This window comes from Amblyomma mixtum, chromosome 5 (assembly GCF_055824585.1).
Source record: "Amblyomma mixtum isolate Tamu chromosome 5, ASM5582458v1, whole genome shotgun sequence".
NCBI classification, from domain to species: domain Eukaryota; kingdom Metazoa; phylum Arthropoda; class Arachnida; order Ixodida; family Ixodidae; genus Amblyomma; species Amblyomma mixtum.
Window position 1 is genome coordinate 120,160,031 of NC_143016.1, and position 72,089 is coordinate 120,232,119.

The 72,089-nt window shown below is 45.9% G+C and overlaps 1 protein-coding gene across 2 annotated transcripts; it reads right to left on the reverse strand.

The window, feature by feature from the left end:
* Window positions 1–14,870: 14,870 nt before the first annotated feature.
* Window positions 14,871–37,292, reverse strand: LOC149343515 (proline-rich protein 5-like). Of its 2 annotated transcripts, none has more exons than XM_089545949.1 (10): window positions 37,143–37,292; window positions 29,904–30,301; window positions 26,390–26,476; window positions 25,780–25,828; window positions 25,640–25,694; window positions 25,051–25,142; window positions 19,951–20,029; window positions 17,741–17,808; window positions 15,219–15,384; window positions 14,871–15,077 (listed from the first exon to the last, which is right to left on the reverse strand). In XM_089545949.1, exons 2-10 carry the CDS (start codon window positions 30,209–30,211, stop codon window positions 14,965–14,967), a joined length of 1,017 nt encoding a protein of 338 aa, XP_089402075.1. In that variant the 5' UTR covers window positions 30,212–30,301; window positions 37,143–37,292; the 3' UTR covers window positions 14,871–14,964. The 2 variants fall into 2 exon arrangements, with proteins under 2 accessions (XP_089402075.1, XP_089402074.1); XM_089545948.1 differs by having other exon boundaries at window positions 36,935–37,286.
* Between the last annotated feature and the right edge of the window lie 34,797 nt (window positions 37,293–72,089).

The window sequence follows — 72,089 nt, forward strand, 5'->3', positions numbered from 1 at the left end:
TATTTGAAACTTCATGGCTTTTTAAAGACAGAGGCACGTGTGATCTTACGATCAGGTAAAAAAAAGAATGAATGAAAAGCAACAGATAACAAGACCTAACTGACAACAATGCACATGGAAGTTATGCAATGCTCATCATGCGAGTCACAATCTACAGAAATCAGAAGAGTTAAAAACCGTCGACCGCATGTGGAAGCATGAAAACCACAAGACAAAAGAAAAAAAGAACGTTAAAAGGAAGCAACCCAACCTGTTACCTGTCAAGGAAACCCAGTTCTTTTTAGAGGATGGAAGCCGAAGGCGAACTAACGCATTGATCCGGTTGCGAGCGCAAGATGGCAATGGCCTCTACAATCTCTCTCTCAAGCTGCCCCTTCCTTCTTCCAACAATCTGGGTCTGGCTGAACTGAGGGCAACAACCCCGACACCTGCGGCAATGAACAGGCAGATTCGATCCCCCTCCTCCCCCAAAGAACGCGCGTGTTCTCTGAAGCGATCATTTAAGCACCTACCAGTTTGTCCAATATAAAAACGCCCACAACTGAGGGGGATCTTGTAGATTACCCCTGTTGCACATGCGACACGCTTATTTTCTTCCAAGTGTTTCTTGCCGCAAGTTCCTCGAATCGAGTCCCCTTTACCCACTAGATTGCATAATCTAGAGAGCTTACAGAGTGCCGAAAATACAATGTCGACGCCATATTTGCCTGAAATCTTTTTGAGATTATGTGAAACCCTGTGCAGGTAGGGAATGACTTCCACTTTTTTCTGGCCGGCTGGTTCTTGGGAAGCAACTTCTTTTTCTTTTTACGGAGCTTATTGGCCACTGTTTCAGCAACCGCGGTTAACAAAAACCTTGGGTACCCTGCCTTTTCCAGCCGCTCTACTTGAAGGGAAAACTGGACTTCAACATATGAGTGCATGATTTTAAAACTGCGGATCTAAAACCGGAGGAGGCAGTACCCCGCTTTACCACCTTGGAGTGGGAGGAATCAAAAGGCAGCAATGCTTCCTTTGACCTAGGTTGCAAGGCCCAGCACATCTACCCTCCTAAGTCACGTGACATATGCGTCACAAAGTGCAGCGAATTGATCGCCGTCGCCTTGCTCTCCCCGCAGGACCGCTGTCTTCGAATGGAGCTAGAAATGACCTAAATTTGTTTACCCACAACGGGGAGAGTAATGTCCTTTTTCCAGGTCAAAAAAATGATATGACAATTGCTTACTGCGAGCTATAAATCTCTTACCGCAATCGCGTGCCTATCGGTAATAACTAATATGTCAGTTATTAGATTTGATTGTCCGCCGGTTTTCTGATGTCCGCGAGCAGTGGTATTACTACGCCGCAAAGAGCTTCTCATTACATGAAAAAAACACATCTTTAAAAATTAATGGCAGGGTTCACTGAAACACCTGGTATTAGTTTGGGCTGAAAGCAAATAACCAATGGACAGGACTAAAATACCAGCACCTTTTTTTTCAGAAATTATTTTCCTGGAAGCAAACTTTACTAAATCACACTTTTATAAATCAGTAAGTAACCACTGTAAAATTAAGAAATTAGGTTGCAATTTACATCTTGCATGAATGCAGTGCGGATACGTATAGGGTGGGCCTTTAAGGTTCACTCCCCGAACAAAAGCCTACCCCATCAATATCCGATTTCCGCCTCAGCTGGAGCCCCATTATTCCTTTACACTACGTTGTGCTAGCTGAAATGAACTGAATGAGGTATCTTCGTTTTTTATCTCACGCTTGGATATGCAGTGCCCTTGAGTGGAAGAGGAATTTTTTATTGTAGAAGTTACCTGATGGAAGTTGTTCTATGTGTCATTAAGTGTCGTATCTAACATGTTACCTAACAAAAAAAAGTGATTTTATTGTGACAGGGGTTGTGACGAGATCGCAGAGTGCTGCCTTGGCGAGGAAATACATACAGAAGTGTGGCAAAAGCATGGCCTTGCGCTTTCCTTGGAAAAAGGACGTTTCAAAGGTAAGAGAACAAAGAAGGTTGATATGCATCAGTGTTATTTATTTTTATTGCACTTGTCCACGCAAAAGGCACAGATAAAGAAGCCGTTATTACGTGGGCTGAGATAATCAGAGCACACGTTTACGAATAGAAGACAGCAGAGCTGCTACATTTTGGCCCTCTAGACAGCACCAAAGTAACCGGAAAAATTGTGAAAATACTAAAAGCTGGAAATACCAACCGCATTTGTAAACTGATGCCATCAATTACATCGTTGACGTATTTTTGTTTAGACTAACCAAAGTCTACATTGTGATTTGTGGTAGAAATGAAGATGAACCTCGCAGAAAATAAGTATTGCAACGCAGAAGAAATAACGCAGCAGCAGCACGAACAAAATAGCTCTGCGTTTGTTCGAGAGACTTAGCACAGCCCGATGTGCGGCCGCTATCGCAATCCGCTTCCACGTGGCGCCTGGCCCAGGAGGAGCTGGCCGGCATCTCACGCCATCTGGTGTCGTGAAGTTGATCTGCACTGGCGCAGTAGTCGCAGTAGCGGCGGCTATCGCGTGATCGCAACATAGCTGCATCGCGGTAGCAGTCGCTGGAGATGCTTTACTAAATCTCTATTGTCAGTGCCTGTCATGCGGCGAATAAACGCCGATGGGCTGCTTGCTTGGCCTTTATCCAGTCGGCGCCGCGAGTTTTGCCGTGTATGCCCTTTTCACGGCGTACAAAGCCGAAGGTAAAGGCAACGACAAAATCGTGCAAGAAAGGCAAAGGACGGCAATAGGTGAAATCATTCGTGTCATGCTCGTTGGAGAAGACGCAAAGTGGCGTTGATAGACGAAAAGGACGCCCCTCGCATCTTAGCTCTAAAATGGAAGAACTCATACCGGCAAGTAAGGACGGGGCCCGTTTGGCACCGCTGCGTACTTTTTGAAGACGCTTAGACAGATTAACCCCTTGATACTTGTTATTATGTGAAACAAATGCGCTCTCTCCTGCACTAGCGTACTATGTGGCGAATTGCTTTCCACTGGCGACCAACGCTTCAGTGTTAGAAAGTATGCACCATCTTAAAATTGCTCCATTATGACTGCATTGCAAGAACTACAAGACCTATGGAGACAGGCCCAGAGCAAAGTCATACCATTTCTTCATTTATGGCCTCTTCAAAAGCACTTCTGTGCGATCTCAAAATACACCCCTTAGTACGCACTGAATCGCGCAAAATATAAAAAACGGCGTATAATTAAAATTACGATTAACCTGTTTCAATTCGCGAACGTTTCAATAGCGAAATGAACAAAAAACCTTTATTTTACAAAAAACTTTAGGGCCGCAAGTAGTTTCGTCAGGTCCCTTATAGCTGTTCTTCTAGAGCTAAAAAGCAGCATTTCGGGTGTATTTAAACGCTAGAGAACATCAACTACGTGAAAATAGACCTAGCATTCTGTCATTCAATGTTACTCAACCTTAACCTTCCTACACAGCAGCCGACCTTGTGGACAGAGGACCCTCTGGATTTTACGCTGCTTTCCGGTACTGTGCCGAGACGCACGTTTTCAATTCTTGTTCTTGATGTCTGCGGTGTTTCTCGACAGTGAGCAACTATTTATCTTCGTAAATGCGTATACTTCCCTACATTCGCTCTGGGGGCCTTAAACGTTCTAATGCAGTTTTCATTGAAGTCAAATTTATTTCGTTCACTGTTTTCACTTTTCATTACTCAAGAGTTTCCTCCGCGCAGTCGTGCTGCCTGAAGATGTGTCTGTCATGTTGGGAATGCTGCGATTTGTTCTGAAAACTGTCGCCTTCGGAATGCCCACAACGTAGAGCCTGTGCCAACAACCTTGAGGTCGTAAGCCTCGAAGAATACCTTCATTTACGCGTACCCTGAAAAATAAAAGCTCATAAATCAGCCGCGGCTCTTCTTGCAAACTGAACGCCACACCTGATGTTAAGTGTTTAAACTGTCAGCCACGCTTGAAATGTGCCGCGTGGCCACATACTAAACATCTGTTTTGTACATATTATATCCGACGTTCACGACCAGTTTCCGTCCTATATAATCTCAGGTATAATTTTCGTCGCTTTTCAGCATTTTTTGCTATTTATTTATTGGATGGGCAATACATGATACTGCCCGTGGGGCAGGACAAAATGAAGTAATTAGTGTCCTGACGAGGCCCTGGCCCGACTGGGCGCAACAGCAGCGGTTACAGAATAGATCTAGACAGTACACATACAAATGAATATAACAAATTCACAACACAAAAATGCACACGAAGCAAGTTCAAAAAGAAAGAAACACATGTTACTAGCTGTTAACACTTTGTACACAAATATAGAAACCAGAACACAATAACTTTGCAAATAGAAATCATTATTGAAACAGAAGTTGCATTCTGCGTTTTAAAGTTCTCAGACTTCTACACGACTTTCCTATCTCGTGAATTTCTGAATAATTATTGCATAGTTTCATAATTTGATGATCAATTGACTCTTTAGCATAATTTGTCCCTGGTTTTTCCAAGACAATGAAAGTCCTGCCCAAATTGTGACCAGTATCTCTATTTAGATAGTGACTAACAAAACGACTGTAATTGCTCGATACTACGGAGAATATGTACGCACATAATTTCTGTGTGTATATTTCGTGAAAAGGTCGGATATTTTGTGTTCTCATTAAGGTTACAGGGTGTACATTTTCTTTATATAGTGTGCTAATCGCCCTTCACTGCAGCGCAGATAGTCTATCGCTACCGGTCTTAGTTCCGGTTCCCCATATTAAGGCACAGTAATTAAAGTGTGAGTGTACAAGTGACAAATAAAGCTGCTTTTTGAGCCTGGCAGGAACAAATTTCGAAGGCGGCATAACATTCCAATACATCACGCTACTTTCATTCTTATATTTTCTACATGATAGGACTATGTTAGGTTCGGCTGAAAAGTAACTCGTGAAAAGGAATGACAATCTACACGCTCAAGCAATGCATCAATAAAGTTCACGTTTATATTGGAGACATTGGGCTTATGTTTTGGAAGAAAATATCATGTATATTTTTTATTTATTCTAAGCTTGTTTGTTGATACCCATAAACTGAGCTCATGCAGCCATGTATTTGACGTGTGCCTCAAGTTCGTGAAGGCTCTTTCCGAAAAAAAATACACTTGTGTCATCAGCATACATTAACACTTCTCCCGCTGACGAAATGCCAGCGGTGTCATTTTATATAGAGAACGAATAACAGCGGCCCGAATACAGAGCCCTGAGGGACCCCGTATTTAATGTTACCTTTCCCCGATGCAATGCGGTGTATGGTTGATTAGGTATCCCCTCTTTTGTCCTTCTTCGGAATGCAGTGCAACTGACACGCACTTTTCCTGCCATTGACATGAGTAATATTGTTACATAAACAACTGCTCTCGAAGTCTATGTTTTCGTTCTCATTTTACATTACCACTTTTCTCAGCAATTCAGCTGCTAGCTTACGGTCGAGGCTCTGCGGTCTCCACCGCGTACTCTACATCGTTTCCGTACTACATGCCGTCTTGCCAGCCCGGCTTGAACCTGAACAAGGTTTGTAGTATTGAATAGATAAAAATTATTAAATAAAATTTCACCTCCATCGAAAACGTTAGTCTTCCGGTCTCAATGCACAGTAGTGCGCCACAAGATGCATGCAGCGTTCCATCGGACAGCAACGTAGATGTCTACGTCTCTCTAGACCTGAGGCTTGTGCCGTACCATTAGGGCAAGTCTATGGTTTGCGAGTATTTTTTTTATTTTGGCTTGCCGGTCTTGATAATTTCTGCTAACATCTACGGCTTCCTGGGAATCAGTACTTGCAAAAATATTTCGCATAGACTCCAATGCCCATACCTGAAAAAACGCTCGCTTCTAGAGGACGCCCAGCAAACTTATAGCGTACTTACAAAGTAGGGTTATCATACGAGACGAATTCTTGAGTTATAAGTATTTTAACCATAGGTGTCCACTTGGAGCAAGCAGGTTGTCTCCTAGCGCAGTTCTTCATAGAAGCCGAGTATCATTTGTGATGTGTCGGTGGACTTAAAACGTCAAAAACAAATAGTTTTCTCGCCTGTTTTTAATTCTGAGTGTCTTTAAACTTCAAGATACCAACGCATTTTATAGCAACCGCTACCTATCACTATCGACCCAGGATTTCATAGCACATAGCGTTGTCTGCTATCTGCAGAGCAACCATTCCTTTTTTCTGGGATCACTGCGGCTTTAAGCCTTCAGGGCACTTTTCACTCATTTGTATAACTTACGAATTCTGTTCTTTTTCTTGAAGTGTGCAGCAGATAATTCTGACTTCTTTTTTTGAGAAAAATTTACAGCTTCTTTATTATGAATAAAGTGATATTGTGTTAGAAGAAGCAAATGCATTAAATAATATTTGCTCTACAGTGAGTATGGTAGTACTTTGCCATTTTTATGCAGACAGTTTTCTGTCGCCTGTAATACTGCTGTTTTTCATAACTTTTGGCGTCATCTGCATCTTCACAATAAAATACATGCAACGTCAGGCTCATCGAGGAATAAGACATACCCTGGTTTTTCACGGCGGCGATGTTGAAGCAATGTGGCACTTAGATCTAATTTTGTTCGTGTCTGTAAAACAATTACCGCTATTGTTTTCAGCTGCACACCACACGTAATGCCCTTTGTGAGGCATGGATCAAGAACTTAGAAGCAAAAACAAAAGTTGGTACGAGAAATGTGAGCTACACCTGACAGGTTTAAGACAGAATTTTCCTGCGAAACGCGGTACTTAAATTTACTGCTGACCTGTTTAAGAACAACGACGAAAACAGGCAGAAACTGCAAATTATATTGTTTTCCTGAAGTATTGATCCCTCTTTATATTTCGGCCTCGTAAAAAGCGGTTATCACCTAATTCGGAGCACTTTAGAGAGGATCATTTGGATAGCGTCTTGTCAACTGTTAGTGGCGTCACATTTTCGCATCTTTCAGCAAAGTATTCTCGCTCCTTTGAACCTCTCAATATTAACAGATATGACAGCTCAATTTATATCTTCTGAATGATCAACAATGAGAGAGTAATTAAACTTAATATATTTTCAACCACAGCTTATAGCAACATTTAGTAGGGCCGCTAACATGTAGCTGCTGTTCATCTTGGCACGTGACTCTTAAAACTGTCAAAGGCAACAAAACGACATTTAGACGCAAAAATCCAAATTCGAAAGTTAATACTCAAAATAGAGTTACGCTACTAAACCGAATTTCGCTACAAAGAATTGTTCATGCAGTTTCAAAATGGCATGGAATAGAGAAATGTTCCGTGGCCATGAGGCTATCAAAAAAGGCTCCTAGCCTAAACTCAAGCAAACTACACCATAATCTTTAACAAAACGTGGTCATCGCGAAATGGTGTCTGGGATGTGTGGTTGGCATGGTAAAGCTGGTAAAGCACGAAGCAGAGGAGCGCTTAAGCTTCGCCATTGACAGTAGAATGTCAAAGCGTAATGGAACCCGTTCGCATCGGGTACTCAACTTAGTTCTTTCTTCCATGGGAACTTGTGGCCTATCCGCATTATTGGGTTAATGCTCGTCTCATTGGTCCTTTTCTGCTTTGCACTCATGGATCCCTAGGAGTCCCCATACCGCTGCTGGAGCTGTGGTGCAGTGGTTACGCAATGGGCCACTATTTTGCAATTACAGGTGCTGCCACTGACGGGACTTATGAGATCCAGGGTTTTATTCCGGACCAACCTGTTGCAACCAGTCTCTAATTTATTTGCCTCCTACCAGCCTCCCACATCGTGGTAGTTTGATCAAAGCGCAGTGGGCAGGTTCAGCGGACGTCACCATGTCACATGACCTAGGCAGCCCTTCTAACACCTAGGTTGCTTCTTTGGGGAGTTTTCGTGGATTTTTCGCTCACGGATAAAAGACAACGCCGTTTGTTTGTGTGTGTGTGTGTGGCGTAGAACCTTTAACTCTGTCACCTTAAAACATAATATTCAATATCAGTACACTATTGTTAATGTCAAAACAATGCACATGCAAACCTCTCACAAGAGAGGTATGTAAGGCTAAAAATAAACTTAAATAAATGTTTTTTTTTTAAACATTTCAAGAGGACCCTACTCCACATGACGAAAAATTAGATACATGCAACCGAAGTGGAATATTGCTTCTTCCGAGCACTCGTGTCGATACAGAAGCTCCATGGCCACACATATGCCTAAGTGCCTATTCTGTCTCACAGATATCCCTAATTTCAAAAGTGTTTCGGCAGCAGGCGGACGAGGAACCGTAAGTCACTTTACCTGAGATATAAGGTTACGTTATGGAATTGACGCACCTCTCTTGAAATATCTCTTTCCTACACGGTATTTACAAATGAAATTGCTCTGCCAAGCGTCTTGAAAGCTTTTTTCCTGTTCGCCCTCAATTCATGTAGTTGAATCAGAATCCGTCAAAATATAATATGTAATCCTTCAATTAAGCAAATGTTTACCAGGGCTTTCATAAAGGATAGGGTACTCGACTACTGACCATATTCACACTGTCAGTCCGGTGATGAAAAATGCGCAAAATATAGCCAACCGTTATGTAAAGTTGTCACAGAATTCTGGAAAGAATTTGAATCACTGTAAACCTCAGCATTCATGCAAGCGTTGCGGAACCAGGCCATAAAACAGTCATATTTAAAAAAAATACTGCAAGACATGTTCATCCCCGCGCAAACTTTATCTCCTAGAAGAGCTAAAAACCATGGTTCAACAGGCAGTTACACGCTCTAACGAAAAAAATAAAACGAGTTTATCTTGAAAAAAAGGCGTTGCCCTGGGAATCTATCCGAACTAAAAAGGTTGAAATTTGAGTGTAAATCGCTAGTGGGAACAGCGAAACTTTTTTACTTTTCTTCACTTGGAAATAGTTTGACACAGCATTCGAAGCAATTCTGGAAACATGTTTGCAGCCGCGGCAAAGATGACTGCTCGGTACCAAGAATAAAAAGTGGTGATACGCTCATTGAAGATGACGCATTGAAGGCTGAGACTTTTAGTAAATAATTCTTTTAAGTATTTATTTCAACCCACTCGCGAGTTCTGCAGATTCGAACGAGTGCCGATCTGATGCCAGAAGCTATCATTAGTATAGGAGGAATTCGCAAGTTATTGCGCAATGTGAACCCGTCGGCTCACATTGCGCAAAGGTTTGTCCTGCTCTACACAGTTTGAGTTTACGTATGATATCGCAGTTGCGATTGATACACAGAAAGTTATTGATTGCATTTTTTTGCACTTCCAGAAGGCATTTGATGTTGTTGGGCATGATCTCCTTGTTTCTAACTTATGCAGCTACAATTTGAATGAAAGTGTCACATGTATGGATTTCTGAATACCTATCCCTACGGCAGCAGTGTGTAGTTGTTGGTGGTCGCTCCTCAAACTATGGTCCTGTCACTTCGGGCGTCCCCCAGAGCCCTGTTTTGGGGCCACTTCTTTTTTTTTGTTGTATATAAATGATATTAATGCTGATGTTACTTCTTGGTTTAGAATGTTCGCAGACGACTGCATGATTTATAGAATTATAGACAGTTCACTTGATGTGCAAAGCCTGCAAGATGACTTAGATAAGATAGCAGTGCGGTGTAATAATTGGGACATGACTTTGAATACTAAAAAGTGTGTACACGTCACCTTTTCGAGGAAGCGCTCCTACCCATCTTATATATACACTATAAGCCTGCGGCCTTGAAAAAAGAACAGAAATTAAAATACTTAGGCGTTTATCTTACTGCTGACCTGAGGTGGTCAAAGCATGTTAATTACGTCGTAAAAAAAGCTGCTGGTATATTAGATGTGTTAAGAAGAAATTTCAGCCACCTTACACATCATCTGAAAGAACAGCTGTATTTTACTCGCGTCCGCACGGTACTCGAATATGCCTCAATGTGCTGGGACGCGCACACACAAGAACTTATTGATAAAGTGGAAAAAAATTCAAAATAGTGCAGTATGCTTTGTACCTGCAAATTATTCCAGGACCCTCAGTATCTCAGAAAGCAAAAAGAATCTTCAGTGGCCAGAACTTAGAACTCGAAGAAGAGATCTGAGATTAAAAGTTTTGCATAACATTTTCTATTCCAAGACTGGTATAGACGGAACAAAATATCTGAAGCCGCCTTTCTATGTCTCCAAGCGAAGGGAGCAAAATGTCACCTTTAAAAAAATGCTTAAGCTTTAAAAAAGCTTAAGCTTTAAGAATTTACTTTTAAAGGTGACGTACTCCCTAATTCATTTTTTCTGCGAACAGTTCGTGAATGGAACGCTTTTCCGCCCCATATTGTAAATGTTCTACCTAATGAAGCCTTTTTTCACGCGTTAAGTGCATGATTTCTTGTTTGTTGAATGTGAAAGTGCTCCCCTGCTGTAATGCCGATAGGCGATGGAGATACCACATAAATAAAAAATAAATAAATAAATACTTGAAAGTATCTATAGAAGTGGTGCACAGCCATAGTCCTGCATAAAGTAAGGAATAAAATCCCCATAAGAAAGCGTGTCAGGCAGGAAGACATGATCTCTCCAGTGCCATTCACCGCTTGCTTACAAGAGGTATTGAAAGATCTGTATTCCGAACAGTTGGAGAGTTAATGTGGAATACCTCAGTATTCAGCGATTCGCTGATAAGAACTGGTTATATCATTCAGGGGACTAATTACAAAATGTGATCAATGATCCAGACAAGCAGGATGGCGACACTAAATATAGGTACGCAAAAAACTAAAGTATTGTTCAACAGCCTCGAAAAGGAACAGAAATTTGACAGGTAGCGAGTCGCTGGCAGTTGTAAAGCTCAGCTAATCACAGCAGATCCAGACCACATGTCTGAAGTAATCAGAAGAATAAGGATGAGGTACAGCGCATTCAGCAGGTGCTCTGAGATCAAGAATGACAGTTTACCAATACCCTAGAAGAGAAAGTATATAATAGCTGTATCTTACCGGTACTGACCGTTGGAGCAGAAAAGTGGAGGCTAACGAAAAGGGTTCAACAATTGAATACACCGTAGCGAGCTACAGAAAGTAACTTGATAGGTGTAAGAGACAGGAGCAGAGCGGAATGCATCAGGAAACAAATACGAGTTATTGACATCCTAGTCGAAATCAAGATAACGAAGAGGGTATTAGCAGGGCATGTAATGCAAATGTAATATAATTGACAACCTCTAGGCGCAGCCGACTGAATTCCAACAGGAGGCAAGTGCAGCGAATCCCGACAGAAACTAATGTGTCTTGATGGGATTATGAAGTTTGCGGGGATACGGTAGCCGGCGATGTACAAGGCTAGGTTATTGAGAGATGTGGGAGATGCCTCTGCCCTGCAGCGGGTGTGGTCAGGCTACGGCTGATGATAATAGTGATGGTGTTTCATCTGTCCTCTAATCCTCATTAAGCTTATGGCATCCCACTTAATACCTGCTAGTTTCTTGAACAGTGCTGCCACCCTGGCCTGAGTGGGTAATGTTCTGTAAGCAAGAAAATGAAACGCGAACAAGATAGTTCAGTACCGACCAGCAAAATAAGAAGATCTTAGGCAGGGAAAGCTCAGTACTAGCCCAGGTTATTTCAAGTTCGGAGGCCCGAAGGTTCGTGCTTAGAAGTATTAATCACCGTCACTTCTACTTCCACTCCAGGGGCTAAAAGGTTAGTGCTTTGTGTTGCGACCTCAGTTTTGTTTTGTTCGCGTTTCATTTGCTGCTGATAGTACTTGCATTGAGCCTTACCTGTGCTAAAGATTTTCCAATATTGCCCCCAAATTTTTCACAAAGAAGGGTATTCCATCATCATGACCAAACGACTTTTGCAGGTGTGTGCCGAGAGGCTTTTTCCCTTATTCGCTCACTTAAAACGACGCGTGAAAGACACGCGTTGTTATCGGTTTTTGCCTTTCTTGACTGATGTTCTTGACGCGGTGTTCACTTTTTATCATGATGGAGCAGAAGCTACATACCAGAAACATGCCTTGTTTTCTTGCGCAGCCGAGTATAGGCCGCACTTGCAATTATCATTTTGGTCTCAACACATAGCATATCGTCGACACTGGCAATTTAACTAACACAATTGCCTGTTTAATACTTAGGAAAAGGAAAGTTTATCTGATTAGAACAATTAGCTTGGCGCGTATATCTACAAAACGCTTCCATCGACAGCGCAAACTGCATCCGCGACATACCGGGACAGAGTGGTGTTATGGTGGAGAGAACAGCGCGCCGGGCAGCCAGGCGCAGCATTGTGCGGCCGACTATTTGACGGAATGACGCAGTTACGGCCCCGGCCCGCCCTCCTTGTATCCTTCCTTTCGCTGTAAGTAGAAGCAGTCCCCCAGCATACTTTGACAAGGCCTGGACAGACTAGCCGTTTTGGAGTGAATTACGGCTTCTTTTGTCAGCTTTCTAGGGTGCTCCTTGATCGGATGAAAGTTGATCACAATGGCTTCTTTTATTGCGAAAGCAATACAGTTTGCACTTTCACGCCTTTGGCGTACCGCGGCGGTGACCACCAAAGCAATACTACTTGCACTTTCACGCCTTTGCCGTGCCGCGGCGGTGACCACCATTGACCTTCATTTGACCTTGATTGCATTAGATTGGATTTGATTGAATTAGATTCGATTGGACTCGATTGGACTGGACTGGATTGGATTACATTAGATTACATTAGATTAGAGTAGATTACATTGGATTGGATTGGATTGGATTGGATAGGAGTGGATTGGAATGGAGTGGATTGGAGTGGATTGAATTGGATTGCATTGGAATGGATTGGATTGGATTGGTTTGGATTGTATAACCGATGCATCACCACAAGTCTAACCACAAGCACCACCACCAGCTACAGTACCAGCTGTACCATGGCGTAGGTACGGATATTGCTTTCGCAATTACTGGGCTTAACCAAGCTAAGCCACAACGAATTTTTTCCTTGCGTTCATAGACTGTACAGACGAGAACAGCGAAAAGTAGCGAAAACTTGTGAAAAGGAGACCGTTTGTCCGGCTGCATCCTAAATGTTGTCTTTTAATGTTTAATCTTGCCTCTGTTTTTTTTTTCTAGACACCGTAGGGCTTCTTTTGCGGGCGTGTTGCTAGGCGTTTTATAGCTGGGGCGTCATTGTGGGTTCTATCCCGCTAAATTTTTTTGCATTGCTTTTTTAAGAAATCTGCGCCAACTGGGCTATGCTTGGACATTCCTACGGCTCAAGCATAAACTGGGTGCAGATAATTTATTAATTTGCCGGTCAAAAGCACAATAGCGCTGCTAATGCACAGAGGCGTAAGGCGAACCCCTTGAGGCACATGCAACTTAGTACGAGGACTCTTATTTCTGACAAAAAAGTGGCAGGGGTTTGGCATATTTAAACCGAATAGACATGGAAAAGCAGAAGTTCATTCTTCTATTGGAGGGGACACTTCAGCTCTAACTTATTGATTGTGCGACCAATGTTGCTCTTCCAGAGCGACCTCTCGCGACCAAAGATTAATTTAACTTTTAAATGCCGCCCATTGGTTACAGCTGTCGCGACGCTCCTCCGAAATTACCAGAGCTTCGTCCCATCGGGTGCAGCTGGCGGGGCGCTCTCTCGACTCGAGAGCTAACTCGAGAAAGCTCGGGTTGGTTCAAAGCATAAGGCAAGACAAGATGACAAGATTCTTGCCTGTGGTTGTTACGTGCGAAGTAGTGCTTTCACATTAACGCTGGCTGTGTACGACGAGACTGTAAACATGTATTTTTTCTTTTATTGGTGACTTCTTGATTCTCATGTAAAATTTTAATGGAGCAAATGCTTCCGTATTCAGAGCCCCATGCTGCGAGGCATTTTCCTTACCTCCAGGTAGGGTCAAAGACATTTCTCTAGCATTTTCCTCCAAAGAAACCGAACAGCAGGCCTGAGGTAAGCTTGTATCCTATCGGCGACTTCTTTCATGAAAGGGGCACCTCCTTATTTATTATTTGAAACTTGGTTTGGTTTGGTTTATGGGGTTTAACGTCCCAAAGCGACTAAGGCTATGAGAGACGCCGTAGTGGAGGGCTCCGGAAATTTCGACCACCTGGGGTTCTTTAACGTGCACTGACATCGCACAGTACACGGGCCTCTAGAATTTCTCCTCCAAAGAAATTGGACCGCCGCAGCCGGGGTCAAACCCGCGTCTTTCGGGTCAGCAGCCGAGCACCATAACCACTGAGCCACCGCGGCGGCCTATTTGAAACTTCCTTTCAGACACAATTCTGTATTGAATAACAGGGCAAAAGGCAGATGCTGTCTGCTTGACGATGGGCCTGCCACCCATACACTGGTCAGCATGGAAAATTGATTGAATGCATTACATAAGTGCTCTTATACAGTAATAGTAACCTTCCCTGTCATGCTTGACACCTTCAGATATTCTCACCCTGATTTTCATTACCTGATTTCAGCTTAGGTGCGAGGCATTTTAATTCCTTCGATTTATTTAGCGGCTTCACTTGGGCGTTGACAAGCCCAACATTTTTGGACAAAAATTCTTAATATTATAAAAATATTGAAGGTAATGGTCCATCCTTCCGATGTGCATCAAAATCCTTTAAAGTTTTTCCGTCTCTCGCATGGAACAGTTAAGACTACCTTATAAAAAAATGGGAACCGCTTTTGACGGCCGCCAAAACGTTAGTAGCAAAAACATGTAGGCCTGTCGACTGGATAGCTGCGATTATATTGATTATTGTAGTTAACACTTAAAATATATGAAAAAATTGCGATCATAAACTTTTTTACTTTCTAAAACGCTTTTGACCAGAATTGTATGGCACGAGGCGCCGTCAGCGCTGCGCGCAAGTGGGACATTAGGTAGCAGCGTTCACTTAGTGAGCATGTACTTTTATTTTGGTTGCTAGTAATTATGATATGGTATGTACAGTGACAACACGCCAGATTTGTTGCGTCTAGAAATCTGGTTGTTTCCGCAGAGCTGTCAGGAAGAGTTCGTGTAGTGTTTCTATCTGGCGAGGCTGGGTGCTCATCGGTCGAGACAACTTCCTCGGCAGTGGTACTCCATCTGCAAATAAGGTCACGAAAAGAATAAATCACTTTTTCAAAGAAAATAATTGTTTTCCCCAAGAGTAAAACACCATATTGAAACAACGATTCAACTTCACGCATTCAAACTAACTTTCTTCAGACAGCGGCGGAGTCTCACCAGCGGACTTGCGGCGCGATGCAATTTCAGGCTCTGCTGATTTCACAGTAGGCTCGGGTTTGCCTTCGTACAGGCCCTGGAATCCCAGGAATGGGTTCAAGATCCGCGCCAGCATGCCCTCCAGCTTCAGCTTCGTCTTCGTAGGCGGGTAGCTGTCGCTCACGTTCTGTGCATCATTACACCGACATCACAGTGCATTAGCAGAATAAGGAGCACTTGCACGGGACGAAGCAGGGTAAGGAATACCACACGGCACTGTCCGTTATCTTATTTTATTTCCAGGAAACGGGTTAAGTACGTCACTGCCGCCCAAAAAATAAAGATACGCTGTTGGCCAGAAAAGGAAATAGACTATGGTAGTGGCTTCAGAGTTTTATTGTGCGGCAGCCTGAAACTGCCTTTCGAAGATGATGAGCGGGAGAAGCATGATCAACCACGCTGAGTGCTTACCAGTGAAGTAAATAGATTTTGTTCCGAAAGATTTTCAGAAATAAAAGCCTTATTGCGTTTCTGTTGTGCGCTTACAGGTGATGCTGATAGTATATAAAACACACGAAAACAGAGAGAACTTACAACTCGTCATTGCATATCGCTAGAGAAGTATGAATTTTTTTGTTGGGAAGGGCGGCGAAGCGGACCCTCTGGCGTGCTCCACTTTTCTGTATAATGCGAACAGCTTTGCTTTTATCTGTGATGGGTTACGAGAGAACGATGGCGCCATTGTCGAAGTGGGATGCACCTCCGCACGTGCGGTAAAACGTGATAAGCGATACCCTTCAGTTAGCTATAGTTCGCAGAACAGGTCATGCGTATATACATTGCGTTCACTGGTGTAGTTGTGCGCGCAGAACGACGGTCTCTTAACACAAATATCACGGGAGGAAGCGTCGAGTTCCCAGATATATCTAGTAATATGCATTCTCTGGATTCCTATGTCTTATGTTTTTATTTTGTTAAGGCACGTCCATCACCGAAACGTGGTTCTAAGTGCCGGACGGTGGCCATTGTTTTGCTCCCTGCTGTTAACGCGATAATTACATAATTTTTTTTTTCAGACCAGGTTCACATTTCACATTGTTAAGACATATTCGCAACTTTCTTACCCGTTTCGCGATATTCAAGTAGTTTGGATCAGAACGGTTTCTTTTTAAGCTCACAGTTGGATCTCAATACTCTGAAATCTATGGAACCGATGATTCGTTTATGGTTTAGCGTTTATAGGGGTTTAACGTCCTAAAAGAGCTCAGGCTATAAGGGACGCCGTAGTGGAGGGCTCCGGAAATTTCGACCACCTGGGGTTCTTTAACGTGCACTGACATCGCACAGCACACGGGCCTCTAAAATTTCGCCTTCATCGAAATTCGGCCGCCGCGGCGGGAATCGAACCCGCGTCTTTCCGGTCAGCAGCCGTGCGCCGTAACCAATGAGCCACCGCTGCGAGACGGAACCGATGGTTCTCTCGATTTAAAAGAAGTTCAAAAAAGTGCATCTTTACCGAAACAAAGCGCTTTTGTAAATTGTTTCTTGGGCAACGACACTGCAGACGCTTAAAGTGTTGCTAGGCCTTTCCAGGCGAATGGAGCCGCTCAGCAGAGAAGGAAGGTGATGGATCAGTAGATGTGTCCTAAGTGCGTCGGGATCACGTGGGCGAAGCTGAGCTAACGTTTCATCTCGGCCGCCGCAAGAAATGTGTCCCTCGCCACTACTTGCCTGCTCGGGAACTAACAGTGGAACCAGCGAGAGTGGGCGACGAGCACTCTGATGGACGTCTCGCCTATACCCGAAGAGCTGATACGGCCACGTGCGCAGTGTGCGCTGGGCACCGAAAACAGATGGCTATAACGACATGCTCTGACGGCTAATGGTCGCGAGCGATAATGCCGAGCAGCTTGAGTGCGCGGCCACTTGAGGACCGCGATAACAATGCACTGAGGGGAAACACGCTTCCGGGCGCAAGGTTTACATCACACTGGCACACGCTGCAGACCCGTGGGCAAACTCTTGCGTACGCCTGCTTTGCCGGCCGAAACAGGTCAGCTGGGTAGCCTATTCAAATTAATCGTTTTGCACGCGTACCAGCTTAAATTAGCGAGTGTCTTCTGTCACTAAATTACACGCCACATGAGAGCATATCGTCGGTCGAAATGGTGTGACACTTACTGAAGGAGCTTATGTTTTATCTGTAATATTCTTGCGCTCCTGCGATTTACGACTTAAAGAAGGGCGTTTGTTCAGTGTAAAACGCATTCAGCGATTATTTCTTTATGATTGTACTTAATTAAGATTTGTCTCCACTCATATTTACTAAATCAGGGAGCAACTGTACGCTGTCGGCTGTTTCCGACAACTGCCCCGTTGTTTTATTCTCGCATAAAAGGTGCTTAAGCCAGTGAATTGAAAATAATGGGGCAGATTGAGAAGCGATTGGTTTTCTCGACGTTCGCAAGCACTAAATACTTAGCCTTGTGCCTGCTACTTGTGAGAGTTAGTGGGTTATCTGTTTGAAACAGAAAGTGACTCACGTAAAGTATCAGAAGCATGTGCCTAATTCCATCGGGCACAAGATTTCCAGCGTCCGCGTTCAAAAGATCTGCGAAAGAGAATCATCATAATATAAGTCAGCTGAATTAAAAAACCATATACAGGTGTATCACTGCACCGAGGGCGGACCGCATGGTACTAATGCTAGGAGGAATGGGGGTTTAAGTTAACAGTGCAGGCCGGGGACAGCTGACCAATTTTATTCCTTAGTCAAATTTATGGCGCCGGAGTACTATTTCGGTTTTAAAATACGTCTCTGGTAACCAGTAGCCATATTTGCCAGAGTGATGAACAGCGTAATAATACGTATTTGTAACGCAGCACTGAGGTCACTCAAATCTTTTAATGTCAACATTGTCACACACACGAGCCAGCTGGAAGTCTCACAAAACCCTGTTACCAAGACATCAGGCAAAGTGTTTCTGAGCCAGCAAAATTACTTCTACGAGACAAAATACGTTATAGTGCAGTTGGTGCACGTAGCTGAAAGCTTGCTGAGTCTGTCTTGGGGCAAACGAAGTGAAAATATGCGTTCAACCAGCGCAAAATAAAAAAGATGAGCAGAGAGTCGTCATCTCCAATCAACGTTTAGATAAGAAGAAACAAGGACAGGAAGGTGGCCTTGCGGGCCCTCTATTTTTCAGTCAACAGCGAATGATAAGACATTTGATTTGGTTCAACGTGTTGACTGCGGCTCACGCGACATAAAGACCACTTGGGAAACACGCGTGGATGGGGTATCTAGCGAAATCGCGTGCTGCCAGAAACACAGTCAGTCAGTTCTATAAGCGCACGTCATGCAGCGGTAAGGGTGTTACATGCTGCTCTCGCAACCCCCGACCGGGACCGGTGAGCGGGCAGAAAGCACGTGGCAGCGGCGCCAATGTGCGACACGTGTTCGGAGGCGCGGCTACCGCTCTTTCTGGTTGCGCAGTTTCGACTTTGCCAATGTGCGTGCCCTAAAATTCTTAGCGCTGCAGAGGCTACGAGAATGACACTCTTCAAAACCTACAAACTGATACGGAAGTTTCTTACGATTGGCCTTTCAATAGGTAACGAGTCGGAAAATTGTATTAAAAGGTAAGAATTCGATATTAGTTAACCCGCCTGCTGTTAGTATGTCTTAGCTGCATTCTTATGCACTGCATCGCTGACAATAATATGACTAAAAGGGCTCATCTAACTCAAGCAATTTCCTCTGTTAGCTGAAACACCGTGTATACGCGTCAATTCTCCGCATGTGTTAATGTAAGGGGAGATACAGGTTTTTAGCGTGAATTTTAATGCTTATTTTTTAATGCCATAGCATTTTGGTTGTCGTCTTGCAAAGCCCATCCAGTTTCTTTGTAAAAAAATTTCCGGATTGATCGAGGGGGTTGTGATGTTATAGCAGTGCCAAATTTGAAATTGTGAGGACTAGAACGTGTGAGTGCCTTTCATTGGATTATAATATGGAAATGTACTAACCAGATCTACTCGGACACATTAATACACAAACTAATCTACATTAATTCTCACTCATCCAGACTAACCAGCCTTGATCCACCTTAATCCCGAATTAATCTCCACTAATCTTTCTGAATCCGTTTTGGGGAGATATTTCCAAAATTTCGGGTTTCCTTTGGAGTATTCGAGAGTGTCAATGTTCCAAATGCTCTTGCATTTACTTTTTTTTTAAAATGTCGTTAAGGATTCCCCAAGTATTTTGATCTCGGCTTTTGTTTTTGGCGCACTTTCTTCTTTCATGCTGCTTACGATAGTGACATCTGCATAAATATGGCGAAGTATACAGCTATTAGAGTAGAATAGTTAGAAGTAAGTCCAGGCAGTATCAAATGTTCGCTTTTTCCGATCCTTCTAAGCCCTTGCACAACAACCGCTCAAAAAACAGAATTGCAGTACTAAGACACCCAGGCCTCTTTGGAGGGCAGCCAAAACCTAAGCGCTCTCAAGCTAGGTCTGGAGAAGAGCAGTACGCTTGGAACGTCTTTCAGCAATATTAAAATAGGCAGCCACAATGTTGAAGCCAGAGTACACAAATATATCTCATTAGTACAAAGCATCCCTTCTGCACGATGCAAGTAAAATTTGTGCATATGAGGATGTGCAGGAGGTGGGCTGGATATATCCTGGGCTTGAAACAGAACGGCCATATGAATAACTGTGTAAATCCTTAAGAAAAGCCACATACCTTCAAGATCCAGTTTTGTTACAACAGTGTCTCGAAAAGCCACCAGGAAAGCCTGTCGGACGCTTGTAGAACCCTTGCCCTGCAGGAAAATGCGTTCCACAGAGCAGTACGAAACAGTTATGGGCCACAAGTACTCTGATTACTGCACAAGACACGCACACCATGGTGTCGGGTAAGTAGAACTGTGCCACTGGTGACACCTGTAGGTTTGTTCCTTACCGCGTTTCTTTGACAGCGTTCAATTTCACGGAAATGAACCAAACAGCGCGCTCATAAATACTGTTATTTAAATATTAGGTCGATTTATTTTATGAACCATGGCTTCTTATCGTAAACAGCAACGGCTCCTTTCTGAACCGGAAATTTGCATCTTCAAAACTACCTTAAAGATAAACGAACCATAATCCCCATAAAAATTGGTTTGGTTTGGTTTATTGGGGTTTAACGTCCCAAAGCGACTGAGGCTATGAGAGACGCCGTAGTGAAGGGCTCCGGGAATTTCGACCACCTGGGGTTCTTTAACGTGCACTGACATCGCACAGTACACGGGCCTCTAGAATTTCTCCTCCAAAGAAATTCAGCCGCCGCGGCCGGAATCGAACCCGCGTCTTTCGGGTCAGCAGCCGAGCGCCGTAACCACTGAGCCACCGCGGCGGGGCCCATAAAAATTACTGGCTGCAAGAATGTAACTTGATGACATCATTCGTTTTCTGCATATCTCAGCTGTAATTACTTTTTCTCATATTATTCGTGCTTAAAACTTACAGCGGGATGTCTTGACCGCAGAAAAGGGAAATATTCAGGGTAACTGAGATGAGAAGAATTCAGGAATTAAGGAGCCCTTAAAATAAACAGCACATTTTTTTTAATTTGCTAGATTTAAATTGTACTCCCAAATTCTTGGTACTTAAAAAATGCTTTTTTGAGAAATCTTAATCCACTTTGTAATAGGAGTTAATTTTGATATTCGATATCTGACACCGGCACCTCCGTCCTAAATTGGTCATTAAAAGGGACCCCAGGGACCACTGATTCGTATTATTGCTGAATTGTTTATATGGTTTTTTTGTCTGCCTACGTTCGCATTTGTCCGGCAGTAAAAGATGCACTTCTTCCCAGAAAATTGATTTTAAATATCTCCCCGAAAATTGCTTCAAACTCGTGATATTGTTGTGAAAAAATATTGGATGCCAACATTTTGAAAGGATGGCAGGGTAGCGCAACCCATCGGAAGAGGACAAAAAAAATCATGACAGTGCATGCATTTTCATTGCGAAATTTGCCGGTGATAATGACACCTTTTTCGTTTTTTCGTCTCTTCAAACGTGTAAAAGGCGGATTTTCAATGACAGTGGTACCTTTGTGATAATGACGCGGCATTCTATCCAGACACGCTAACTCCTTTGTCCTCAGCGCCCCTCCAACTTACTGATCAGCAAATCTTGTCGCAAACCAGAATCGATCAACGACCTTTTGTCTCCTCATAGTCTCCAAATGCTTCTACCCTAAGTCAGCCGCGAAATTTGGATGCTTGTCTCTTAAGCCATTTAGTTCCAACCATCTGTGCTTCTCTTCATTTAAAATTTTTTAGGCCAGCATTGTTCATATTGTGAGCCATGCGTAGTTGAAACGTGCCCTGCACTCTTTCAGTGCGAATGTGATGAAAACGTGCTTTATGTTTTCGGTTTTATACGATATGCCCTTAATTTTCATCTTGTAAGGCTCCAGGAATTTGCATCACCCCACAGTCAACTTCCCAGTAGCATGGTGATGCAATGATTCTAAGGGATATTGGCGAAAAATTCTTCATTGCTTCTTAGCGTATGCTGTATGCCGCTCAAGCTATTTTTATTTTGCGGCTATTGTTCATTTAATTGTGAGCGCGCACACACACTAGTACACGTTACATGTGCACCGCCCATTAGAGGTATAGGATACCATGAAAAAATAAACTCATGAGACTCATCTACATGCCTATACTGTTTTCTCTTAGCTGCCAGTGTCCTGCTGCTTCATGGTGAAAAATTTGTTTTCCTTACGTAAGTAGTACTCCTCAATAAATTCACGTAGGTTTATTAGAACCTTTTAAACCAATCTCGAAACTTTCCTTTGCAAGGTAGTAATATATGCGCTTTTAACTGGTGCTAAACTTCCCGATGTAAATCTAAAAGCGCGTGCTTTTTATCGCATACAGGTTTGCGGCTCATCACAGCTTGTGAGCCTTTATTTTTATCTGCACACTTCAGGCCAGTTAAGAAGGAATGCGAGCATAAGACTACTACTGACACAAACAAAAAAGCAAGATACATGGGAGAGGAATGGCCCTTTATCTTTGTGCTAGTATTCAGCCAAATGACCCATAAATGTGCATTACAAAATAAATGTACAGAAACAGTGCTAAAGCATAAATTTATCTAAAAGTGTAGATCATCAAAGAAAAAACGTAGCACTCGCACAATTAAAGAATAAATGAATCCAAATAAAACAAAAACAGAGGCTCCCCAATTATACCGCAAATTTCTTAGCCTTGAAACAGTGGAAACTGACAAGTTGCACTATGGCATTTAGCAATAAATGAAACTCTTGTTTAAAGTATTTCTCAGAGCAAGGACAAAGCGTTCCGGGTTGTATTAAGTGGACCAAGTACTGGAGGCTATCGCACATTTCGGGAGAGGCTTTTGTTTTGACAAATGTAGTCCAGTAAAAAGACAGCTAGTCAGTTTGTTCTACGAGCTTCTTCTCAAGCGAGGTAATGTGTTTTGATCCGCAATGACGGAAGATCCCGTGCTTTGAACATGTGCGAAAATTAAATGTCATTAACTTTGCAGGATCACTTTCTAGTTCTTGTACAGCCTTTTTATTGACTGGACCATCGAGGAGTACTGCCACGCGAAGTCCGAGTCGTCAATATGCATTGCATTTTAAGAATTCAGAGCTTATTATTGTATGTCAAGTATTCCCTGTTTCAAGCAAAAATTCAAAAGTATGATTACGTGCAGATTTGGCTGTTCAGGTTTGACACATCGTAAAATGGAAAGTGTACAAAGCACTTGGAAATGGTTTCGTTTGGTTTATTGGGGTTTAACGTCCCAAAGCAACTCAGGCTATGAGGGACACCGTAGTGAAGGGCTCCGGAAATTTCGACCTCCTGGATTTCTTTAACGTGCACTGACATCGTACAGTACACGGTCCTCTAGAATTTTGCCTCCATCGAAACTCAGCCGCCGCGGCCGAGGTTGAACCCGCGTCTTTCGGGTCAGCAGCCGAGACCCGTAAACAGTGAGCCACTGCGACGGGGACTTGGAAATGCGTTAAAAAAGCCTTCAGTGCGAAAGCACATGGGAACTGTACCTCCTGCGAAATGCAGTTGCTCTGGAAATTACACGTCAAATGAAGGTGCTTTGCTTATTTACAGTCTAGGTTTGGTTTGGCTTGGCTTATGGGGTTTAACATCCCACAGCGACTCAGGCTATGAGAGACGCCGCAGTGAAGGGCTCCGGATATTTCGACCACCTGGGGTTCTTTAACGTGCACTGACATCGCACAGTACACGGGCTTCTAGAATTTCGCCTCCATAGAAATTCGACCGCAGCGGCCGGAAACGAACCCGCGTCTTTCGGGCCAGTATCCGAGCACCATAACCACGGAGCCACCACGGCGGGCTTTTTATTTACAGTCTAGAAACTAAGAACAAACCTACGAGTGGTCTCAACAGTATTTCCAACGTTACGTAACAAATGGGCTCAGAACAAGAACCATGTGGAATTCAGCAGGCATTCCATGCTCGTTACAGTGTTTCACTGCTACATTACAGCACAAACATATCCCGCGTATGGATTTCTAATACTGCGAGCGGCAGTGCATTGAAGCCACTGAAACACATTTATCTTTGCAATTTACCTCAATGTTTATTCTTGATGTTGTACTTATATGCCATGCTTTCACGTTCAGAAAAACGATAAGCAAGCGAGAGATGGCACCACGGAGCTGCAGTGAGGAGTTATTGTTGTGTAAACCTATAGTGAGTTTTAATATGTAAGCATTGGGGGCCGCCTTCGCCAGAGACACCTTGGTGACAATTCTTTGTTAAGCCTCTACCACAGCGTCCAAGCGGAACGGAAGTCAACTAGCGCTCACTCCTGAGTTCCGTCGGAGGAATGCAAGAGCGAACCGGATTGCTTCTTTGGATAACGTTATCGGCGTCACGTGCCAGCGCAACATCTAGTTCCTTGTCTTGCGCTCCGTCGTGTTCGACCTTGCATTTTAGACAGATGTTTCCAGATCCTTCGGCTAGCGAAGGCGTTGCAACCGCCGTGCGTGCTCCGCGTGCCTTGTTGCGGCGGGTAAGGCGACCGCGGCAGCGATTGAAGCACGATGCCAGGAGTCAGCGGCGCGAGCGGAAAAGACTCAAATATCTAGTGGTGCGAGCATTAGAATTGAAAGCAATCCGTAGAAAACCTGAAGCGCGAGCGATGCGGTTCGCACCTTGCTGACGCAGGTTTTTTCGGTCACATTTTATGATCGAACGTCAGTTTTTTTCGCTTCATGAGAGGAGGCGCACATCTATGTTCCGCTACTCATCTAAACACATCGTTTACGTTGCGTACGGGGAACGTATTTTGTTTCATAAAGCGACTCTTTCAAATGGCTGTACCTAGTTACTTTACGCGTAATGGCTACGGCAGTTCACAGCATTAGTTTTTGACGGACAAAACTTTAAGACGGTTTCAGTTTAAGAGCACACGCTTTTGATTTACCGCTGCTACCTTGACCCGGTCAAGTTGCCATTTTGGATGGAATGGTTTCGAAATTTTTTTAAAGACTTCGTTAAGTATACCTTGACTTAGATCTAGCATTCCTTCCATATTCGCTGCATGCTCGTTCAGGGCTCTACCATTTCCGCATGAGCGCTGTAGAGAGTCCTCCTGTCTCATAAAACTGCAGTCTTGTAAGTCACGCGCACATAGCAAGGAAGTACAATGGGTTTTCGGGAGATCGGGTAGCCATTTTAAAGGCTACTCGCTCAGTTCACGAATTGTGCGAGCTGCACTTGAATTCGCATTCATTTTAGGCTGCAAGAAAATGTTGGAAGGTGCATGCCTTGACGACGTACAAGATCATATCAAGCGTGGGCAGGACATGTCGAAAGAGGTTCTCCCATTCGGAAGACAGCACTTGTAGCAGATTTTCTCCTGCGAAAAAATAGAAAAGGATAAACTGCAATCTTGCAGCATCAATAGCTTTCATTGTGAGGAAAGCCGTTCACATGGACTGTCTTGGAAGTAGTAAGTACAGCCTGGAATCGAGACGTGCCTCGCACATTTATTTTCAGTGAGGCTCATTTCAAAGGAAACAGTCTGGTGTAGTAGAGGTAGTAATGAAAATAAGAATTCATATCTAGGATTAACCTAAGGTAGAAGCTGTTCCCAAAGTGATCAGTTATATCCCTTTGATTTCTTCAGGTACTTTTAAACCATTTGTAGTGCAAAGAAATAACTTAAACGCAACTGGGGAAAGTTACCCTAGAATAAAATATTCGCATACATAAAGAGCAAACGCAAACTAAATAACGCAAGGTGATTGTCTAGGCGAAGTGAGAGCACACGCACAAAAAAAATCTAGCAACAGTGTGGTCATTCAGTATTGAAAAAAAAAAGCACAGGTAGTTGTACTTCGGTGGTGTGCTTACTTGGCACTTCTTGAAGTCTTTGCAGCATAGCTGCGAAGCACACTTCAACTTCACGCTGTGGAAAACAAAAAGAAACTGGAGTAAAAAGACAATTCGAATCTCTGATTTATATCACACCTTAAACGAGAAAAATACTCCACCTTGAACGAGTCGAAAAGGAACGGCCCGGCCTTGGAACTGCTCAGTGTTCTAGCATAGGTAATGAAAGAAAAAAACTTAATGGCGCTCAACGCCTGTGACATCAGAATACGCATTTCAAGAAAGAATCTAGCCTTGGAACTTAATTTCTGATTCCGGAAGCGAAAAGCATTTGAGCCCTCTTTATTCAAGCTCCACTTGTATAATGGTACATAAGGTCAAATGCCACTGCGGCATTGCCTGCAGCGTACGCACGCACATCCCTTTAGTCGACAGGTGACGCGTAGTGTGCGTAAAAAAAAAGGAGTGTTTTTCCTCTAATAAAGAAATACAGAGGCGCATTTCCACCCCTGTAGTACCTGTTTCAGGCCGAAAGCAGACTCTAGACTCATGTCATAGCATGAAAAAGCTAAAACTTATTCGTTTGTCAACTAGTCTGTTTCCTGGCATTCAATTCTCCACTTTAAAAAAAAGAAAGAAAAGTATATATGGACCCTCATTTTATCTGTATTTTTCTCTACTCTTGACTGTAAAATTCACCCAATTAAGGATTCGTCGCATTTGCTAGCAGTTATTTGAACTGCGTGATCTCATGTGAAAGGGTTTACGTACCTTATTTTCTCATGGAGTACCGCCATCTCACCGGGTTCCAAAGGAAGGTACATGGTCTTGAACAAGTTCCGTATTGTCTGCTGCAGCCTGAAGCCAGAGTTAAGACATCAGAAAGGAAAGTCCCGGCTAGCCACCACGCATTACACCAACATAATTAAATTGAAGAAAAATATTTCTCCCCAAAGTGGATGTAACTTCGTACTTTCACACACTTCTTGCCCAAGAAGAGCGGTATTCCCTGAAACCCTATCCTCAGTAGACCGCAAACGGTACCAATACGTGGAACTGTTCTTTAAAAAAAAAAAAAAAACCGAAGTGGAACTACGCAGACCGTATTCTTTCAAGAGACAAGTTGCTAAACAGATAGCGTTGTTTATATAAATGCGAACATATGGTTAGTTTGTTTATAGGCTTAGCCGACCCAAAGAGACTGACTATGCGGAACACTGTAGTGGACGGCTACCGATAATTCTGAGCACCCGCGGTTCTTCAGGTTGCACTGACATCTCGCAGTACACCGGCTTGCAGTACACAAAACACCGGAGATCACACTCGCGTCTTCCGGGTCACCTGCCGAGCACCATAACTACTCAGCCACCGCGGCAGCAAAATACGACCATATACCCTGATACACAAGAATATATGAAAAACACTACACTGGTTTGCTACAGGTACCCCAAAAATGAAAGCAAGACCACTGAGTAGACACCTTAAGCAGTTAAAGTAGGAGGTAGCGCTTGATACACCTCCGGAGCACGTACACTCCATCTTTTCATTGATAAATCTGAATTCAAGCAGTACTCATTGTGCACTACCGGCCTGCATTTGCCATTTTCCGCTAAAGCTAGGCCACCACAAATAGAAACATGAGGTGCTTACCATCATTTAAAACATTTTTTTTATATGCAAGCCTCAATGCGCCATTTATATTTAAAAAAAAAAGCGGGAAAGCATAACACATATCCCAAACAAAGAGTAATGAAGCACATACACAACGAGGAGGATAACATGAGACTATAACATTTTTACAATCAACACGAAACTTGTCCCGTAGAGCCTAGCGCCAAATACACAGCTGCAGGAGATCCGTCGCAATCGGAGACATGTCATGCCACACTAAAAGGGGGATCAAAGGTATCACCACCGCGGAATTCCTAAGGAATAAAAAATAACTAGATCCATTTCACAACGACATGTAACAGCCCTTGCATTATTGAAGGGTGAATAGTTTTTCGCCCCGCCGTACCTGAAACTGGTTAATTAGGGCAGCTGTGTCGATTTGTTCAAAGAGACTGATGGTGTAAGGTGTTCGGTGCCGTTCAAGTTCGTCGTTGGACACAGAAGCAGCTTCGTTACTAGCGCATGTGCGGTTGTCTAGCAGCCGTTATTTTTCTGCAGGCAGGAATATTAGAGGTCTACACGGCCTCTAGCCTACATAAAAGCCTGGGCCGGGTTTGAAGTTGCGGACCAGCTCGTGCCCATAGAGAGACGGGCTTGTGTCCAGCTTTTTATTTCTTATTGTGGGATGGCGTACACTCGGGCGTTCTTGGTGCAAACGGGGCTTAGAATGCAACAGTTGTGTTGCAACATAATGCAACATAATACATGACTCGGGTAAACTCGGGTAAGCTCCGGAAAACTGAAATATCGACGCTTGTCGAATTTTTTCTTCTCCGTTCTCCACCTCTCTTCGGGCAGTTTGGTGTGGAAGCATTCAGTGCGGAGACTTCACGTTAGTCATTTTCGGCTGCTGTAACATCACGGACTTGGCACGGCAGCGGCGTCCGCGGTTTGTTTTATGCAGAACGCAAAACAACAAAATTCCAGGGCAGCCTTGTATTGGTGCATGTCGCATGGCAACAAAACAAAAAAATTACTCCGATGCCCTGCGCTATGCCATGCCCATAACGTGCGGTATTGTTTTTTTGTCATGCAAAAATAATCTAGATAGCAAAATATTTCTAGATTTATTATTCCAATCTTATGTCGGTACACTCGGAAATCCAGCACAAAATGTGTGGGATTATCGAGTATGCAGGGTAGTGATCCTAATGAGCATACACTTACATGTATATTCTAGCTATACACCCTAATGCAGAAGTATAAAGCTGTATACTGAACGCTTTCCGTGGTACCATGATTGCATATTGTCTCCCACAATCGATGCAGATACTGTGGAAATCAGTACGCAGGCATAACAGTGTATATTCGAAATTATAGGAAAGGCATGCAACAACAAGCACTCTGGCGCTGGCATTTTCCTGGGAATAAAATACTCTCGACCCTATCGACCACAAGGGACTGCTAATCATGAGTATAACCTTAATCTGTGCGATCTAATTTGGTATGCTAGGGTAGCAGCTCCTTCAGGGTTATACAAAAATAACTGACTGCTTTTATTTCGACCCTACAACCTCAAATGTCCATTTTAAATTCTCTAACACCTACAAAAGCCCAACTGCCGGTGTCCTGTACTTATTTTATGCATAATACGTTTCCGTATTGCAGTGGAATAGGGACAAGTAAATAGGTTGCCAATAAAATTCCATTTTTCTCAAGTCAAGGATACGATGGAACTTAAAAGCCGCTGAATTCTCAACTTTCCAGAGCTATGCAGTTTTCAAGAATAGCAAGAGTCAGGATATAATGAAACTGCAGGCATTCGATTGCCTAAAGGCGACGTTGCTGAATAAACTGTGAAGCATGCGTATCCGCACGAAGCATGTTTTTTATATATTTTGTCTGCTTTTCGAGACATGAAGGCTTCTCGCCATGAAGTAAATCGTCAAACTGACTTTTTTATGGCTCAATAGACGACGTGCAACCGACATAGCCTGACGTCGTCGCGGCCACTTCAAGTGAAGTGTGAGTGGCGGCGAGCAGATACGACCTACTTATCAAAGCTTGGAGTGGGGTTACATGCGCGCCAAAAGATAACGCCTTGTCGCCGACGCTAGGAGCTACGCATTACAACCTACTTAAGCTCATAAACATCTTATTGTTTTACAACACCAAAACGTCTTGCTCAAGCCCACTTCGAAGAAAACCCGAGAGGCGAAGACGACAACAGCGGAAAAGTATTTTAGAGACGAAATAGTTTACTTGTTGCAGTGTTAAGAATCTTTTATTAATTTTAACTAATGCGCTTTCAAGGATTATCACTCTAAACACAAAATAGCCTTCCTATATTGCCAGGAAACTGACATGCTATTCTTAAACAAACGCCCTTTTACTGACATTAGTTACTATGAGAAGAAACATTTTATAGAGTCAATGCGCTGCTACGCTTGCGTCAGCACCAATCACGTTTGAGGCCCGGTGAAAATACCATACACATAGCTTTATTCTCTTTAGTGCAACTATAATGGGCTCTCGATAAAGTGCCATAGGCCGCTACGAAGGCAGATCGTAGAACAATTGCATATTTCCACGCCGCTACTGTTCTGAGGTAGCACACTTTCAATAACTATGTGAAAGCACAGGAAATGCTCGTTTAGCGTGCCTTGTAACTCACCGCAGCCAGTCGCGGTTCTTCGGGAGATTCACTCGGGGGGAAGTCTGGGTGCTGTATTTGGTCAGGCCAGTCTTCGACTCATCAACCGACCTGAGAGTCACAGACATCGGGGCGTTGAAGTCTAGCGAACCATGTCTGGTTCCACCGCTGCGCAGTTCCTCGTGCTCGGGAACCTCAGTGAGAGTCGCCTTCGCAGCTGGCATGGTGTTCCTCGGGTTCTTGTCCGTGGCTGTCAGCACAGATACCGGAGGCGTGCTGTGTGTCCTACGGTGGGTCTTGAAGCTTTTACGCAAAAGTTGCGACATCATTCCGGGCTCGAGGCGTGATGCCAACGGTATTATGAATCTAGGGGGCCTCCTTGAGTCTACTTTTTAATCACTTGAGGACGATGACGCAATCTGGAACAGAAGACAGAAGAATTAGACTCTCTCCACTTCAAAGAGACAGTCTACTGTCGGGAGCGAGTAAACATTTTTTGTCATATAATCGCAAATGTGGTTTCTGCAGGAATTAATATTTTCAGTTGCCGAAATCAGGCCACAACCGAGGTGGTGCCGAGCTGTTTTCGAGCTTTCTATGTCTGCTTGGCAATGCTAGTTTTCTACCGGGAACTGTCAATATTCATTCTATCGGGAGTCCATATACTACATTGTATAAGAGTGGCTGAGAGGAGTACAGAGCTTATTTTTACTGAAACAAACCTGAGGTGCCTCGGTTTTGTTTCTCTCAACTAATCACGGTTCTGTAGACAGCTTAGCCCTGATTTATAACCATACTATAAGGTACTTCTTTTTCAAAGGCAGACTGGCACTATACGGAGAGTGTGCTGCCAGTGGCAGCACTTCTACTAGCACAAAACGGTTCGGGATATATGCATATGAATATCACGTCTTATTTTATATATTGGTATAATTTAAAACCCTAAACCGTAGTGCTCTGAGGCATACATTTAAGGGAGCCTATGCTCCTCAGGTAAAGCTGCGATCAAATCGGTCTAGGCGTTGGGTCGTCATTGTCGCGTCTGCTACGACATGGATCAAGGCGTCATCTACCACGGAAAAGTGACATTTTCCCAAGCTTTGTAGCGATAGCTACACTACGCCAACGCTTTGCGAGGTCAGCGTGGCTGCGCGCTGAGCCGTGGCACCACCGCTCCGCCAACTGTGCGCATGCGCGGAAAGACCTCAGCCCGCGGCTGGTGTGCGCGCCGCGTGCCTCTCCGCTGCGCCGACGGCGGAGCAGACACCGCCGTCGTTGCGCGCATGCGTCAGTGCGCAGTTGTGCGCATGCGCGGAGTGACGTTAGAGCACGCAGCTGGTGGGCGCGCCGCGCGCCTACATTACGCTAGCATTTCGAGCCTTCAGCACTTCAGCTTCATGTGGTTACGTGCCTTCAGCGTCAGCTGGCCACGTGCTTGGTCAGTGGTGCGGAGCAGCTGCCCGGGGCGCGGCGCGCCCGTGAAACCGAGTAAGGGAGGAGTGGAGAGGGGGAGAGTGAGTGAATCAACGTACACGGACGAAGATGAAGCAACGCCGACCGAAACGGAGCGGCGAAAGGCTGACTTTGCAATTAGACTGAAAGAGTTCCACTCGGCCAGCTGTAGATATTGAGGCACTCCAGGTTTTACCAGTGCTAAACCACAGCCAATTTTTATGCGAAGCATACTAGCCGCACAACCGAGCTCTTCCTTGCTGCGCCGCGCGCGGCCGCGTAGCTACCACTTGACCTACATCGGCGCACCACGTGATATGACGTCACAACAGCTGTGAAAGCTGGGGCACAACTCGTGCGCTCGCTTGCGGACGCGCAGCCTCCGCCGGCGGTATGCTTCGCATCCTACGCTTAACCATAAGCTAAGCCAGGCCATTTTTTCTGTCGCATTCGTCAGCTGTACAGATGTACGTTTACTTTTGCACGGATCAATCCACTCCCGCTTGAAAACAAAATGGTCAGTAAAGGTCAGCACACTGTACCCTTGACATTACCACCATCTTCTTAAAGATTTAAAAACTGTATATTCAATACGAGCAGTTTAAACGAGTATTGCGTGGCCACTGGGAATCAATTAAAAAAATTCCTACGGCCATCGATTACTTTCGTGAATGAGCCATGACCGCGTCTTTTTTTTTTGTCAGCATATATCTCTCCAGGATTTCAAGCTTTAAAAGATGAACGTCAACAACCGGAGGGGGTAGACTGCGTTGTTCAGGCAGGTCATAGTCGTCAGAAGAGGGACCCTCGTAAGTATTCCTTTATTATTTTCTGTAATATTTTAAAGGGGTCCTGACACCGTTTTCCGACTCAAGCTGCTGGTTGTATTTTGTTCTCTATGCATCTCAGAACAAGTGGGCTAAATATGAGCTCATCTGGTGCAGCGAGTAATTTGTAATTGAATTCTTAGAAGCTTTGAGCCCTGTTATAGTCAGGCAACACTAGCGCGCTCGCGTTTCATGACGACACAAACCGACGGTCACCTGCTTGCTCGCAAATGAGCGACTGAACTGCGCAAGGCATGTAGTGAGCGTAGGGGTGAAGGGGGCGAGTCACGACAGGGGGACAAAGCCAACAAAGGCCCATGTCCTTCCCATTTCCGTCCAGCTTCTGCCCCATCCCGGCGGCTTCGCTAGAATGTGTCCCGTCCGGCTCCGCACTAACCATGCGCGCGCCAGTTTTGCAGCAGACAACGGCGCTGTCGGTTTATGACGTCACTCACGTTGCTTCAATATGGCCTTCGCTGCCAGGGGCAGGGCTTAGAGCCAATAACTATGAATCGCAATTTGTAGCTCAAATGCGCGCGTAGTACATACTTCTTTTCAAAGTACGCGTAAGAACGTCGTGGCTAGTACCAACCACGATTTGTTGGTAAGCAATGTCATGGCCGCTTTGAACTTAGTACCTGCAGCGCACGGAAACGCAGATGGTATGCCTGGCAGTCTGTTTCATGCAGAACAGAGCTCAGCAGCGCCTCTCCGCCTGAAGGGTTTCTCAAAAAGTATTGCGCCGAGAATAACACGTAATGTACCTTTCGGGGAAAATTTTACTCCTGGATGTTTCTTAATTGAGCATCGCGACAGACTGCGAGCGAATAGTGCTTTGTTATGTGGCTGTTGACGCTTTCTGTGTAATAATATGAACATTGCCCTCACTTCATGGGAGGAACAGAAGCCACTCTGTCAATGGCTGTCTCGCTGTAAAGCAGCGATGCAGGATCTTCTGCCTTCAAACTTGCTTGTTCCATGAATTCTGTTCTCTAATGATCTATTAATAGAATATAGGCTCAGTTTTAAGTTGCTAGGTACCCAGAGTGCGTTTTAATACATTTGGCTTTGAGAACTTATATCCCACTATTTCTTTTACACGTTTAAAAGGCACTTTTAACACCACGCCTCACTTGAAAACAAGCCATGAAATTTTGCGCAAACCTGCAACCTCGAGAACTGAAAAAGCTTAATTTATTATCCACCAAGCTTTTACGCCTGCTGGACATAGGAGGCCGTTTATTCTGAAAAGCACTAGTGCACTGTCCGGCTGTCGTTTGAAGTACGCCAAAAAACGCAGTTCCTTCAGAACTGTCGTCCTTTGAGGGCCGGATTCTGTGGTTAACAGCGATCGCGCTGCCACTTTTTCCACGCGGGTATGTCACAGGAAAAGTGCGGCTCCGTCAACGCAGAACCCTGTGCTGCTATGAGAGGAAGCCGGGTAAAAAAAAGCAGCGAGGGAAGACACGGATGAGGGCGAGCCTATCGCATCCGAGTGGCAGGTGATAGCAGCTCGCACCGGGCCGGAACAAGCGCTCGGCATTTATCAATGCCCTTGGGACGAGTGGGTTACAGAAACCGTTATCCGTACGCGTACGCCGAAAGCACACACTATGACAAAGGCGCGCGCAGCCATATGCAATGATCTAATATCCGCAGCTGCCCGGAAAGATAAGTTCGGTCATCGAATGTGTCACGGCTTTGTAAGGCACCGTCAACGCGGAAACATCAGAACACTTTGTCACTCTTTCTCCTCTCTTATTAAGCGATAGCATGGGAAGCCTAGTTGGTAAAAAAACAACAACAAACAGCGGACGCCATCCTCACACGTTAGGGAATTTTCTAGGCTTCATCTGTCGTGGAGTGCAATGAAAGAATAAAATTGAAATAGAACTGAATTTGGAACTTTCAATGAAATTAGTTTGAAGGAGTATTTTCCAACTCGTATAATGAAAATGTTCTCTTGCCTTATATACAACCAGAGAAACGACGCACCATCTTACCCGGTGAGGCATTTCTGGTGAAAAGATTGCGGGCCCCGAATTGTCGCAGATGTGAGGCACGGTTATGTTCGAATGTTCGTGAGATTGAGCGCAGAATAGATAGTCGGAGCTTGAGTCAGCCACCAATCTGGGTCGGCTCACCAACCATCACACGCACTGACGTTTATAAAATGAAACGAAATTAGAGTAAAGTCTCAGTGCAACGTCTGCTACATGGTCGTGCACTAAGCGTGCACAACTAAATTCTTTGCTATCGAATTCTCACACGTAACCAGTAATTAAGCTTCCCCGTCAATCTTCTGTCATGAAATTCGCGGAGTGCTGCGTCGTACATGTGCACCAATGATGGTATTTACAATGCGATTGTTGTCCCTGGGGGCATTATTAAAGGAGAAAGCTGAAGGTGTACTCTCCTGACAAAAGTAAAAGGTTTTATTTTTTCTCAGTGATCGTTGCAACCGAGCAAGCACTTTGCCAAAAGAGGCGGAGGTGTTAGTACTTCTGGAACAAGGATCAATGAGAAAGTTAGCTTTAGTGTAGAATGGCCGCAAAATACCAGCTACTTCAATTCTGACCGTCCCACATTTCATTATGATTCTTTACATTTGTGTTCACATTTGTTGACGGGCGTGTGAGCGTGATTCCTTCCGAACCATGCGTTTTCCGTGCAACAGCCATAACAGTGTAACAATGCGTTTAGAGCGTAACCCTCAATAATTTATATTTTTCTGCCCTAATATGGTGTCTTCCAAACAGAATTAAAATACTAAAGATAGCATTTACAATGAAGATGGCACATGAGCGGTTTTTCTTCCGATTGCTCTTCAGCCCAATAGCATTAGAACATTCCGTTCTCACATTCAGGTTCCAAATAGCAACGGTTAAAAATTAAGGCATGCAGCTGTGCATGCAAGCCATTACTTATCACCCCTCACTTTTTGGTCTTCTCAATTGCATAAGACGTGTAAGAAAATTTAAACTACAAAGTAAGATAAAACAACAGGAACGTGGCAGAAACCTATGCACGCACTGTTCACTCGGTTCTTTGAGCTCCGCAGGTGCCGATAATGCTGCGACATATGGCTCAAGCACATAATTGAGCGTTGTTTGAAAATGACGCTGAAACTAGACAGCAACAGCCGGAACGATCTGAGCAGCTGCTTCTAATTTTAGTGTTGAACCGACCGGTGGCAGGGAAAATGGGCAGCTTCCAAGATTTCTTCCAATTCAAAGCATTCATAAGCGATTATAGTTTTTCAGTCATATTTCGAAACAAGCGCAAAATTTTTCCCGCAACTTAAAGACGGACGTTTCGGCTCTTTCGGTGTTGCCTAACAAAACACAGACGCATTTTGGTGGGACCGTGAGTGCAACCCTTGCTGCGGCTTCGCTGTGGTGCAAAATTTGACAAGTATGAAGCTTAGGCTAGTATGTAATTATACGTAAGAGTTTCAGTCGTAGACTTCTATGCATATGCATGCAATATGCGAGGAAGGAATATCTCTGCATTGATAACTGCGGCATATTAGAGGTCACTCAAAAATTCCTTCAGTACAGGAATATAGAGACAACACTGGCGTTGCCAAAGTACGATAGGCTGAAGAACCACTCTGCGCTGCAGACTTCTACGTTGTTCACACTTGCAGCTGTACACATATTTCGAACAATTAACGAAAAAACGGCAAGAAGCTAGTAACTGCAATCCCTGCGATTTATGTGGCTGGTATCAACTTTATCCACGTGTCCAGAAGGTGACGTGTGCAAGTAGTGGGAGTTACAGGCATAACTAATACAGGTGCTGTATTATAAACATCTCATTTCGATTAAATTTTAAGCGGCATTCTGACTTTCATACGGAAGATGAAAGTTCGAAATACTGAAATCACAGATTTTGCCGAGATAATTTTACAGCGACATCCTATCTGCTGCGAAAATGCCCGATAAGTGTATATCTGAGGCTGTCGCTTATTTTAGATTGAAAATTATCTGACCGCTTTATCAGTTTGCTCTTAAATGGTCCTAACGAAACAAGAGAATAGTGGTGGTGTTCACGACTGCGCGCTAAGTCGACCAGGTCATCACGTTAGTACAATTAATATTTATGATGCGGGGAAATGCGTATGGGGTATTCCAGAGCAATTTGCGAATATTCATAATTACAAATGCAGCTCATCTAAAAGTCTGCAAAAGAAGGGAATAAAGCTACCTATAGAAATAACTTACACTTCACTTTTTCTGGATCAACTTGGCATCTAATTTCGATGGCGTAAATTTTCTCTTGCGTAGAGAATATTACGCATACCAACATAATTTCAAGCCAGGAAATGCACGATTCAATTGGCCGTTACCATCTCAAGGTATCATCCGAGTAGAGAAATCAGCCTGTTCCGTGCCTTGCATTGACACGTTTTGATAAATTTAATGTTTTGCCTATAAAGCCCTGTAGTCTTCACAGCCCCTCGAATACCGTAAACATGCGAACAGGACAGACAACCATTCCTGGATTCGCTCCTGTGAGCAATAACTATTGTCAGACGTTGCTCTTTTAGTCATATATGAAGCCACACTACAGCCATGTGTCCTTTGAATGTTTAGCACTGTGCAGAAGAATGTAGTGGAGCGATTAACTGTAGCTACTGGATATTGTGGATATTATGCGATTGTTACAATGCAGCAGACACTAAAAACACTCCAAGTGAAAGCACATTCAAAGAGGAACATGCATTTAGGCAAATTACAGTGACTAGCATTGTAGAGGTCAGTAGCGTACCTTCAAAGTCAGGGAGAAGAAGCTGCAGTACGGGAGGCCTCGGAGTGTCCGCATTCCCCTTTGGACAACCAGAACTTCGCGAAGCCGCTCTATCGTGCGCAAGTGCGACGCAGCCCTCCCATAGCGTCAACGCCGACAACAGGACGATATTTCTACACCACCCCAAGTCTCGATTTCCGCGCCAGCCATATCACAATGTCTAGCTTACTTGAAACGCGCCCGCCGCGGCGGCATCCACGAGCGCTGGCAGGATTCTCGACGCAGGCATCCCGGGAGCTGCCGCGACAGCGCCGCCCCTTGTCACTCGATAGCGGACTGACGCCGCCGCGAGTCGGTGTGTAAACCAGCGGCGAGCACGTGTCGCAGATAAAGCTCGGCTGTCTCGTGCAACTGGCGTCGAAGACGCTCCTGGTGGCGGCCCCCTCCGACCCATGACGCGATCGGAAGCGGTGCATCATTCGTTCCTGTCAGGGGTTGGCGCGCTTCCTCCGCGGCGAGCGCCTATGGAGATGGTGCAAATCTCACGTAGTTTGCACCCAACAACGAAGCTGAAGACTGGTGGCCTATTTGGTGCAGCTAGTTGAGAAGAGCCAGACAAGCGAGAAAAGTCGCTGCAGAAGACGAGAGCCCTTGGCCAAAGCTAGACTGACAACTCATATTTTTGAAGCAAGCCAACAGTCACTGGAGCCAAGAAGCATATATGGGATGTTTTTCTTAATTTATGATGTTCATCAGTGAGAGATTAATAGCATAATTTTTTCAAGGTAATTGATTGCAAAGCAGAAGAAAAAAACTACCACATGTCGCCAGTGGGACCCCAAGTCATGACAACCGCATTTAGCGTCTCAATATTGTTTGAATGCGGTTAATTGTCTATGGCCTGTGAAGTTCTGCATTTATAGCATACTGAACGCACTCGCACACCGACCAGGCCCCTTATTTTGGCTGCCAGAAAGTGATAACTTTTTCCTCGCATAAAGAACGCTCCCGTTTATATTTTAGCGCAGCCTGCAGGTAACGTAGTGAATGCCAGCAGGAAAACAATTTTAAAAAGGCGCCCTTTTTTAATGTCCCAAAACTATGCAATAGCATAAAGTCCCATCTTTCGAAAGTCAAGCCTACTGTACCGCATCCTACGGGACGAAGCACCGGTAAGAATGTTCATTGAAGAAGCGAAGAATTGACAGAAATCTCATCTGTTCGCAAAACGTTTCACTGTTCGATTTGATGGTAGCAAACTATTATGGTTGTGCTGCGCGGTGAATACAGTGATTTGTACCACGGCCACCTGATCTCATATGTCAGACCGACCTGCCGTGGTTGTGCAAGACTGGACTTCACTTGCGCTCTCTAGTGTTTTTTTTTTTTGCCCAAGTTTGCATTTCGTGCTGCTGCCGGAAGAGGCATGGAAATTTCTCACTGGTATCCGAGCGCCCTCCATACTGTTCATCACCACATAACAAAACAGACTTGGTGTAACGTGCTGACTTCTGCACAACTAGCGCTTATTTCGCGCACTGCCAGAAAGTGAAGAAATCTTTTTCTTTGTAGTCTCTTTTAAAAACCACAAAGCGGCTGGGAACATTTAAAAGCTCTAATGACGCTATCGCATGGTAGTCGCACATTGACGAACTGTCAGTGCGCCCAAAAGTGAGGAAAAAAGAGAAACGTTTTCCGCACGTTTTCTTTATTTATTAGAATGAAAACTTATTTTGGTCACGTTTCTTTGGTTTCATGCAAGAAAAAGCACTGTGAACAATGCCTGCCTGAGTGATTTTCGTAAAGAATAAGCGTGTGTTAACATCATTTTTTGGTTTCTTTCAGCGCTGATATTCGCACGCTGTTTGGAGGTCATATTCCTCAGCAGTTCGTGTTTGTTAAGAGAAAAAAGAAAAAGAAACTTTCTAGCTCACTTTGGGGTACCATTTCTACCACCGCCGTGAGTTTAATGAACGAATTGTCCTTTTTTTACCCCTACGATTGTGGCGTCAATTATCAGCGAAGCATTCTAACCGGGTGGCCATGCTTCAGGTTAAACTAAAACACGTTTGCACATTGTGCTTATGCGACGGAACTGTTCGGGCCAGACTTTAGCTTCATAGGTCTCTGGGAACGTTCATACCACTCCTGGCGCTGTGGAGCAGCGGTTAAGCGATGCGCCACTGCCCTGCTATAGCAGGTGCTGCCACCGCTAGGGCTCGCGACCTAGACATTAATTTGCCTGCAACCTGCGACTGTGGTCAGTTTGCTCACAATCTGTTGGGCAGGTTCTGATGAGGACACAAGGTCACGTGTCCTAGGTGGCGCACCTAGGTTGTTTCTACGGAGGTTCTTCGCTCACAACGCTGACGACGACGATGATGCCGATAACGCCGACGACATCGATGACAATGACGCCGCTGGATTTTCTTCAGAACGGCATCATTAGCGTTAAATAAGACTTTCTTGAGGGACTCAGCAACAACTGCGAATAGCATACATAAACTACATTGAGTCGTCATGTACACTTGAGCCAGATAATACACTTCTACATACCACAGAGAAACCACAATTGCGCGTGAAAGTTGGGGAGCCTTTTCCGTCGACATTTTCATACCGGCGCCCTACTGCATCTCACGTTCCTGCGTATTTCCGTTCTGAGATGGCTATTGGTTAGATTCTTTAAGAGGTCATGCTGCTACCATTGACCCCTGCCCGTCAGGGACGTTCTATGTTCAGCCAGCTTCCCACTTGCAGAGTGACACTCAAGTAAACACTGGATTCCGACCCAGGAGTACTAAACTGTGATCACTACCAACATTTTTGGCGCGAGGGAGCAATGCGTTTCTTCCGGTCTTAAACGGCCTTAAACGAATTTTTCGATATATCATCATCAATATCACCATCATCATCACCATCATCAGCCTGACTACACCCACTGCAAGGCAAAGGCCTCTCCCATGTCTCTCCAATTCATCATGTACTTTGCCAGTTGCGGCCACTGTATCCCCGCAAACTTCTTTATCTCATCCTCCCACCTAACTTTCTGCCGTCCCCTGCTACGTTTGCCTTCTCTTGGAATCCACTCCGTTACCCTTAAGGACCAGCGGTTTTCTTGCCTTCGCATTACATGCCCTGCCCAAGTTCATTTATTCCTCTTGGTTTCAACTAGGATATCATTAACCCGCGTGTGTTCCCTCACCCACTCCGCCGTCTTCTGATCTCTTAACATTACACCTATCAATTTTCTTTCCATAGCTCGCTGCGTTGTCCTTAACTTAAGCTGAACCCTCTTTTTTAGCCTCCACGTTTCTGCCCCATAGGTGAGTACCGCTAAGATACAGCTGTTGTATGCTTTTCTCTTGAGGGATATTGGCAAACTGCCATTCATATATAGGTAACAGTTATTGCAGAAATTAAGAGGGAGCCTCAAGTTGCTATAAGCAATAAAAGAGTGTAATTGCAGTCGTTGAGACATTTTAGCTAGCCCGGAGGCTATTTAACATAGTAGAAATTTTTTCTGGTGACCATCACATCACAAACTACTCTCCAATAAACCAGTACCAGGACGAAGTGTGAATGTCAAGCACTACTCTTTCCAATGCAAATCATTCTAAACAAATACGAGCCATACGATACTAATTTGCATACCTTACCTACCAAAGAGTTTAAAATTCGTTTTGTACGGAAAAACACGTAGAAGTTTAAATCGGGAAATTTTTCTTTTCACTTTGTGGCAAATCCAATAACAATTTCGTGTCATGTTGTCAAATGTTCAGCGGTGTGTACTTTGATTACTTGTTACATCAAGTGTATGCGTCATTTTGTCTCCTGCCTGACCACCTGCTATATACCATGCCTGTGTGTAGGCATTCAAGCTGTGCAGACATTCAAGCTGCTCCTTTGCAGTTTTTCGCTCAGGGTTCTTTTCCCTTTTATTAAAAAGAAAATAGAGACTTACGTTTTATTATTGTTATAACTTTTTTTGCCTAAGTACCCTATATGCTTACATCCTTCTTAATTACATATAGGCTCTGCTGCAAAAGCTTTGTGGATGGAGCCGAAGTAAGGCAAATGCAGTAGGAAGTCATCTTTACATTTATATTATGTACAGTTTTATGTGTCGTTGCGCAAATTCAGGACCATATTGGACATTTAAGCGGGTCACGACAAGCACCCTAGGCAGCGCCACTTGATAAAAATGAAAATTTCAGATTTTGCTCCGAAACTTGCCGCAAGCTTCTGCGGCAGTTGCTCAAAAGGGCTGAATGCGTTTGATGCCCAGAAGAGACATCCGCAATGGCAACAAATTGGCGCCTAATTTAAGCTCAGCTTGTTAACGGATGAGCTTCTATTCGATGTAAATAAGTTTTTTAATGTGGGTTTAAAGCGAAAGCCATTTTTCCTTAATACAAAACAATCTGTTTAATGACCGAAATCCACGAGCGTAATTAATGCATACAAGCCGTAGGTAATAAGGCAGTAATTACTCATTGGCATCCACCCAAGCGCAGCCATACGGCTACAAAGGAAAGCTATACAGCTTTAGGTATAGCCGTAGGTATACGCAATTCGCGTGATACAACACGCAATGCATCAATTCATTGCGGAAATCTCTCTTTCTGTGGGCTCGAGTAAATGCAGTGAAAGCTTTTGTGTTCGACGTTACTGCTGGCTTTTAGAATTTTGTGATAAATGAACTGAAAAATATTTCTTACCCTGTAGAACAATGTATTTTCAATAACCTATATAGAATGCTAACGTTGGCGCAGTTCAATTACAATTTTAGCCGTTAACAGAAAAAGTGCAAACAAAATGCTGCTTAGCCCAGCGAAAACTCTGAACCGTGTCTAAAGTCCTAAAATTAAGACGCAATGATGCGACGGACCCTGTGCGAGCCCTACGGAATTGCAGAGCCGGCAGCAGCGGCGGAGGCTGCGTTAACGTGGGAGTAAATCTTGATGATGATATCGATTTCGTCGATGACCGCATTGGTGATCATGTCCACGAATGCGAGCACGATGACCACGATGAGACAGCTGCCGCCGATGACCATGGCGTGCTCCCTGACGTAACGCATCGCCGCGTCCTCACAGCTGGCGAGGTTGACGATGAACCAGGCGTCGTAGTCCGTCATGTTGAGCACATTCCGGCCGCAGTAGATGCTGGTGAGCCCCGTGGACGCGCCCTTGCAACAGGAGTGCGGCACCGAACAGCGCTCGTGGCTTGGGTTCTGGAGGCTGCAGTTGAAGTAGCTGCGCACGGGAGATAAGAGCAAAGCAGCAATCTTGATTTGTATATTTCACTTTTTAATTAGTGTTTCGCTGTTAGCATTTTTAAACAAACCTTCAGCTTCGCCTGCCCTGAATTTAGCGCAAAGTGTATCGAAGAAAAATCAGATATGATTTTATTCAGCTAAGTAGTGTGATGGACACACGACAGCAAATCATTTAGCGAAATTATTGTATGAGAAATACACGTATATGTATTCTCGCCAGAAAACTACAACAAGTAGCAAATGTGGAAAATTCCTCCTTCCATTTTTATTTTGTTTTGTTTTTGAGTAGCGACACTGGGGATCTTAGTGCTTCAGTTAAATATGTAAATTTGTTTGGGTCATAATTTAACGCAGAAGCATTTTTTTTACACTTCGGGCAGGAAAAAGTATTGAGCCCTCTGAGCTCTGAACGTAACGAGCAATGTTCCTGGTGGTGTTTGCATCCCGTGCACTAGTAACGCGCCGCATCACACGTTGCAGATTGCCGAAGGTTAGTTTTTCACCTTGACCATTGCGCCTGCGAGCTGAAAGTACCGCTTTTGACTTGGATATAAAACGTTCGAGTTAGTGTTGTTCAATGGCTCGAAAGTTGAACAGAGGTGAATCCCAAGACATAAACAGACAGCGCTTGTGGTGTGCATTCCACATGTTGCCCCCTTTCCTAGGCGCTGTTTTCAAACCTTGCTTTTGACGCGCGCAACAGGCATCTCGCTGTTCACGACGACCCAATAGAAGACGTAATCACGTTTGTGCGTGAACCAAGGCTAGCTAGTGCTTGGTCTCCGTTTTAAAATGTGGTGACAATATCGGAAACGAAACCAAGCTAGCGAAGGAAAGCCGCCATCCGGGCTCCTGCTTAGCACCGACACCCGGAACCCTGAGGCTTGAAAGTTACAAATTTTGCCTTTGGTATTTGCTTTGCCGTATTTTTGGTTTATATGCTTACTTTGAGTTTTTGTGCATTGGGGTGTTTCGTGTGCAGCCTGTTAATTTTTGCCCAGTCAAAAGAAGTAATTTTCCTGCTTAGTCACACTGTATGATATGGTATTCCTGTTAGGGTAAATTTATTTACTATGGACAAAGCTGTAGCCCTTGGTATTCAACAGCATTCCACTGGCTCCCAGTGGGTCAGGATGATGGAAGGCGCCGAGTAATTAAGGTGCAAAAAATAAAAGCGTTGTCCTTGGTGCTTTGGACAGTGACTACCTATTCAGTGCAGCCATTCACGTCGAGGGTAATATTAGCGCGCAAGTTGGAGTACAAAAACAACAAAAACAGTTTTAATGTCTATGCTAAAGTGTCAAATTAAAAATAATGAATCATTTCAAGCTGGCATCTCTTTTTATATTCGTTTTGTTGTTTTCATGTAAAAAGTACAATTTTCGGCCTTAGCACGCGAATGATCACAATTTACTGATCTCGGCGCATTCCTGAATTTTACGCGGCACAAGACAAATATCTCAGAACTGTATTGTCCTGACAGTGGAGCATTAGTCCGAACAAACTTTTTTCTTAGCGCATGCCGCTTTTCTGTCGCCATTCGATTAAACCTTATGGTGCAGAAGCCTGTATCGACCTATGAAGTTAGTAAAAATTGCGCCACTCTTTTCTCCAGCATGAATTAGCTTGCCACTAATATTTTACTGAAGTTGCTTTTCAACGCGCAGATCACAAGATATACATGGCAACTTTTACGTTCTCATGCTGCATGTTTCTTCTGCTGCAGCTTTATGTTAGAGTACATGGAGAGCGGGAGGAATGATGGGCCGTAACCGGTGGTTGTACTCTGCGGACCACACGGGGACATATTAACGATCTTAATATGAGTGAGGCGTCCTCCTGTGTTTCCAAGGCTCTGATGTTCTCCCTTTTGCGCAATACAAAACATCGAAGGCATGGATGAAAGGGGCAGAAACCGCAGGAGAAGGTTGCAACTTCCAACTTTCTTAACGGCACATTAAGCCAGGCGTGCTTTATAACAGGCGAAGAACAAGCGAAGGCCGTATTAGAAGGTGAACAAGAAAAAAAAGAAGGCAGGTGGGTGCGTCTTAATGAACAGCAACAGACTACAAGGCGTGCTCGAGCGATATGTACAGAGGCCAGGATAAAACAAACTCTTAGGCCCAGAACAGCATGCGCTGAAATGTGTTTTGTAGGAAAAATTAAAAAGGCTTCGGTCATCACTTGAGCTTTAGCTAGGCTTTGGATTTCTTTAAGTTTGGGACTGCAGTGTTTTCATCATGGACAAGTAACGGCAGGTTCCCCAAAATAATCCTTCATCTTGGTCAAACAATGCTCTCAGGCGCTTCTATCGAAGCAGCTCTCCGTTTGCCCCGCATACACTTTCCCGCATATAGTTGAAGTTCATATACCTCATTGGGAAGACACTCTGTGAATCTGGCTGCGTGCTTCAGAAAGCAGGCGTTTATAATATGCTCTTTGAACACCATTGGAAACATTCTAGCTGGTTTACAAGGTCCTGAAAAAAAAAAGAAGCTGTGCACCGCGTCTAGAAGCAACCTTTTTTCAAATTGTATGAGTCTCTATGCTCGCACGGGATTACCTGTACAGGCTTCTTCTCCACAGCACATTTGCATTGTCAGGAGATTTTATTTTTTCATGAAGGCTGGCGCATGTGTTAGTCGCCAACTACGCTCGGTAGCCTGCGGCTATTAATTTCTCTGCACTGAAAGCTTGTGCCCATCTTGTGCGGTAAAGAATTCTCTAAGGCTAACTGCATAAGCAAGGAGACAATTTTGGGTTTTACTTGCTTGGTTTGGTTTCGTTTACCGACTTGCTTGGAATGCGAGCAGTCATAGGGCAAAACAGATTTCTTCGAAAGGCGATAATACATTCCGCACACATGAGCTGTCTAAAAGATAAGTTTTAAACCGATAAACTAAAGGCGGTCCTTGTGTGAACTATCATCAGTGAACTTTAGAACAGCTGATAAAGGTTCAAAGACACTCAGTGTTTGCATGATGGCTACATCCAGGATGCATTTCAAACAGATATAAAGAATAACAAGATAATCATCGACGTATCTGGAAACAAGTGGCTGTCTAAGCTACTCAAAGTGTCTTCAAGGTGTCTATAAATGATGTCAGAATGATTTCATACGCCAACCGCAGTTGGTCACAATCTCATGTGAAAAGGTTCCTAAAAAGATAAAAGCTCCTGACAATGTAAAGCGTGGCCAGGAAAAGAAGCCTGCGCAGGTAATTCCATACGTGCATTGTCTTTCACACAGATTGAAAAGGTTGATTCTAGACAGGGTGGACAGCTTGTTCTTCCAGCACTCTGCAGTCTGGCTAGTTTCTCTTCATTGACATCCACATAGCGTGTAATAAAGACCGGTTCCATAAAGCATGCAGCCAAATGCACATAGTGCGCTTACAACGTGGTATATCGTTTCACTTGACGTGCTGGAATGTGGTTGTGTAACGACCACTACATCGAGTTTCGTAGCCGACAAGTAGAGTAGTGAAAAGGCAGTGTGTTTCGGAAATGAATAATTTCCCTCATGCTACACACTCCGCAAGGAGCTACAGGATGGGGACAGCTGCTTACGATACACGGCCGGATCATGGAAACGAAGCGCCGCTGGGTTCATGCTCCGCCTATAATTGGTATTATTCGCAGATTTAGTCCTACATAGGACAATGTATCAGCGTGGCCGAATTCGTCTTAACTACTCGGCGTACGCACCAAAATGGAAAAGAGATAATTTCATATACTCGCCTTCTGCTCAGGTAGCAGAATGAGACACACTCATGATAGCTGAAATCTTCCCCACAGCCACGCAGCCACGGCGGTCTAGGTCTTGTTCGCTCGATATTGTTGGGCCTAAGATGGCTCTCATCGAAGCCGCCACTTCTTATAACATGTCTAATTTTATCGTGAGTTTTTACCCCCGAAAGCCTCGCGTTGACATGAAGGTACTACTGATTCGACAGTGTCTTCAGGAGCAAAGCGAGCTAAAAGGCAGGCGAGGTGATACACTCTTCATACTGGCGGTCCTGGGGAGGACCCGCCAAGTGCCATTCCGAACTGGCGGACAAATCGTCATCGCGGTCACTTAAGCGTAAAATTTCATCGTAGGCATCGATATCCGCCTTTATGCTTATTCGGAACAATCCGGGCGAACAGCCTTTTTCGCAGCAAGCAATTACCGCGTGTCGTCGCAGAATTGAAACTTTGCGTTATTCTCAGGCACGGTTCTCTGGGCCCAATCTAGTTTATCGTAAAATACGAGCCATCGCACCAACGCAGGACGCGTCATCTGAGTTCAGCTGTAGCGGGAAAAAATTTACAGGAGCGTGGCGCTTACACGAGTGCTTGAGCTAGTTGAAAACAGCGAGTTGCTTCAGCCGTGAAAATGTTGTACTGACCAGACAGCGATTTAAGCTTCCCGTGCACTAGACGGAAAACTGGCTTTACTGGCTGGAGAAATTTTCAGTGTACGTAAAATAGTAGACAAGGTAGAAGCTTGGGCATGTTGGTTCGACAATATCGCTACAGCGCAAAAGACGGTGGAGAGTCGAGTACACAGACACAGCGCAGAATTTACAACTGATGTTTATGGCTGCCAAGTGCAAAGCTCTTGTAATATAATTCTTGTTGTTTATTTCTTGGTGCGTGTATGTTCGTTTGTGATTGTTTGCTGCATTTTTATTCAGTGGAAAACCCTAAATAAAACTTAGTTTTATGTCCATAGCCGTGTTTCTGTTACTCGTCTCGTCTTCGTCTTTTGCGCTCTATATCTATAATAGTAAATAGTGGCTGCGACATTTTTACGTCACAGTGGTGTCTTACTTTGTATGGACGCTTTTGGAGACAAATCCATTCGTAGATAAGTGAAGTCCTCTCTGAATGTGAAATGTTGGTCTCTCGATCCCCGTAAATACTACTGTAATTCTGGGATCCCTCATCACACAAGCAAAAACCAAGCCATTCCCGTTTCGGATTAATGAATCCTTGTCCAATAGTTTTCAGTGCTCCTACATATGAATTTGGAGTGCAACTTAAATAAATTCTTCTGTTTTTCATTATTTAAGATTTAATTTCTTGTTCACGAAAGTTAAACCTGCTAGAAGGCATTTCGTGCATCACTACCGGACATCCGGGAATACACCTAGGCTTTACTCCGATAGTTCCACAGAGTTTTAGCTAGCTATTTGCCCTTTAACCCATGGCTCATTTTCTTCAGCGCAGAAGTCATGGAGCCAGAACTGGTGAGAGCAAGTGCGTACATGTTCTGGTTCCAGTCCCTGAAGTTTTTGTACGACATGCCGCAGCAACGTAGCTGGCGCTGAAGCGAGTCCACGATGTTTTGTATGTCTATGGTGTCCCGGTAGCGGACCACTAGTGACTCGGACAGGGTTTCCTTGATCACCTTGCGGACGCTTCCTGAAAAGCAGAGAGTTGCATAGTTATGACAGGGCTGCGCACTCGCAGAAGCAATTGGCAAACACCGGCAGGTACAGCATTCTGCGTACAGAGGACTTAGTATACCTCCTGAGCATTCCAGCCACCATAAATATGCACTGAAGGCAATAAAAGTGCAGAAAAATGTGCAAAAAGCACAAGCAGAGAGGATTGAAGAGCATAAAATCACGCGCATTCCTCACATGTAATGTTTTATTCGTTTAGAAAAACTTTATTGGAGGGTGTGAAATAATGGCAGGAATGGTTTAGAAGAACGTCAATTTGGGCTAGATGGTGCATTATTTGAGACAGAAATGGTAATAGCGCTGCAATAAGACGTACACAAGAAAGACTGACACAGGACACGCGCTAACTTCATCTGATTTTATTTACTGCAAAGCCAGCAAATATATGTTATGCTGCATATATTTGCTGGCTTTGCAGTAAATAAAATCAGATGAAGTTAGCGCGTGTCCTGTGTCAGTCTTTATTGTGTACGTCTTATTGCAGCGCTATTACCATTTCTGTCTCAAATAATGGCCGGAATGTCAGTTTTATTACAATTTAAAGCCGGGGTTTTCGAGAGAGGCCACCACTATACGGTCGCTGACAATACTTTCAAAATTTCATTTATTTTAATGCATATCTGACAGGAGGATCAATGGCTCTGGTCTGAAAAGCATTATGCTTGTTGACACCTGCGTGTGTTTTGTGTGTTGGTGATTTGAGCGCATGTGTATCTGTTTGTAGTGTTCATATCCAATTGCCTGTAATGTGTAATCGCAGGCCGAACGAGATTGTAGGTCAGGTTTAGAAGTGGCATCGGCCAACATGCAAAAACCTTGGCGTTTCGCCTCCATCGAAATGTAACCATCGCGGACATGATTCACTCCCGTCCATTTGAGCTCGGCCGTTGGAATGCCGCAGTTACTGAGCCACCACGGCGGGTGCCAGGCAAAGGCATCCAGTAAAGAGATACAGATTTTCTAAACAGTTTTGTACCCGGAGTTCTGACATTTCACACTGTGTTCGCAAATGCTCTCGAACTGGAAACATATGCTGGAACACGATTCGTTCTGCCCTTTCACTATTCTTTCTCCGCGTTTATGCCGCCATGCAAGTAGTGTCACTTCAAGCGAAAACGCAGCGGGGAAAGCAATAACATCCCGTTCTATTTTACCTACTCTATACATTCAATGCTTTTATGCTATTCCCTCGGAAAAAACTTTAAAAAGCCAGAAAGCCACGCAACATCCATGTTCCTATACCTTCCACCAGTCCCACTCGTCGGCGACTTGACCACGTAACGACAAGCTTATCAAATGTAATACAGAGCGTAAAAATGTGAATAATTTTCATTTTTAATGGCACACCTATACATGAATCACTAACATATTTTAAGGACCGGTGTCCTGCAAAATATTTGTTAACGCGAGGCTAATACCTAAGCTGTCATAAGATAGAGGAAGTCTGCTCGGAGATTAATTCGTGCAAATCTAACTCTAACGACAGAACAGCCAAATTTTGACGTCGTTACGCTGCATTGACAAAGAATGGCGAAGTTTTGAATTTGGCTCTCAATCTACTGTATGCACCCTGCTATTTGCGAGCAAAACTGTCACAGCTACTGGAAATAATTATGGTTTGGTTTGGTTTATTGAGGCTTAGTGTCCCAAAGCGACTCAGGCTTTGAGGGATGCCGTAGTGGAGGGCTCCGAAAATTTCGACCACCTGGGGTTCTTTAACTTGCACTGACATCGCACACTACACGAGCCTCTAGAATTTTGTCTCCATTGAAATTCTACTGCCGCGGCAGGGATCGAACCTGCGTCTTTATGATCAACAGCCGAGTGCCATAACCACTGGAAATAAATGATTGAACCCTTTTCCCTATGTATATCTTATATTTCTTTACACTCCTGCAATGAAGGGACCTCACAGTGATCGAATCCTGGAAATTTATTACATTCACTCCGCATTTTGAATGTCTAGGTCTTACAGAGTTAAACCTAGACTTTATAACTCGCAACTGCTCAGTGAGGATTGCATCCGAGGACTTCGTTCTACGAGCGGCTCCTACGCTGTCACAGGTTTCCTCCCTACACCTCGTGATTATACCAGACGCTTCAGGGAAGACGTTAAAAAAAATTTAAACAAATTTCTTAAAACTAGCTTTTTAACTATCACGGATAGGCTATTCGTTGAAATTAGAGAGTTGTAGGTGGTCTCTAGTAAAAGCCATATCAGTGTTTAGAATTTATAAAGCACTATTACCCTCGCCGCTGTGGCTCGACAAAATCTGGCTACATCGTGCGGAAATACATGCGCTTGCGAAAACATGCAGGCAAAGCAATCGCCCCAGTGCACGCAACTAGCCGAAAAACCAACTATGGCACATTTGTTTCCTGAAAGCATGTGATCCTTTCGCAGACTGGCAGAAAAACGACAAAATAGGCGACTAGTGTACTTCGAAAATCTTTCAGCGATCTTTCTGCACTCATACGAGTGCGACATTTGGATGATATATACTTCACGAATCCTGACAATTTGTATGCACCGAACAAAAAAAAAATACTTTTTTGGAACTTTTACATAGAATCCCGCCTTATTCTCCTATAAATAGCTACGACACAGATGATGCATGACACACTAAGAACGAGGAAAAAATAACAGAACAGGCAAATTAATTGCAAGGATGTCTAAAAGCTATGGTGCTATGAATATACCGGGTGTTACAGCCAATCGTTTGAAAAAATTCCTAAATATAGGGTCGCCTTCAAAAACAGAAAGCATTTTCAAGAGGAAACTGTCAGCCGTGGAAGACGCCAGCCTTCTTTACAATGATGCTTACTGGCCAGCTAAATAAGACATGTAGCAATTGGTTTTTAAAAAACACAGTCTGTTTGTAGGGGCAATGGAGAGGGCGTAGCTAAAGACAAGACGACGCCATAACTGCTTTTTAAACCTAATGACAACTCTAAAGCCTTGCAGCGCATCAAAATATATGGCGCGTTTCTCAGCACGAAACGGCAATAGAATGCAGAGCTGCGCAGTGTGTGCCATGGCAAAGGAGCCAAATTTGGATTGCTTCAAATTTTTATCACACTATGCACATCACTAGAATAAGGCGCTCCAAGCGTTCTGACCCGTTGTGCCCATCCTTTAGCACTATTTCGATCGCTGCTTCAAGGGTTAGGCACATTCTTTTGGACCGCCGCTTCATGCAAGAAAAAAGATAGTCACCGCCAAATATTTCTCGCCTTGCTTTGAGAGAAACGAAGCAAGAAAAAATTGTGTGCCGTGATATAGCACAACCGACTTTGCGATTTGCACGCCGTAAGCATTGCAAGACGTAGTCAAGCGAACGTGGTGTTTCAGTTGAACGTCCTTTTTAACTCACGTGCTCTAGTTAGACGTCTGCGGTAAAGCTGACAGACCTCCTCTCGCCGTAGACTGTAAGACAATGACTCTTTCTTAATTTAAAAAAAATGACATTTCACTGTTCTGTACACGGCTTCGAGCTCCTCGTTGGTAAACCGCAGGCTGTGGTAATTTATAAAATCAAAACAAGTATATTCGACTAGTAATATAATTATCACTGTTTCCAAAATTATTGACATTGACAGATTTTTTCGTCGTAAAACGTCGTACTTTAGGATTTTTTACATTCTTTAGGAGCCCAAGGTATATTTTACCGTGTTTTGATTGCAGCGCCATTGTATAAGAGACCAGTTCGTTTAGCAAAACGTAATTATCTGAAATCAATATATTTCGCCACATTTTGCTCGTAACTTCAGCAACGCTATTCCTGAGAAATGCGATTTTTGCGAGTAATCAACCCTCTCTTTCCAAAATCTAATGTGCAAAATGTATGACAATGTGCACTGAACTGGGTCAGAGAATAGCATCACGCATTTAACGTCCAGTACACTTTGCCAATTCTTAAGTTGGCTTCGCCGCAATGCACTTCGTTCTACTATTCACCTCATTCGGCAGAAAAGAGGAAATGATGAAATTCAAATCTGGCGCTTTCGCTTCTAAGTACCCATGGAATCCTTCCTGAATCCACGTCATTTCCAACGTTGGAAAAAGTGACAGGCGATTACATTAGTTTGTAGTGCGAAATTTCAGAGCAGCTACCGCTAGTAGGTGGCGTGTTACGTTTCCGGGATCCTACCTTGGTAATCACCTTCCGGTTTTCCATTCCTCCGCTCTCGCCGTGGTAGGTGGCGTTACCTGACATGGTTGTCGGGTGGCGTGTCACGCCAACTACGCCGATACCGTCGACCCCGACGACGACTACGACGCGGAACGCAAGAGCGGGCGCCTAAGGGCAACAGCATTTGTTGGGCGAGTTGGTGTTTTTGATGATCCATAACTACAGCGCAAACGACAGGACAGAGATGAAGAAGGGACACCACACAGCGCTGACTCACAACTAAAGTTTATTGGATGCCAGAAGGTATAAATACCTCCCTGGCGGCCAGAAAGAATGCAGTCGACACTTACATGCGTGACTGACATAATAGTGTACCAGTCATATGCCGCCAAGCAAATCACATGCGCGAGAATACAATATAAGCAGTGACAGAATACAATATAATCAGTGAGCAAGCACTTGTCAAAATTCGCAATCAAGGTATCTTCTTTCTTTTTCTGACAACGCGACAGATGAAGCACTGATGCACTCTTCCGAGAGCCTACCTAGAGGAAGGGAGATCATTGAAGCTCACTTAATAGGTAGGCTCTCGGAAGAGTGCATCAGTGCTTCATCTGTCGCGTTGTCAGAAAAAGAAAGAAGATACCTTGATTGCGAATTTTGACAAGTGCTTGCTCACTGATTATATTGTATTCTGTCACTGCTTATATTGTATTCTCGCGCATGTGATTTGCTTGGCGGCATATGACTGGTACACTATTATGTCAGTCACGCATGTAAGTGTCGACTGCATTCTTTCTGGCCGCCAGGGAGGTATTTATACCTTCTGGCATCCAATAAACTTTAGTTGTGAGTCAGCGCTGTGTGGTGTCCCTTCTTCATCTCTGTCCTGTCGTTTGCGCTGTAGTTATGGGCCTAAGGGCAGCATTCTAAAACGCGCTAGCAGCGCTTTCAGTCTAAAATGCTCGAGCAGCGCTATGAGAAAACTCGCGCAGTGACCCTAACCCCTCTTCTATCGGGTCAGCATGCATAAATCCGCGTAAGAGAGGTCCTAATATATATTTCTGGGGCAAAACTCTGACACTAACATGGGGTTGTGTGCCGGGGAACTATTCAAGCAACGGAGGAAGCAGCGTAGTTCCGCGCGTCAATCCATCTCGGATTACAGTACACGGCGTAGCCGCCTGGAGTTGACTTTTTAAAAATCGCCATTAGCACCACATAAACAGCGACCAAAAGCGCGCCTTTTTAAGCAGTCGCTTGAGGGCATGCTGCTTAGGCCTAGAATGATGTGTACGTAAGCCAGAAATGCACGCAATGTGAGCTCTTCGACGAAGTTTACTGCACGCACCCGGCATGAAGAATACGACGAGGCCGGTCATGAGGTGCAGCATGATGAGCAAGGTTAGGGCGAGGGAGTAGAGCTTGAGTAGGAAGCTGTTCTCGCGCAGCGCCCCCACGCAGCCGCAGAAGCAGACGATGAAGAGAGCGAAGCCCACGGTGAAGACGACGTACTCTATGCGGTTGAGGAGCACGCCGGTCAGGTCGAAGCGCGACAGGACCGCCGCGTCACCCTCGGACACGTCGGAGGTGAGGTAGAGGTACGAGGAGCCCGTCATCAGCATCGCGCCGAGAAGCCAGAGTGCCAGGTTGACCACCAGCAGCGGGTAACGCACCTGTAAAATCGACAGTCGCTGAGGACTCTTCCCATAGCGGTGTTTACGCGAATGCGACAACCGCCATATCCCATCGCATCAACTTTATAACGCATCGCATTCAAGTAAACGGCGATAACGCGCAAGGAAAGTGCGTCGCATAAATGCGCCAGGCGGAGTTGGATGGAGACGAGTAAGTCGACTTTCGCGGCGTTTGTATATGCTACTGCATCGCATTCGGAATTGTCGGAAGAGAATTTGCTGCGGGCCTGGGGTGCTTGCCGAGCTCGTGGACAGCAGAACCGGTGATAAAATGGCGATTTCAAAGCCGGATTCCTCCGCCTGGGCGCTACATGGGTGTTTTTCTTTGACCACCTTTAAAACAGATTTTTTTTTGTGGGTCTTAGCGGTGCCTTCTCATCTAGTATAACAGACAGTTTGGACGGTAGAACCTTACGGAACTCTAGTTGCGTGCAGACACTCTTGCGGCAAGTTGGCCATATCTGGCGGTGACACTGCTGAGGCTGCATGTAAGCTAGAGTGCAAATGCAAATAAGGATGTGAAAGTTCGTCAACGCCGACAACATCAGCACTACGTACAAACGTAGTGTTGCATATAAGGACAGATGTGACGAACCGGGAGGACGACGCCACGGCAGTCGACGAGGCAGGCATGAAGCATAAAAAAAAACTCAACTGGTTTCGCCGACAGCTATGCTTTGCCTTCAATTTGCGACAGTGTGTGCCGCCATCATCGTGCCAGAAATGCTGCGCTACATGTAAACGGTAGCGCATCGCATTACCTGTGAGGCTGTGATGCGCTAGGAAATGCGATGAGCTACTGTGCACTCTCTCGCATTCATGCAAACACGGCTTATGAAACCGCTGCACTATTTTCTTGTCACTAATGAGCTGTCATCAGCAAGGCCCCCAGAAATTACTTTAGATAGAGGGACAGAGAGATAGACAAAAAGATAAGCAGTAGCTATCCATTTAGCTGTCGGTGGACGCAGTTGTCATCATATTAAAGCGTAAAAATAATATGTAATTGTCGTACTGCTGCGGTATTTATAATTTTAATGAAAAATCTTTAAATGGTTAGTTCAAGGTCATTTTTCTGCAAAATGTATCCGCTGAAAACGGTAATGCTCACAAAGTAAATGTAAGAGACCTGAAAATTGATATCTATAGGTGGGAATCAAACTCGGGCCGCCAGCGTGCGAGACAGTACGCTGCCACTCCGCCATGGAACTTCGACGTTTGAAGCTCAATAAAGGCGCCACTAGTTAATGCACAGTTCTTAAAAATGTATCTTCGAGATATGTACTGAGGCCTACATGAGTAATCATGAGCATGTTAATAACAGATGTCGCAATCAATCGAGTACCAAATTTCCACTGCTTCCGGTAAAATTCTTCCATGCTTGGCATGCAGTGGTAGCGCCATCCGGTGGCACCCACTGAAAAACTTCCTCGCAATGTACAGCGCTAGCCCAGCAGATGGCGCAGGTGGCGGACCGCGCACGGCTTTCGCATTTTCGCGTGTAAGAAAACTTAACCGAAGCTAGTAATTTTTTACCCCGTCTTACCTAATCTCTCACCGTCGTCTACTTTGCACAGCCTACGTTGTGGCACGTTTTATATCGCAAATCGCCAAGGACCCGGGGCGCCGTTTACAGGAGGCTGGGGAACCAAAATCGCGCAGGATGTTTTTATCATTTCTCTGTCTTCGCTACAGGAAGAGCAACTCTCCCTTTCGTTAAGAAGCGCCCGCTTGTGGCATGCTGTATGCTCATCCCTCGCTCCACAAATAATGGCCAACGAACGCGGCCTAGGACATTCTGACCGATCTTCCAGCCCGTTATGAAAATGAAAACATTTTCAAACGAATGTGTCTGGAAATGACATTTGTCCAATATCGGACTAATTACGAATGACACCCGGTGATTTCGCATTTTTTTCTGCCACCACCTTATTTCCATGTGGACAACTAGTTTTCCTCTAATGCCGGCGCACGCGTTGGCGTGTATCCCCTCAGAGCGAATAGGGAATTGAGAAAGCGATTTGAAGCTTCTTTCCGTATTCATGTCTGTTCACGTGACTGCCTCTGTGAGTGCCGTGGTGGATGCCTGCGCAGTTCCACAAATGACGGGATTAGCTGATATACTATCGGATACAGAACCGTCCAGGAAATGTCACAACTGGGACAAATGCATCGCTGCGTCTTCAGAGTCACCTAATGGTCGAGAAGGGGACGTCCATTCCTCGAGCCAAGGGGCGCTCGTCTGCAAACGTCTGCTTCGCCTCCCTTGTGTTTGAGGCCAGAAGCAGCGCGCACGATGAGTCGATATGTTGGGGCCTTTCTCTGCGTACGCTGCCAGTCTGATAAGGCGGCAGCAAGCTGCATTTCTGTGTCAGTTTTGCCAACAGCTGGCTGATGCGGGCTGCAGGAGCGCAGCATATGCAGCCGTAGAGTTGGAATACCTTTTCGAGGAACTCCTCAAGAGACCAAACCTTCTATCAGGAATGGACACGGCCATAAAAAGTAACCCACCCCCTCCAACGATTAGTTTTTGCGAGTGGTCGAGCGCGCTGGACCCTTCTGTCTCTGATAGGGCGCGTCGGTAGCGGTGTCTGGTATTCACCCAACAGGACGTCTAGGGGCATATAAACTGCTCAAGATACCTAAAACAAATAAAAGGGCCTAAAAAATCACCATTTCTCCATATCCAAGATGAATTCACATAGGCGACCAGCCTGCCGCAGTCATGGTCTATTTCATTTATTTATTTACAGATTAAAATTGAACAACTGCTTCTTGGATAATTACAGGAAGAGGCGGGTATAAAAACAGATAGAATGCAATACAGCGGCATACACTTCCAGCAATATATCCAAGCTAAGCAAAAAAAAAGAAAAAAAAAAGACAACTGACGGGTGTTCATTGGAATTAATGCAGTGACGCCGCGCCATGAGTACATGCCTACACTTTGGTTTTATTGATTTTGCTGTTAGGCAATAATTCGTTCTGACAAAAGGTGGGACATCTTCCTTCATTAGGTTGCACGACTGCTTTATTTCTTGTATTTGGCCTGACTGGTGCTTTGTGTTTCCGACCGGCGCGATAGTTTTCTGTGGTGCTTTTATTGCACTTGCTTTGAGGATTGTTGCCTCCAATAGAGCTTTGCTAAAACACTTGCTGTAGACTCCTCGATTTGCTATAATTCGACGCACCGAGCTGCACCGGAGTCCGAGGTGTGCAATGGTGCGATTCACGATTGAAACGGACCGCATACACGTCCGTTCACTTCCAGAGCGAAAAGAGAACAGCGCTCAAACGTGCGGTGTCAGGTACGTGGCCGAACGCAATCCCTGTAGTGAGACCGTGTGCCGAGCACCGGTTCACTGAAGCATGAAGCAGCCCACACGTCGGTTTATGGGAACTCTGTGATGACAATTCAATTAAAGTGCCTCCTGGCATTTTCTTTCTCTGTCTACACTAACTATGCATCTCGTTCTTATGACGTCACTCTATTCGAATCAGTTAACCTGTTCGACGGCTGTAAGTATACAGCTTTAGCATGCCGTGTACCGTGTTACCACTACCTTTACCGGAGCACCGAGAGCCCGCGCGCCGTCAGTGCGCATGCGCGGATCGCCTTGTGGGCGCGTCAGGCACCCGACAACTGCGCGTACGCTTGCCGCATCGAGACCATACAACACGCGCTCAATGGCGGTGTGCGGGTTACCGGAACTACGGTGAAGAAAACGCGGTACACGAACTCCCTTTGGCGTGCATCTGTTCTACTCTCCTTCTCTTTCATGCTTTCTCCTGAACAGTATGGCTTTCCTCTATTTCGCTCTCTTAGTACTCTTAGCACTCCACCCTCAGTACTGCTCAGCTCCGCTTGCGGCGCTTTGGTGTTACTCTCCTCATTTTCGCTTCTACATCGCGGTGTCTTGCTCTCTTATTGTTCTACTCGCCCCCCCCCCCCCCCTCTCTATAGAAACGAAATTTTCGCCTCCCAGTTTTTTTCTTTCAAATGATGCGTTAGACATTAACACACATGGATAACACCTTGATATTCGCCTACAGGCATTAAATGATTTTTAATTGAATGTCTCCTTGGCAAAGTTTAGGTTTCAGTTTAATCGGCCGACCGATGGCGGCAACGCACACTTAACCATTATATAACGTGAAGCAGAAAAAAATGGTAATATAAACACTTACACGTTGTTTTAATTGACTACAACGCTGAAACAATCCTACATCAATACCTTAACAGAAAACAAGCAAGATAGCAGCAGTTATACTGCTGTTTTCTTCGTGCCTCACATGGCCTAAACACCATCTACTAGTTTTACGTACGTAGAACCTTCACGTACGTAAACATGAGTAGTCTACGCGGCGTACGATCGTGTCGCTTCATACAGTTTATCTGCACGACGTGTAGATCTGGCATAGAACCTAAAAAATGCACTAGCATGTTATGCCGCTCCATCTAGTGCAGATAAACAAAACTATTTTTTTTTTAGTTGAGCTGCTTGGTCTCGAGTCAGGCCACGCCACAGTGCGGGCGGTAAATACTTCCTCCTTTCTTTTGACAAACGTTTAAGCGATTTTAGTCCAACGCACTGTATGCTGCATGTTATCTTCAAAGGGATTGTATTCCCTCACGCCCAGCAGCATATCTAAGTTATCGCTTTTCGAGAACCGCAGGCGCGCTGGTGTCGCACTCATGTTGACAACGTGTGTGTATGGAGCCAAAACGTGCACCATTTTGCTTTTCCCGTTGACTGTGCCGAGGGTCTCGCGATATCCCGTGAGGTATCGAGCCTCGCGTGGTCTCGCGAGACCCTCGTCAGACTCGGTCTACGTTGCTATGACGACCACAAACGCTTCTGCATCAGGGTTAGGAGCTGCTGAAGCGGATCTGGAAAACAAAAGCCAGTTCTCACGTAAAACTTCCTGCGAGAGCAAGAACGGACCAACCGAAGGCAAATACAGCAGTTTACAGCACGATACCACGTGGAGGGATTAGCGACGAAGCTGTATTCACTCTGAAGCGGGCTGGCAGGGCGCCGCCATGTTGCCAACGCCACGTACGCAAGCAGCGTGAAGACCGAAACGGAAAGATCCGAATCTCACGTACGTCTGTGAGACGCACGGAGACTCCTCACGTTCTGCGCATGCGCACCCGTAAGCGCTTTACGTACGTGAAGCTTCTACTTGCGTGAAATTAAAACTTTCTAATGAACGATGGCTGTGAGGTGCAGCCATTTATTTTGAAGCCTCGGCCTCTGACGAGGGCGCCGGCATTATGCAAGAACGGCACTACTGCTGCTTTCGCAGTTACAAATTTTGAAGCATAAAAGCCTATGTTCAACAAAGCATTAGAGTCAGGGTGTCGAATCGGAACCGAACCTGAACCCGAAACCGGAACGGAACCCGAATTTTTGCCCGGAACTGGAACTGAACCGAACCCAAATTTTTTTCGCCATCTTGGAACTGAACCCGAACCGGAACGATTCAAAGGAACCGCTCCGAACCGGTTCGGAACTCGGTTCAGCCGCCCCTTTTGTGCAGCACGGCATACTTTTTTTTACTTTTTTTCTCAGACCATATGGCATATGCAAGCGCGTAAATTTACTAACGAAAGCTGCCGGCGCTATGGAGTGCGAAATTGGCATCCAGTCGAAATGGCATCCAGGTCAACAACAAAACTGAAAGAAGACTTGTGTATAGGAAGAAAGCTAATTGGTGTTTCTGCAATGTGCGTTTGGTAATTCTAAAGTATTTTAAATCAGATTGACGTGAAATGTTGGATTTTATAGTATCCCCCTTTCACATGCTTACGTACAGCTTCACTAGAATTGTTAGCACTGCTTTAACTCGCAAAGCACTGAGTGAGATTGGTTGCCTTTTCTTTGTGTCGAGTACCATAAATATGCGAATCATAGGTGCAATGACCCAATCACGTTGTGCAACGTTTACTTTCTTAGGTATTCCTGGTCTCAGATAGCAGATAATGAATAAGACCCCTCACGATGGCTCAGTGGCTGTGGTGCTCGGCTGCTAATGCCAAGGTCGCGGGTTTGATACCGGTGGCGGGGTCGCATTTTGACAGCGACGAAATGCAAAAATGCGTGTGTGCTGTGCGATGTGAGTGCACTCTGAAGAACCCCAGCTGGTCTACGCTAATCTGGAGTCCTCCATTACAGCGTTCCTGATAAACTCCGCGCCGCTTTGACGCGTTAGAACACAGATAATACTATTATTACAAAACAAAGAAATATACATATGTGTTTTCTTTTTAAAGAATCCGAACATAATTTGTTGCACGCGACGGAAATAAACAATGAAAGGCGGACATGTAGCAGCGGTACGATACTTAGAACAAAAAATAGTGATTACACAAAGAGGCAATGCGGAAATACATGCGCTCGCTGAGATGTGACAAACGCCTAGAAAGGTGCTACAGAAATGAAATGTAACTGCGATGAAGTGATTTTCGTTGAAGTCGATGCATTGAAATTGTTCTGCTTATATAGAAAAAAATGCCAATCGCTAGCGGGCAGCTTCGTCACGCTGTTCTCAGATTGCTTTATCTTGAATTCTCTGACGGGCGGCTATATCTGCCTCTCTGCCGCACATGAGGGAAGCCAACAATAACCGAAACCAAGGAGCATAGGGGATGTACTTTTTTCAAAGTAATTTGTGGTGTTCATCAATAGGAGCTTAAAGAGTAATTGCTTTTAACGATAATTGATTAAACTGAAAAAAAAGAGCACATGCCGCCAATAGGATCCGAACCCTTGACCTTCGAATTTCGCGCCCGGTGCACTACCAACTGAGCTACGGCGACGATTTTTTTCTTTATTGCATGGAAATAGTGCCGAAAAGGAAAATCGGAGTAAGCCCATGCCACAAAACACCAGACTGTGCAATACGAGCCCACCATACCCCTGCAAATCCCCACCTCCCTAAACATCAGAAGTCTGAGAGGCACACCCATGCATCTATATAGGGGAGAGGCTAAAGGTATTCTAAAGAAAAGCGCACAGTGAGGAAATTTAAGGTGTCCGCTACTTCCGCGCTGCGGCGACGACTGTCTAATCTTTTTGGCTTTCGGGGGTGCAACCGGGGTGTAGTGTAACCGAACGATCAGAGTGTTCACCAGCGCCACCCTCGTCAATAGCAGCGAACGTAATGCGTCTTCTTTTACCGAGAGTGCCACATGAAAAACGTGGTCGAACGGTGAGGGCAGAAGCTGTGCGAGAACCCTCGCTTCGGGTTGCTTGTCTCTGAGGAGAGAAGCTTAAGGTTGGTTCACATGCAGGCGAATGGGAGACTGAGCGGCGCGTCCCAGCGAAAATTTTCAACTTGTTGGAACCTCTCCGTTCACCACCGCGACGACTCAAATACAAGTTTTTGCAACGCGGCGTCAGGATTCGCTAGAGTTTTCGCGTTCTTTTGTGGAAGGCTTTGCAATGGCACAAGTGCAGCATTCACAGCATTCCACCTCAGGTAGATCGGCTGCAGGTAGATGGGGCATTTTAGACCGAAGCTATTATGCGCCCGTTCCAGCGTTCCGCGTCGTAGTCGGCGTAACCGATTTTCCAAGGAACGAATTAAACGCCGCCTGGAAGGTGGCTGCCACGGAAAGACCTCAAGAGCGGCTAGCAGCATAATACGCCACATGCCAGGTAGCGTATGATGAGTTGCGCTTAAACTTCGCATTACCGACAATTGCAACCGTCTGTCAATTTTTTTGCCAATGAGTGCCCGGATGTGCGCCCACCAGATTATGCACGCGTGTGCATACACGTGCTTAAGCGCACGCACGCACGCACGCACACTCGCACACACGCATGCGCACGCACGCACGCACGCACACACACACACACACACACACACACACACACACACACACACACACACACACACACACACACACACACACACACACACACACACACACACACACACACACACACCACGGAAATTTTTGAATTTTTGAGAAAGGGGACTAAACTGCTAACGCAGTAAAGAAACCTACTACAGTACTCTAACCCTGAGTGGGAATCGAGCAAGGGGCGGCGGGCGCAACAGGGAAGCTTTGTTTACTGATGCCTTAGGCTACTCGGCCATCTTCAAAAATTCTTTTTATTGTTGCCGCATGGAATATCAGGAACCTCCCTGACCTCGTCTTGCCTTACTTGACTGGGTTGAATTCCACGACCTCGGCATACGGCTCGGCATACGGCCTCATGCCACTATCACTCCCTTGCTCTGGCCGCACATAAAAATTCCTGAAGGCGCCCACGTCAAGAAAGGGCGATCAGTCACGAGGTTGAACTTTCGCGGCATATACGTTCTGAATTAAAATGAACTGTTCTCTGAACAGTGACCTTGCCGAAAGTGGCGATTGTGCGTGTTTATCAAGCATACAGCTTCTTCACACGCTAAGCAGTCTTATTAACAGCAAAAGTTCACACGGAATTCCGGTGTCCTTCATTACTGGCATAAATCTTATACTGTAAGGCATGACCTCAATGTCCTTTTTAAGAGACTGCTAAGTGAGCTATGTCTCAAACGAACATAGCGTCACAAATAATTTCGTTGTTCAATAGTTCCTCCTTGCTTGCAGATGTAGCAATTCACTGATCATGGCACAAACGTCCGCTTGGCTCGATGGCATGTCCTAACACGTATGGTCGACGTTTGAAGTCTAAGAAATGTTTTTGGGGCCTATTGAATGTACATGCTCTGGACTCGCCATAATATAAGGCCGTCAAGAAAGGCTAGGTAAGGCTGCACGTAGAGGAAGTAATGACCGATCAGAACCTTTGTCAGCTGCCTTCTGGAGAAGCCGTACAGGTATTTTAAGGAAAAGCGAATACTTAGGAAATCAAGTGTATCAGCACAAAATTCCCTCACGACTATGTACAGTAAAGACAGATGAGCATTTAGTCACCTAATAAGCCCAGCTGCCAGGAAGCGGTGGTTTTCAGTATCGAAAAATAAAAATCATGAAAAAGGTTACTGGACAAAAACTGCACGAAAGACTCACATACTGTATCAAGGTAGCATGAAATTCTGTCCACGCATGGACACCCTTTGAAAGCGACCCAGAAAAGTAACAAAAATTCTATTTAACGAATCTACGATCGTCCTCTTGCAATGCACCAATTGAAACATATTCATAACGCAACGTCGCATCGAAGACGTCGCAAGTTTGTGTCCGTACAGACACGAAGTGCCCCCAACCAATGCAAGCCTGCTTTTTTATCATATTGTCACGACCAGAGAGGCCGTGGAGATAGGCGTCGGGTAGAAGCCAAGACTGGGAGCCTTCTTTTTAATTACAGCGCCAGGTTCCAGGACACCGAACAGAACAAGCGCGCCTCGAGAGCCCACCGCCGCTTCGTCGTCGTCTTCGACTCAGCGCGGAGGCCGCGCGGCGCGTTAGGCGCGTGGCATTATTCCCCCCCCCCCCCCCCCCCGCGAAAGCAAACATCGTCTCCATGTGGAATGGGATATGTACAGAGAGAAGAGGAGGAGCAAAAAAAAGAAGAAAAAAATAGGGGTGAGGTGAACTATACAATGTCCGCTAGATGAAGGCGGGGAGAGTCAAGTTCACACGTGGGGCAAGGGAAGAAAGGTACAAAACGAAGCGTGAACACAGCGCTCAGTCACGCGCAAAGTACGGCTTTAAGCGCACTACATGCACGATTTCCGGCCGGTGGCGCTGAGGGCCGGCGATCACAGTTCCATGCGGGACAACTTCATAGTTGACGCTGTTCAGGCGGCGCAGGACTCTGTACGGGCCAAAATACCTATTTAAAAGCTTTTCGCACAATCCCTTGCGGCGCACGGGTGTCCACACCCACACGTGATCGCCCGGCTCGTAGTGCACGTCCCTGTGCCGAAGGTTATAGTGTCGGGCATCGGCGGATTGCTGGTCCTTGATGTGCAAGCGGGCCAGCTGACGGGCCTGCTCTGCTTGTTCCACGAAGTGGCCTGCTTCAGGGGGGAGCTCTGCGTCGCCGTACGGCAGCATGGCGTCTAGCATCATGCGTACCTCTCTGCCATACACGAGACGGAACGGGGTGAACTGGGTGGTTTCCTGCGTCGCAGTATTATATGCGAAGGTGACGTAAGGCAAGACCTCATCCCAGGTTTTGTGTTCAACGTCGACGTACATCGAGATCATGTCCGCCAATATTTTGTTGAGCCGTTCCGTTAGACCATTGGTTTGGGGATGATACGCTGTTGTTGGTCGATGAGCAGTATGGCTAAGCTCTAAGATGTCACGTAGGAGTCGGGCTGTAAACGCCTTGCCTTGGTCAGTAATGATGGCCGATGGGGCGCCGTGTCTAAGCACGATGTCGTGCATAAAGAAGTGGGCAACTTCGGCGGCAGTACCTCGCGCCAGGGCCTTCGTTTCAGCGTAGCGGGTCAAGTAGTCTGTGGCGACTACGATCCACTTGTGGCCGGTCGACGAGAGAGGAAATGACCCCAGAAGGTCCATGCCAACTTTGTCGAATGGTACTTGTGGCGGCTCGATGCACTGAAGCAGTCCAGGAGGCCTGAGCGCGGGTTTTTTCCGCCGCTGGCATTGCCGGCATGTCCGGACATAATGCTTCACACTTGAAGTAAGGTTGGGCCAGTAATAGTTCTGCCGGATTCGGGACAAGGTGCGTGTAACTCCAAGGTGGCCGGAAGTTGGTTCATCATGGCAGGCAAGGAGGACATCATCCCGTAGATCAGACGGTATGACGAGCAGGTAAGTTGTCGGACTTGAGGCAGAGTTCTTTTTATAAAGCACTCCTCTCCGCAGGCAGAACGACGACAATCCACGAGCGAGGTATCGTGGTATTTCAGGGCACCCACCATCGAGATGATCGATGAGCAGACGCAGCTCGGCGTCGGCACGCTGTCTGGAAACGAGCTCAGACGTGCTGACAGCTCCAAGGAAGCTATCATCGTCGGTGGTGTCTTGTGGGGGAGGTTCGACGGGAGCGCGGGACAAGCTGTCAGCGTCGGCGTGTTTCCGGCCTGACTTGTAGGTGACGGTGAAATCGAATTCCTGCAGGCGTAATGCCCAACGTGCTAGGCGGCCGCAAGGGTCCTTTAAATTTTTCAGCCAGCACAGCGAGTGGTGGTCGGTGACGAAACAAAACGGTCTGCCATACAGGTATGGGCGGAACTTAGCGGCGGCCCAGACTACCGCTAAACATTCTTTTTCTGTGGTAGAGTAGTTCAACTCAGCGCGCGACAGTGCGCGGCTGGCGTAGGCAATTACTTTGTCGACACCGCTTTGCCGCTGAACTAGAACGGCGCCAAGGCCGACGTTGCTCGCATCCGTGTGCACCTCTGTGTCGGCATCTTCGTCGAAATGTGCCAAGATGGGCGGTGATTGGAGTCGGCGTCGTAACTCGTCGAAGGCAGCCTGCTGTTCGTTGCCCCAGGAAAATGACGTGTCATCACGGGTTAGGAGCGTCAGAGGGCTGGCGAGCTGGGCGAAATTTCTAATGAAGCGGCGATAATAGGAGCACAGGCCCAGAAAGCGTCAGACTGCTTTTTTGTGGACGGGGACCGGAAAGGCAACAACGGCAGCAAGTTTCTCTGGGTCAGCTCGGATTCCGTCAGCACTAATGACGTGCCCGAGGAACTTGAATTCGGTGAACCCAAAGTGGCATTTTTCTGGTTTGAGGGAGAGGTTGGCGGATCGAACGGCTTCGAGGACAGTCCTGAGACGGTGCAGATGTTCCGTGAACGTTGCGGAAAAAATGATGACATCATAAAGATAAACAAGGCAGGTCTGCCACTTCAAACCTGTTAGAACGGTGTCCATCATTCTTTGGAACGTGGCAGGAGCACAGCAGAGCCCGAATGGGAGGACGCGAAATTCATACTGCCCGTCCGGTGTGATGAAGGCGGTTTTCTCACGGTCCCTCTCATCAACTTCTATCTGCCAATAACCACTTCTGAGGTCAACCGAAGAGAAGTACTTGGCTTGACGAAGTCGGTCGAGGGAGTCGTCGATACGCGGGAGCGGATACACGTCTTTCTTGGTCACACTGTTCAGCTTCCTGTAGTCGACACAGAATCGTAGTGTCCCGTCCTTCTTTTTCACGAGCACGACAGGAGACGACCACGGACTGCTTGACGGTTGGATGATGCCGTCTGTGAGCATCTCTTCGACGTGTGTTTGGATAGCATCTCGCTCACGAGGGGACACACGATAGGGCTGCTGATGGATGGGTCGTGCTCCTTCATGCGTGATAATGTGGTGTTTAACTATCGACGTTTGTCGCACTTTAGACAACGACGTGAAACACGCACCAAACTCCCGCAAGAGGTCCTGGAGTTGCCTCTTTTCAGCGGGTGGAAGGCCTGGATTGATGTCGACGTTGGTGACCGCTTCGGTGTCAGCTCCAGGTGTGCCCTCCTCGCAATCAAAGCATTCGGCCACTTCCTGAACATAGTCGACGTAAGCAATGGCTGTGCCACGAAACAGATGTCGATGCTCATTGCAGAAGTTGGTGACAAGGACCTCTGTACAACCGTCATGAAGGGATCCAAGGCCCCGTGCCACCGCAACTCCCTTAGTGAGTACGAGGGAGACATTAGGCTCGACAACCCGCAGTCCCCTATGTGGCTCGTCACAGGTAACTCTTGCGAGAATGCTGGCACGTGGTGGCACCGTAACGGTACCGTCGGCAACTCGCAGGGCGGATCGAGAACCCTGGTGCGCAGGTTCTTCTGTGGCCATTGCGGTAGAAAATGTCACCAAGCGATTCGGGAGGTCTATGATAGCACCGTGCTCGCGAAGAAAGTCGATGCCAAGGATGACATCGCGAGAACTTTCGCGCAGAACGAGAAAAGTGGCAACGAATGTGCAGCCTCGGACCGTAACGCGGGCCGCACACATACCGAGTGCTGCGACAAGATGTCCGCCGGCCGTACGTATGTCGGGGTCGTCCCAGGGTGTCGTTACTTCTTTCAGGGCCGTCGAAAGCCGTCCGCTAAGGATAGAGTAATCTGCGCCCGTATCGACCAAAGCGCTAACCTCCTTTGTGTCGACGAGAACAGGGATATCCAAAGAGACCCTTCCTTCAGCGCGGCCCGTCGATGGCTGTTGTGGATGACTCAGTCGGTGCGGCGGCGGAAACTGGTCGGCGACTGGGGTTGCGTCGTCGGGGCGATTCAAGCGGCGGGTTGAGGGAAACTCTTCGGCGATGCGGCGGTCGGCGTCGGGGCGATTGGGTCGGTGCGGCGGCGGAAGCGGGTCGGCGATTGGGGTTAGGGCATCGCGGCGAGTCGAAAGGCGCGTCGGGGAAAACTGCGCAGCGTTGCGGCATCCGACGTCGGGGCTATTCGGTTGCTGCAGCGGTGGAAGCTTTGCGGCGGATCGGCGTTCGGCGGCCTCGCCTCCAAAGGCCGCCGGAGCTAGTTTTCCCGACGAGGGCTCGAGGAACCGCGTTGTCCTGAGGCGAAACGGAGCCCAGAGGGGGAAGACCGGCGTGGAGAAGGCGAACGCGACTCGCGGCGCGGAGACGGCGAACTACGCTGGCGGGTGACATACTCGGCGATGTCTTGAGGGCGCTCTCCAGGCCGTGGACGGGGGCTGTCGATAGAAAATCCGCGTAGTCCCATTTCGCGATAGGGGCACCGCCGGTAGAGATGGCCGGCCTCACCACAGTGATAGCAGAGCGGTCGTTGATCCGGGGTGCGCCAGAGGTCAGTCTTCCGCGGTTCCTGGCGCCGATCCGCCCAGTAAGGAGCAAGCTGAGCAGAGTGCACCGCGACCAATGGTGCGGTGTAAAGCAAAGGCCCAGGAGATGGGGCCGCGCGGCGCACGACGTCCGCGTACGTGACTGGCTGGACCGGAGTCGGGTACGGCGCGGGATCGTATGGAGTCGGTTGCGGCGCCGGCACAACTGCAGCGTCTGGTGCTCTGAGGGCCTGCCGGACTTCCTCGCGGATGACGCTGGTGACGGAATCGACGCGAGGGGCAAATGTTCCTTGAAGGTGCTGCAGCTCCTCGCGGACCACTGAACGGATTAGTTCGCGAAGGGAGTCCGGATTCGTCCTGGGATCATGGTCGAATCGATCCAACGTTGACAGTGTCGACGACGGACGCAGTTGTCGGGCGTACTGTTGGGATCTCTGCTGCAGCAATTTCTCCATGTGGACGGCCTCGGCCAGAAACTCCGCGACGGTGTTGGGCGGGTTCCGCACGAGGCCGGAAAAGAGCTGGTCTTTCACGCCGCGCATGAGGTGCCTCAGCTTTTTTTCTTCAGGCATTGCCGGATCGGCGCGATGACAAAGACGCGTCACATCCTCGACGTACATGGCAACACCCTCTTTGGGGAGCTGAATTCTAGAGGACAGGGCGCGCTCCGCGCTCTCCCGGCGGTCGCTGTTGGCGTACGTACTCAGGAGGTGACGTCGAAAGTCCTGCCACGTCGAGAAAGTAGCCTCGCGGTTTTCGAACCACGTGCGTGCAGAGTCCTCAAGGCTAAAGTACACGTTACGCAGCTTTGTAGCGGCGTCCCAGCAGTTAAAGGTCGCAACCCGTTCGTAGTACGCCAACCAATCTTCGGCATCTTCAAACAGGTCACCGTGAAAGGGCTTAGGCGTTCGTGGGGTCTGAAGAGTGAGATAAGTGGGGCTGGCTGCAGGGACAGTCGGAGGCAGGGCGGGTATTGGCGTCGCCATGAGTGTAGGGGTAGTCGAGGGCTCACCGACAAAAGGGAGGGCCTCAGGGGACAAGCCTCGGATCCTCCGGCTGGCACGATGGACAGGGGTGGTCACAAGAGGCGGGCGTGTCGAGTCGTCCTCAGGAGTAGGGAGCATCGGCCGCACCTCCACCAGTGTCACGACCAGAGAGGCCGTGGAGATAGGCGTCGGGTAGAAGCCAAGACTGGGAGCCTTCTTTTTAATTACAGCGCCAGGTTCCAGGACACCGAACAGAACAAGCGCGCCTCGAGAGCCCACCGCCGCTTCGTCGTCGCCTTCGACTCAGCGCGGAGGCCGCGCGGCGCGTTAGGCGCGTGGCAATATTCTTTTAATCAGAGCAAGAGACGGAGACGACATCAGTATAGGCCAAAATCTTAATTTTACACTGTACTAGCGACAAGCCACGATTATCTGTGTGTTTGAAGAAACTGAGCTATAAGTTGTCGAGACATATATAATGCGAGTTACAAAGGCGATGTAGAGCAGAAGATGAAAATAAAATACTTTTGGTAAACTCTCTAGATGTATGCTGCAGATGTGCCAGAGTGTGTGTGTGTGTGGGGGGGGGGACGGGGGATGACTGGCAAGCTGCTTTCTAGGTGACAGAAAGATGTCTTGGCTGTATATACCTGCAAATACAAGACAACTTCCGCTCATAGTGGGCGCATGCAGCGGTCCTGATGGCGCCCGCTTAAGCATTTTGCGCCGGAGAAATTCCCGATTGACACAGGCTTCAAGAGAGACCTATTATTCGCCTGACGGGGACTCCGAAACTGCTGAAAAAGAGAAGTTCTTGTTGATGAAAAATCCATCAGCTTTTCTTTTTATGTTTCTCATCGAATAGAGTCTAGTACATATGCATAGCCGGTGTACACTAATTCTGAGTTCACTTGATTTCGCGGCTCTTGCGTAAATTTAAAACTTTTTGCCGCGGACAGTAAAACATCTCGCACTGAGAAAATTTTGCAGTGCTGTTTTACATGCTGATATCACAAAGAAAAGTAAACAGCAAAACAAGGTTCAATAAAAACCTACGTTTACAACTTTTTATAGTCTGAACCCGTTTCAACCCGTTTGAACCGGTTCGACGCTATCCGGAGCGGTTCGAACCGGAACGGAATGTCACTCCGGAGCCGAACCCGGAACTGAACCCGAAAGGCGTGAACCCGAACCTGAACCGAATCCGAAAAAATTCCGGTTCGACACCCTGAAGAGTATATGCAGATTTCGAAACAAGAAAAGTGTAGAAGAGACAAAAGTTAGAGACACTGCGCCGTCAACATTACAATGTATATCTCTTAATTTTCAAGCGGTCTCATTGATTTCAGGCCTTCGTGAAATGGATCGGCCTCTGATTATTTTAGCCTACTAACAGCTTATAATGCAGTTCATGAAACGCCTATAAAAGGCATAAAATCCCACTAAGATCTTTGGTATCGAAAAGCACCATTCTTAGAGTTTAATCCGCTTTGGTCACAAAGCAGTGAAGTGCAAGAAAAAATTAAGCACTTGATTACATATACTTATTCGACACTAGGCGCCTCAGGCGATGCAGAAGAAAACGCTGCATAGGCGGGAGCAAAAAATGAAAAGATTCCGTTGAAGCTAAACCAAGCGCGCCAAATATGAGCAGACATGGGCGAATAGAGCCAAAATAATGTGTGTAATTGTGTGTGCGTGCGCGCGCGCAGACGCTTGAATACTTTTTCCCCTCCGTGGCGTAATGCCTATGGTAATGTATTCGGCTGCGAGCCAGGAGCAAGCATCACTCTCGTGCCGCAAAGGTAATCACTTGGGAGCCACTCGAACACGCTCGTGGATGACCTCACCATTCTGCCTTAGGGTGTGAGCTGCGGTGTGAAAAGCAGCTTGTTCTGCTTCGCGATCTACCTCCCGCAATGTAGAGGTGCTTAAGTGTATTTCTCTCTGCCGCTGTCCCACATTCATTCTTTCCCTTGTAGCACGCTTCCAGCGTCCACCAAGAGTGGTGAGCTAGTTACTGCGTTTTTCAAGTCCTTATAACCACATCCACACAGTTCCTTAGGCGCGACTAGTGTGTAATAGGCAATAGTTACCTCCGAGTGCACTGCTCCAGTGGCTTGCAAATTAGACTCTCTCTACGAACACCATTCTTGGCAGCTTCGGCATTTAGGACGCAGCGTTGTTTTTCTTAAATTATACCAATCTTGACTCGCACGAATTGATCCAGTTCAAGCAGGAAGAGGAGACTCGGAATATGCAATTCGCCAGAATCCTCATTTTCGCAAGCTTCCATTATCCTACACAATAAAAAAAAAACCCTGGAATCAGGTATAAACACGTCGCGCTTATTCGTTCCTGGCACCCATCCTCCACAGCTGTCCTTTCCTAGCGCACTCTGGGTATGAGAAATGGGCCGCTCACCATGGGATTGACGTCGAGCAGGATGGTCTCTTCCAGGGTGTGCTCTGGAGACGGCAATGGCGGTTCGGCATTGGGCTGTTCGCCTCTATCCTGAGGTGGATCTGGCGACTTGGCGCTGGTGGTGGCATCGCCAGCGGGCGCGGTTTCGTTGCCGGTCGGGCACTGGCCTTCTGTCGTCTCGGGCTTCTTCTCGGAGGACACCGCGGCAGAACCAGAGCCAGGACCTTGTCCTTCACGGGATTCTGCGGCGTCTTGCGTATGCATCACTGAGACACAACTTCTTCTTGTAAGATTATTGCTCTCTTTGAGCAAAGGCAGTACAGCACAGGCCTGCCTCCAACGAACTCTTCTTCTTCGTTGGCTTCTTCTTTTGAAGCCTTACCACATCAAGCCTCACCACGACGCTTGCATACTCGCAGAAATAGCACCACGTGGGGGGAGGAAATACGTTATTTAGCTAATAAAATTCTTTACAAAACTCATATTCCTACATACTTATACTAAAAAAAGTGACAAGGGGAGCAAAATAACGAACAATCGAGCCTATTCATCAAATAGATCTCGTGAATGGAAGGAAGTCAATGCATGCCAGTCTTCCTCTTTGGTGTACTTCCGCTCACTTGGGGGCATCAGCGAATACAAAACTCGCATGGCCAGCAAAACGTGGGACTACTTATAGAGTGCTCGAAATTTGCGCTTTTAAACACTGAGCCCTCACAAATGGAGGAAATAATGTTTGCCTCGCGCTTCTTAGAGCACGTTTCTTTTTTTATACCCCTGCCCCATGGGCGTTTCGAATGCCTTCCAACCGAATGTCATCCGACTCGACTGGCGAACTAACGCTGCTACACAAAGCTTTTCAGCGGCATTCGGCTCAGGTGACATTCATGTCGACGGAGTTCCGCGGAGACATTCCACATTTTGGAATGCCTTCAAAACGCGAACACGGTCCGAACCGACCACTAGCCGTCGCCGCTGCCGTCGCTTCACCCCGCCTACAGCCGCGCGATTGCTTTCGGCTCTGTGGCTGTTCATTTCGGTACCCGCAGCTCGCTTTGTTCTGCTCTTTGTTTAGCAGATAGCTCGTGTCCTGTCTAAGGGAGCGCTTGAAGATGATATTACCCCAATGAACACTTACCTATTCAGCATGAAATTTCCCTAGGAGTGCGCCGATGAGGACGACTGCACTCATACTGTTGTTTACATCGCTGCGTACGAACAGCTAGTGCTCGTTTCAATGACATAGAACGCAATCTGGGCTTTATTTCTATAAACAATCTGGTTTCTTTTTTACCGGTTGTAACCGTGCTTATTTACGCGGTGCGACAATGAGTGGTAAGGGATGATGCGATCGCACGCCTGAAAAACACTTTACAGCCGGGTTGTTGGCATCGCGCAGGACCAGCGCTTCTCGCTTCTTGTCCAAGCGTCCTCCGACATAGCCAGTACTTTATTTTAAACTACTTTATGCGAATCCGAATGCCATTCCAAATCTCGAATGCC

Bases quoted from the DNA above. Each gene is read 5' to 3' on its own strand.
- LOC149343515 (XM_089545949.1), bottom strand. From the start codon at position 30,211: ATGATGTCGCAACTTTTGCGTAAAAGCTTCAAGACCCACCGTAGGACA. The intron at 20,030-25,050 runs GCATGCACCTTC...ATTTTCCTGCAG, and splicing joins TGATCTTGTACGTCGTCAAG to GGCAAGGGTTCTACAAGCGT. The intron at 17,809-19,950 runs GTATGTGGCTTT...TCTCTTTCGCAG, and splicing joins AACAAAACTGGATCTTGAAG to ATCTTTTGAACGCGGACGCT.